General features: G+C 44.1%; 2 protein-coding genes across 2 annotated transcripts; one reads left to right on the forward strand and one right to left on the reverse strand.

Annotated features, from left to right (window-relative positions):
- The first annotated feature begins 29,166 nt into the window (after window positions 1-29,166).
- pdzph1 (PDZ and pleckstrin homology domains 1) lies at window positions 29,167-46,486 on the forward strand. Its single transcript, XM_029646433.2, has 13 exons — window positions 29,167-29,432; window positions 31,992-32,090; window positions 32,659-34,884; window positions 35,049-35,174; window positions 35,913-36,077; window positions 36,531-36,632; window positions 36,962-37,072; window positions 37,456-37,634; window positions 42,734-42,891; window positions 43,353-43,395; window positions 43,664-43,853; window positions 44,798-44,933; window positions 45,397-46,486. The coding sequence occupies exons 2-13, from the start codon at window positions 32,027-32,029 to the stop codon at window positions 45,494-45,496; spliced, it is 3,600 nt and encodes a 1,199-aa protein (XP_029502293.1). The 5' UTR covers window positions 29,167-29,432; window positions 31,992-32,026; the 3' UTR covers window positions 45,497-46,486.
- A 29-nt stretch (window positions 46,487-46,515) lies between these two features.
- LOC115117925 (lysozyme C II) lies at window positions 46,516-49,635 on the reverse strand. Its single transcript, XM_029646445.2, has 4 exons — window positions 49,446-49,635; window positions 49,141-49,302; window positions 47,484-47,562; window positions 46,516-47,121 (listed from the first exon to the last, which is right to left on the reverse strand). The coding sequence occupies exons 1-4, from the start codon at window positions 49,570-49,572 to the stop codon at window positions 47,055-47,057; spliced, it is 435 nt and encodes a 144-aa protein (XP_029502305.1). The 5' UTR covers window positions 49,573-49,635; the 3' UTR covers window positions 46,516-47,054.
- Between the last annotated feature and the right edge of the window lie 22,454 nt (window positions 49,636-72,089).

The following is a 72,089-nucleotide window of genomic DNA, read 5'->3' on the forward strand; positions in this document are numbered from 1 at the left end:
GCCATGTTACCACCTCAGCCATTTTACCACCTCAGCCATGTTACCACCTCAGCCATGTTACCACCTCAGCCATGTTCCCACCTCAGCCATGTTCCCATGTTACCACCGCAGCCATCCTACCACCTCAGCCATGTTACCACCTCAGCCATTTTACCACCTCAGCCATGTTACCACCTCAGCCATGTTACCACCTCAGCCATGTTCCCACCTCAGCCATGTTCCCATGTTACCACCTCAGCCATGTTACCACCTCAGCCATCCTAACACCTCAGCCATGTTACCACCTCAGCCATGTTACCACCTCAGACATGTTCCCACCTCAGCCATGTTACCACCTCAGACATGTTTCCACCTCAGCCATGTTACCACCTCAGCCATGTTACCACCTCAGCCATGTTACCACCTCAGACATGTTACCACCTCAGCCATGTTCCCATGTTACCACCTCAGCCATGGTACCATGTTACCACCTCAGCCATGTTACCACCTCAGCCATGTTCCCACTTTACCACCTCAGCCATGTTACCACCTCAGCCATGTTACCACCTCAGCCATGTTCCCACGTTACCACCTCAGCCATGTTACCACCTCAGCCATGTTACCACCTCAGCCATGTTCCCACCTCAGCCATGTTCCCATGTTACCACCTCAGCCATCCTACCACCTCAGCCATGTTACCACCTCAGCCATCCTACCACCTCAGCCATGTTACCACCTCAGCCATGTTCCCACCTCAGCCATGTTCCCATGTTACCACCTCAGCCATCCTACCACCTCAGCCATGTTACCACCTCAGCCATGTTCCCACCTCAGCCATGTTCCCATGTTACCACTTCAGCCATGTTACCACCTCAGCCATTTTACCACCTCAGCCATGTTACCACCTCAGCCATGTTACCACCTCAGCCATGTTCCCACCTCAGCCATGTTCCCATGTTACCACCTCAGCCATCCTACCACCTCAGCCATGTTACCACCTCAGCCATTTTACCACCTCAGCCATGTTACCACCTCAGCCATGTTACCACCTCAGCCATGTTCCCACCTCAGCCATGTTCCCATGTTACCACCTCAGCCATCCTACCACCTCAGCCATGTTACCACCTCAGCCATGTTACCACCCCAGCCATGTTACCACCTCAGCCATGTTACCACCTTAGCCATGTCCCCACCTCAGCCATGTTACCACCTCAGCCATGTTACCACCCCAGCCATGTTACCACCCCAGCCATGTTACCACCTCTGCCATGTTACCACCTCAGCCATGTCCCCACCTCAGCCATGTTACCACCCCAGCCATGTTACCACCCCAGCCATGTTACCACCCCAGCCATGTTCCCACCTCAGCCATGTTACCACCTCAGCCATGTTACCACCTCAGCCATGTTCCCACGTTCCACCCCCAGTCATGTCCCCACCCCAGCCATGTTACCACCCCAGGCATGTTACCACCTCAGCCATGTTGCCATGTTCCCACCTCAGCCATGTTCCCATGTTAACACCCCAGCCATCCTACCACCTCAGCCATCCTACCACCTCAGCCATGTTACCACCTCAGCCATTTTACCACCTCAGCCATGTTACCACCTCAGCCATGTTACCACCTCAGCCATGTTCCCACCTCAGCCATGTTCCCATGTTACCACCGCAGCCATCCTACCACCTCAGCCATGTTACCACCTCAGCCATTTTACCACCTCAGCCATGTTACCACCTCAGCCATGTTACCACCTCAGCCATGTTCCCACCTCAGCCATGTTCCCATGTTACCACCTCAGCCATGTTACCACCTCAGCCATCCTAACACCTCAGCCATGTTACCACCTCAGCCATGTTACCACCTCAGACATGTTCCCACCTCAGCCATGTTACCACCTCAGACATGTTTCCACCTCAGCCATGTTACCACCTCAGCCATGTTACCACCTCAGCCATGTTACCACCTCAGACATGTTACCACCTCAGCCATGTTCCCATGTTACCACCTCAGCCATGGTACCATGTTACCACCTCAGCCATGTTACCACCTCAGCCATGTTCCCACTTTACCACCTCAGCCATGTTACCACCTCAGCCATGTTACCACCTCAGCCATGTTCCCACGTTACCACCTCAGCCATGTTACCACCTCAGCCATGTTACCACCTCAGCCATGTTCCCACCTCAGCCATGTTCCCATGTTACCACCTCAGCCATCCTACCACCTCAGCCATGTTACCACCTCAGCCATCCTACCACCTCAGCCATGTTACCACCTCAGCCATGTTCCCACCTCAGCCATGTTCCCATGTTACCACCTCAGCCATCCTACCACCTCAGCCATGTTACCACCTCAGCCATGTTCCCACCTCAGCCATGTTCCCATGTTACCACCTCAGCCATGTTACCACCTCAGCCATCCTAACACCTCAGCCATGTTACCACCTCAGCCATGTTACCACCTCAGACATGTTCCCACCTCAGCCATGTTACCACCTCAGACATGTTTCCACCTCAGCCATGTTACCACCTCAGCCATGTTACCACCTCAGCCATGTTACCACCTCAGACATGTTACCACCTCAGCCATGTTCCCATGTTACCACCTCAGCCATGGTACCATGTTACCACCTCAGCCATGTTACCACCTCAGCCATGTTCCCACCTCAGCCATGTTCCCACTTTACCACCTCAGCCATGTTACCACCTCAGCCATGTTACCACCTCAGCCATGTTCCCACGTTACCACCTCAGCCATGTTACCACCTCAGCCATGTTACCACCTCAGCCATGTTCCCACCTCAGCCATGTTCCCATGTTACCACCTCAGCCATCCTACCACCTCAGCCATGTTACCACCTCAGCCATCCTACCACCTCAGCCATGTTACCACCTCAGCCATTTTACCACCTCAGCCATGTTACCACCTCAGCCATGTTACCACCTCAGCCATGTTCCCACCTCAGCCATGTTCCCATGTTACCACCTCAGCCATCCTACCACCTCAGCCATGTTACCACCTCAGCCATTTTACCACCTCAGCCATGTTACCACCTCAGCCATGTTACCACCTCAGCCATGTTCCCACCTCAGCCATGTTCCCATGTTACCACCTCAGCCATCCTACCACCTCAGCCATGTTACCACCTCAGCCATGTTACCACCTCAGCCATGTTACCACCTCAGACATGTTACCACCTCAGACATGTTTCCACCTCAGCCATGTTACCACCTCAGCCATGTTACCACCTCAGCCATGTTACCACCTCAGCCATGTTACCACCTCAGACATGTTACCACCTCAGCCATGTTCCCATGTTACCACCTCAGCCATGTTACCATGTTACCACCTCAGCCATGTTACCACCTCAGCCATGTTCCCACCTCAGCCATGTTCCCACTTTACCACCTCAGCCATGTTACCACCTCAGCCATGTTCCCACCTCAGCCATGTTACCACCTCAGCCATGTTCCCACGTTACCACCTCAGCCATGTTACCACCTCAGCCATGTTACCACCTCAGCCATGTTCCCACTTTACCACCTCAGCCATGTTCCCACGTTACCACCTCAGCCATGTTACCACCTCAGCCATGTTACCACATCAGCCATGTTCCCACTTTACCACCTCAGCCATGTTCCCACGTTACCACCTCAGCCATGTTACCACCTCAGCCATGTTACCACATCAGCCATGTTCCCACACTCCCCATCTAACTAGCAGCTTGGCTTGCTAGTAGCAGCAATTGCTCACTAATTGACAGCTCCTGCAGTATCTGGCTGCTTTTCATTATATTTTGGGATTTCTTTAACCTTTGAGCCCCTGCAAAGTTAGAATTCTTCACAGCGAAGGCCTTTAGTTAACATTGTCTTCTTGTTCATTTTAAAGCTATTGGAAGACTCATCACATCTCTGTTCCTTCAATTACTTACTTGCAATACTATTTTGGTATAATAACACATAGTTGATGTGTGTTCACTAAGTTATATATTTATATATAATACAAAACCTTGAATCTTCCAGCATCTGTTATACTGTTGGCATGTACCCAGCCATGTTCCCACCTCAGCCATCTTAACACTCCAGCCATGTTACCACCTCAGCCATGTTCCCACCTCAGCCATCTTAACACTCCAGCCATGTTACCACCTCAGCCATGTTGCCACCTCAGCCATGTTGCCACCTCAGCCATGTTACCACCTCAGCCATGTTACCACCTCAGACATGTTACCACCTCAGCCATGTTACCACCTCAGCCATCTTAACACTCCAGCCATGTTACCACCTCAGCCATGTTACCACCTCAGCCATGTTACCACCTCAGCCATGTCACCACTTCAGCCATGTTACCACCTCAGCCATGTTCCCATGTTACCACCTCAGCCATCCTACCACCTCAGCCATCCTACCACTCCAGCCATGTTACCACCTCAGCCATGTTACCACCTCAGCCATCCTACCACTCCAGCCATGTTACCACCTCAGCCATCCTACCACCTCAGCCATGTTCCCATGTTACCACCTCAGCCATGTTACCACCTCAGCCATCCTACCACTCCAGCCATGTTACCACTTCAGCCATCCTACCACCTCAGCCATGTTACCACCTCAGCCATCCTACCACCCCAGCCATGTTCCCATGTTACCACCTCAGCCATGTTACCACCTCAGCCATGTTACCACTTCAGCCATGTTCCCATGTTACCACTCCAGCCATGTTACCACCTCAGCCTTGTTACCACCTCAGACATGTTACCACCCCAGCCATGTTAACACATCAGCCATGTTCCCACACTCCCCCTCTAACTAGCAGCCTGGCTTGCTAGTAGCAGCAATTGCTCACTAATTGACAGCTCCTGCACCCACAGCTTAACCTCCAAGTCTCAGTTGGCCATTTCATCCACAATAATGTTCGGTCTAATTGCAGTGTCTAGTTAAAAATGCTCACGCACCAATATGTATCTGTCTGCTTTTCTTTATATCTTGGGATTGCTTTAACCTTTGAGCCTCTGCAAAGTCAGAATTCTTCACAGACAGGGCCTATAGTTACAGTAACATTGTCTTCTTGTTCATTTCAAAGCTTTTTAAACACTCATTACATATATTTTCCTTCAATTACTTACTCGCAATACTATTTTGGTATAATAACACATAGTTGATCTGTGTTCACTAAGTTCTATATTTATATCTAATACAAAACCTCTAATATACCAGGACCTCTATTGCTTATCATGAGGAGATACGCCATAATGTGTAGATGACCATGAATATTTTAAATGTAATGTATTCAACTTATATTATAATTGGACGAATAAAACTTAAAGGTACATTCCTTAAGATAACATACTGCTAAAGTCATCTGAAGAATATGACACATAGAAGGCGTATGAAAGATGTCAGACAGAGATCCTTTACTGCCAAAACATTATATTCATGCACATGAACGTTTTTTTTTCTCCCACGTTACAATTTAGAATCCAGACACTGTTACGTCCGTCTTCGGAACTGAGACCAAAGCGCAGCGTGGTAAGCGTACATCTTTCTTTATTTTAGATGAACACCAAAAAACAACAATAGATAAACGACCGTAACGTTCTGCAGGCTACACAGTAACTGTTACGTCCGTCTTCGGAACTGAGACCAAAGCGCAGCGTGGTAAGCGTACATCTTTCTTTATTTTAGATGAACACCAAAAAACAACAATAGATAAACGACCGTAACGTTCTGCAGGCTACACAGTAACTGAACAAAAACAAGATCCCACAAACTCAGGTGGAAAACAGGCTGCCTAAGTATGATCCCCAATCAGAGACAACGATAGACGGCTGCCTCTGATTGGGAACCATACCCGGCCAACAAAGAAATAGAAAACTAGAATGCCCACCCAAATCACACCCTGACCTAACCAAATAGAGAAATAAACAGTCTATTTAAGGTCAGGGCGTGACAGACACAGAATAAAGTTACACTGTATAGTGGATACAGAGCTCTAACATCAGGAGTAAAATCCTGTGTCTGCTCTATAAATTATACAGCTATCTGCTAGTGCCACCCGACACGTTGTTTCAAACAGGAAACGGTATGGACTGTGCCTTTAAGACCCCATACATGATTTAGCTTGTATTTCTGGCCTGATTTGAAACTGAAAGCTCTTGACTCTACAGGAAGTGAAAGGCCCCTTGTGCAAGTTGCTTTCTATGTCAGAGACTGTGGCCAGAGAAAAAGGAAGGGGAGGGAGAGCAGCACGGTGGTTGATGTCAGAGATCAGTGGAGCGTCTGAAAGTCACCTCCCCACACACACACACACACACACACACACACACACACACACACACACACACACACACACACACACACACACACACGCGCACACGTACACTCGCACAACACAGCACTTGGAGAGAGCACAGCACCACAGGAACCTCGACTGATTTCTTTTCTCCCACCCGCAGATGCAGAAACGCCAGGTTTTTGAGTCAGACCTCTCATTCAGTCCAGAAGAATTAGTGACGGTAGCTAACCACATGGTTGCTAGAGTGCCCGCATCAAAGCACCATGTGGTGCTATTTGAATAGTGATGATTATCTCCTGTCTGAAACCAGTTTTTTTTATCCATACAGACCAAGGGCAACGATTACTCGTTGTCAACTCCGATTACAGTCCGTCATCGGCGTCACTTCAATGCGTCATCACCGTCACTGAGCTGACGGTAATGGTAATGACAATGTCACAGAGTGGTTACATCGCATGCATAAGGCCTTACCTTGGGTCTCCCGATCCAGCTCGCTGTGCTCCCCTGGCCTACATCTGGAAATCTGATGCACATATCTGAAGCCTCCTCGTTGTGTGGAGCTAGGCTAGCGTTTCTGTCTCGGGGGGCTTTGTGGCTGGGCTATAATTGGATAGCGGCACGTTTCGTGCTTTGGAGCACTCTGATTTGCAAGGCATTGCTATCAAGTGACTATCTTGTGCTATCATGTGTGCCTGCAAAGGGAGATCCATTTTGTGTGAGGTTGGAAATGATGCGTGCTGCCATTTCCTCCCTGTTGGATGGGTTGTAATTTTACCCAGTGGGGGGTGTCATTCAAGTGTCCCAAGCCACCTGAGTGTTGACGATGCAGGAATGAGTCAGACGATAATGATGCCAGTGCACAGAACAAGGAAAAGACAGATGGTACATTTGGGCACATTGTGGAAGATTAAAATAATGATTGAACACAACTCCTACTGTTGTACACATGAAATAGCTCCGTCTCCATTGTAGTGTTGAGTCGACTCTCTGACCTTGCTGCTACATTTAGTCGATTTTCTCTGTTACAAATGCTCTCCTGAGATTGGCGCCCAAAACCTATTGTTGTCCAAGTGTAACAATGTGTCTTCTTAAAAAACCCGCGGCTGGGAATCTACTAAGCTAACATAAGGAATTTGTAAGATGGTCACACCAAGGATCATTTAGCTGTTTGATTTAGATTATTAGGACCCCTGTAGGTATCCCCAAAAATATTTAAAAGATATTTGCTGAAATATGGAATTTGGCCTTAGAAACACTATGAATAACATATTCATGCATGGCAAAACAGATGAAGAGGGAGCAGCAGGTAGCTGACTAGTGGTGGCTATTTTCTATGTTATTATACTATGTTATTATGCTATGTTATTATGATATGTTATGATATGTTATTATGCTATGTTATTATACTATATTACTATGCTATGTTATTATGCTATGTTACTATGCTATGTTACTATGCTATGTTATTATGCTATGTTATTATGATATGTTACTATGCTATGTTATTATGCTATGTTATTATACTACGTTATTATACTACGTTATTATGCTATGTTACTATGCTATGTTATTGTGCTATGTTATTATGCTATTTTATTATACTATATTACTATGCTATGTTATTATGCTATGTTATTATGATATGTTATTATGCTATGTTATTATGCTATGTTACTATGCTATGTTACTATGCTATGTTATTGTTTGAACTGTGAGAGGCCACACAGTCGTGGGTATACAGGGAGTACAGGAGGGGACTGAGGACTCACCCTTGTGGGGCCCCCGTGGTGAGGATCAGTGTGGAAGAGGTAATGATGCCTACCTTCACCACCTGGGGGAGGCCCGTCAGGAAGTCCAGGACCCAGTTGTATTGGGAGGAGTTCAGTCCCAGGGCTGTGTGTGTGTGTGTGTGTGTGTGTGTGTGTGTGTGTGTGTGTGTGTGTGTGTGTGTGTGTGTGTGTGTGTGTGTGTGTGTGTGTGTGTGTGTGTGTGTGTGTGTGTGTGTGTGTGTCTGTGTCTGTGTCTGTGTGTGTGGGAATAAACAGCAGCAACCTCTTTCTTTAATCCCATTAGTGATTGGACCCAAGGAGCATTCAGCTGTAAACAAAGTCTAAGACAATGATTGTGTGTTGGCTATTATGCAACCATGGCTTTGAAAGAGTCAATACAAATGATAAAAGTCTTCCACGGGGGGAGGAGGCCATTGTTTTCAAACCAAAAAATTGAAATTGAAATAAGAAAATTACTAGTAAGTTAAACAACTACATATTTCACAGTTAAACCCTGTTTTACATATTTCACAGTTAAACCCTGTTTTACATATTTCACAGTTAAACCCTGTTTTACACATTTCACAGTTAAACCTTGTTTTACATATTTCACAGTTAAACCCTGTTTTACATATTTCACAGTTAAACCCTGTTTTACATATTTCACAGTTAAACCTTGTTTTACATATTTCACAGTTAAACCTTGTTTTACATATATCCAATCAGAGCTAGATTTGTGTTCACATTGTGCCTCCTTCAACCATCTGGAAAATCTCGAGAGCTTACATTCTGTTTTGCTACATGGATTAATAGCTCAGTGGTCATCAGTTCGGTGATACGAGGCTACACATAAACTCAACGGGATAAAGTAAACCAGATCCTGCAGGGAGCGTCCTGCAGGGAGCGTGAGAGCACACACTGTGAGGAAGTTAGGTGCTGGTAGTTAGAACGTACTTGTAGGCCAGTTGGTAGAGCATTGCGCTTGCAAAACCAGAGTAGTGGGTTTGATTCCCGGGACCACCTGTATATAAACTGTAGGTAGACATGACTGTCAGTCGCTTTTCCATTTTTAGCTGGCATGTTTTATGCAATGCTTCTAGCTCTCTCTAACATTGGTTGTAGGGATACAGAGATTGAGTCCTAAATGGCACCCTATTCCCTTTGTAGTGCACTACTTCTGACCTTGGTCCATCAAAAGTAGTGCACTATGTAGGTATTAGGGTGTCATTTGGGACACCGACGGCTCTCTGAATGTTACAAGGATTCCCAGCTTTCTCCTCACATAAGAAAGAGTAGGAAACCATTGAAGGCGGGGCGAATGACGGCTAGCCGACAACATGAGCGTGTACGCTCAGCTGAAGGCAGACTGTGTCTCCCTCCTCCATCTTCAAAGTGACTGAATCGGTCGTCACATCATCTCCATCAGAAGACAAGGGTAGCAATTTGTACAACATTCTTATATATGGCAGCATTCATACTTGTGCTGTTCCTCTTAAAGCAGCTGAAGGTTAAGCAGCTGAAGGTAAAGCAGCTGAAGGTTAAGCAGCTGAAGGTAAAGCAGCTGAAGGTTAAGCAGCTGAAGGTAAAGCAGCTGAAGGTTAAGCAGCTGAAGGTAAAGCAGCTGAAGGTAAAGCAGCTGAAGGTTAAGCAGCTGAAGGTAAAGCAGCTGAAGGTTAAGCAGCTGAAGGTAAAGCAGCTGAAGGTTAAGCAGCTGAAGGTAAAGCAGCTGAAGGTTACGCAGCTGAAGGTAAAACAGCTGAAGGTTAAGCAGCTGAAGGTAAAACAGCTGAAGGTTAAGCAGCTGAAGGTAAAGCAGCTGAAGGTTAAGCAGCTGAAGGTAAAGCAGCTGAAGGTAAAGCAGCTGAAGGTAAAGCAGCTGAAGGTTAAGCAGCTGAAGGTAAAGAAGCTGAAGGTTAAGCAGCTGAAGGTAAAGCAGCTGAAGGTTAAGCAGCTGAAGGTAAAGCAGCTGAAGGTTACGCAGCTGAAGGTAAAACAGCTGAAGGTTACGCAGCTGAAGGTAAAACAGCTGAAGGTTAAGCAGCTGAAGGTAAAGCAGCTGAAGGTTAAGCAGCTGAAGGTAAAGCAGCTGAAGGTTAAGCAGCTGAAGGTAAAGCAGCTGAAGGTAAAGCAGCTGAAGGTAAAGCAGCTGAAGGTTAAGCAGCTGAAGGTAAAGAAGCTGAAGGTTAAGCAGCTGAAGGTTAAGCAGCTGAAGGTAAAGCAGCTGAAGGTTAAGCAGCTGAAGGTAAATCAGCTGAAGGTTAAGCAGCTGAAGGTTAAGCAGCTGAAGGTTAAGCAGCTGAAGGTAAAGCAGCTGAAGGTTAAGCAGCTGAAGGTAAAGCAGCTGAAGGTTAAGCAGCTGAAGGTAAAGCAGCTGAAGGTTAAGCAGCTGAATGTTAAGCAGCTGAAGGTTAAGCAGCTGAAGGTAAAGCAGCTGAAGGTTACGCAGCTGAAGGTAAAGCAGCTGAAGGTTAAGCAGCTGAAGGTAAAGCAGCTGAAAGTTAAGCAGCTGAAGGTAAAGCAGCTGAAGGTTAAGCAGCTGAAGGTAAAGCAGCTGAAGGTTAAGCAGCTGAAGGTTAAGCAGCTGAAGGTAAAGCAGCTGAAGGTTAAGCAGCTGAAGGTTAAGCAGCTGAAGGTTAAGCAGCTGAAGGTAAAGCAGCTGAAGGTAAAGCAGCTGAAGGTTAAGCAGCTGAAGGTAAAGCAGCTGAAGGTTAAGCAGCTGAAGGTTAAGCAGCTGAAGGTTAAGCAGCTGAAGGTAAAGCAGCTGAAGGTAAAGCAGCTGAAGGTAAAGCAGCTGAAGGTTAAGCAGCTGAAGGTTAAGCAGCTGAAGGTAAAGCAGCTGAAGGTTAAGCAGCTGAAGATAAAGCAGCTGAAGGTAAAGCAGCTGAAGTTAAAGCAGCTGAAAGTTAAGCAGCTGAAGGTTAAGCAGCTGAAGGTTAAGCAGCTGAAGGTAAAGCAGCTGAAGGTAAAGCAGCTGAAGGTAAAGCAGCTGAAGGTTAAGCAGCTGAAGGTTAAGCAGCTGAAGGTAAAGCAGCTGAAGGTTAAGCAGCTGAAGATAAAGCAGCTGAAGGTAAAGCAGCTGAAGTTAAAGCAGCTGAAAGTTAAGCAGCTGAAGGTTAAGCAGCTGAAGGTAAAGCAGCTGAAGGTTAAGCAGCTGAAGGTAAAGAAGCTGAAGGTTAAGCAGCTGAAGGTTAAGCAGCTGAAGGTAAAGCAGCTGAAGGTTAAGCAGCTGAAGATAAAGCAGCTGAAGGTAAAGCAGCTGAAGTTAAAGCAGCTGAAAGTTAAGCAGCTGAAGGTTAAGCAGCTGAAGGTAAAGCAGCTGAAGGTAAAGCAGCTGAAGGTTAAGCAGCTGAAGGTAAAGCAGCTGAAGGTAAAGCAGCTGAAGGTTAAGCAGCTGAAGGTTAAGCAGCTGAAGGTAAAGCAGCTGAAGGTTAAGCAGCTGAATGTTAAGCAGCTGAAGGTTAAGCAGCTGAAGGTAAAGCAGCTGAAGGTTACGCAGCTGAAGGTAAAGCAGCTGAAGGTTAAGCAGCTGAAGGTTAAGCAGCTGAAGGTAAAGCAGCTGAAGGTAAAGCAGCTGAAGGTTACGCAGCTGATGGTAAAGCAGCTGAAGGTTAAGCAGCTGAAGGTAAAGCAGCTGAAGGTTAAGCAGCTGAAGGTAAAGCAGCTGAAGGTTAAGCAGCTGAAGGTTAAGCAGCTGAAGGTAAAGCAGCTGAAGGTTAAGCAGCTGAAGGTTAAGCAGCTGAAGGTTAAGCAGCTGAAGGTAAAGCAGCTGAAGGTAAAGCAGCTGAAGGTTACGCAGCTGAAAGTAAAGCAGCTGAAGGTTAAGCAGCTGAAGGTGAGGCAGCTGAAGGTTAAGCAGCTGAAGGTTAAGCAGCTGAAGGTTAAGCAGCTGAAGGTAAAGCAGCTGAAGGTAAAGCAGCTGAAGGTTAAGCAGCTGAAGGTTAAGCAGCTGAAGGTAAAGCAGCTGAAGGTTAAGCAGCTGAAGATAAAGCAGCTGAAGGTAAAGCAGCTGAAGTTAAAGCAGCTGAAAGTTAAGCAGCTGAAGGTTAAGCAGCTGAAGGTTAAGCAGCTGAAGGTTAAGCAGCTGAAGGTAAAGCAGCTGAAGGTAAAGCAGCTGAAGGTAAAGCAGCTGAAGGTTAAGCAGCTGAAGGTTAAGCAGCTGAAGGTAAAGCAGCTGAAGGTTAAGCAGCTGAAGATAAAGCAGCTGAAGGTAAAGCAGCTGAAGTTAAAGCAGCTGAAGTTAAAGCAGCTGAAAGTTAAGCAGCTGAAGGTTAAGCAGCTGAAGGTAAAGCAGCTGAAGGTTAAGCAGCTGAAGGTAAAGAAGCTGAAGGTTAAGCAGCTGAAGGTTAAGCAGCTGAAGGTAAAGCAGCTGAAGGTTAAGCAGCTGAAGATAAAGCAGCTGAAGGTAAAGCAGCTGAAGTTAAAGCAGCTGAAAGTTAAGCAGCTGAAGGTTAAGCAGCTGAAGGTAAAGCAGCTGAAGGTAAAGCAGCTGAAGGTTAAGCAGCTGAAGGTAAAGCAGCTGAAGGTAAAGCAGCTGAAGGTTAAGCAGCTGAAGGTTAAGCAGTCCTTTACCTTGAAGACAATAAGAGAACAACGTAGAAAAAAATACCTGTGTTGGTGTTGTAGCAGTGGCCAATATTTGTCTGGACATTTCTGTAGAAACCTCAAATCCAACGGAAAAAGCTACATCCCTCAAATCCAACGGAAAAAGCTACCATTGGTTTGTCTGTATAAGGTAGAAAAGCAGGTACTGAAACATGTTTGTATCTACGGGCACCTATTGTTCAACAAGGAGGAGACAAATGCATGAGGTGACTATTTATCATTTTCAGCACCAAAATATTTTTTGAATTTATAGCAGCGGTAACCATAAACTTTTAGTTTTCTCTCAAACTTTTGAATTGTATTTATTGTGCGTACGCTACCTTGACTGTATTTCAGCAACTTGTCTAGCTGATTTCAGCCTTACTGCTTGAGCTGAAATGATATGAGCAGCAGAGGTTCAAGGGGAAGTTACACTACTTTATCCAACGCTAGCTAAATATAAAAGGAAGTGATAGCTGATTTCAGTTGATTTGGTCATTTTTCTGCTGGTACCAAGATTAAGTTTGTAAATACTGAACTTCCTCTTTAAGAACTGTTCAACCCTAATGAAATTAGCGCAAGTCAAGTTCGAAAAATATAATAATAATTCACATATTTTTTTATTCGTATTTTTCCGGGGTTGCTGCAGCACCCTCAGCACCCCTACTTTCCGCGGTAATGATTGGGCCAATAGACACAGGCAAAAGATCCCAGCAACATAGCCATTAGGCGTGCCATTCTGCTACCGTTGCTTGTTTTCTTTGCTGTTGCATGCTGACTTCTAAAAATAATCTCTGAGAATTAGGGAACTATCAGCCATGTCAATTTTACCGGCAGTGTGAGTGTTTTATCAGCCTCATCGGGTTACTGACAAATCATAGTTCAACATTTGGTCTGCGATTCAAACCAGAATCCTAACCTGTACGTGCACACTCATTTAGTGTTAGGATCATGGACAAATGGAGCCATTTATGGAGACCACATTGCCAGAGTAATATTGTAAAATCTTCCCGTCCATAGACCCCAACCTGCTCCAATTAGGGTTAACCGTTTGGTGAGAGATTGTAACAGGCTTTCCTGGCAAGGTTCAACTTTGCATCCCCATACTTTACTACTTTACTATTTTTTTTTAAATCACGTTTGCACGTGGCTATTCTACCCTGTAGGTCTTGAACTACGGACTCGGTGAACACAACATCATGTTATTTCAAAAGAACTCAACATTATATATGATGGCCCAATTGAATTCAAATCTGAGTTTCCAGGGTGATGAAAAATAACACTCGTCTTCCACTGTTTGGATTAATATATGTAATCAAACGATGCTTACTGTGTGAAAACATAAACTCAACAGGACTTATATTGTCAAAAACACAGCTTGTCGATTTTGATTGACGAGGGCCCTTAGTCACTGTATAAGTACAACCAATCCCCTGCCTCCGTTTCAGAGTGGAGCGGCTGCAGGTGTGTTGTTTCAAAGATCTTAACGGCCGGCCATAGTCTCTTTGTCTGTGAGAGACTCCATTTAATCAGAGTTTAATAAGGTGAGGTCAATTGCACTCAGTGTGTAAATCACTCATCCATATGCATTACAAAAGTTCCTTGTGTCTTCGTCATAAATGGTCGAGGACCCCAGAGCTAGAGCAAATGGCATCCTGGGAGATTTGGCTTCTGAACACATGCATATCCTCTCCTCATTTGAAACCACTACAGGGTGGTTGAATTAAACTTAACTTTTAAATCCACTGTCTGGGATTACATTTAAAAAAAATACTTTTACAAGTGTTGTGTATTTGAGAGGGGTTACATTTTCCCAGCCTCATTCCTTAGCTGTATAACTAAATGGTGATTTGTTGTATTTTGAATTGCAGACTGCAGCTTTAAGGCATAGTAAAGCCTTTGGAAACTGTTTATAGTATTTTAATTTTTAATTTGATTTATTTGACCGTTTAAAAACACATTGCGGATACAATGCTTTTAAATGATAGAGGATAACACAAAAAGGTTTTTAACTTATTTCCATTGTGGTTAGATTGTATTGTCCGGCTGGCTTCATTGATAGAGATAATGACACTAGATTATAAATACTTGACAACAAACAAAAAGCATCACTCATCAATAGGAAGAAAACAGTCAAAAATAAATAAATAGATGACAAAGTAGCATTCATGAGAACGTTCAAAGGACCTGTATAGAAGCCTCAGAAATCAATCATGAGCAAATGCCATCCAGCAACAAGGTTATTTTTCTCTCTCTCTCTCTCTCTCTCTCTCTCTCTCTCTCTCTCTCTCTCTCTCTATTTCTCTCTCTCTCTCTCTCTCTCTCTCTATTTCTCTCTCTCTCTCTCTCCATGTCTCTCTCTCCATGTCTCTCTCTCTCTCTATTTATCTCTGTCTCTCTCTCTCTCTCTCTCTCTCTCTCTCTCTCTCTCTCTCTCTCTCTCTATTTCTCTCTGTCTCTCTCTCGCTCTCCTGTTATGGCCATCGGTAGCCTTCCTTCCTGCTCGTTTGAAGGAGACAGTAATAGGGGCCATCAATCATTGTGTCTATCAAATGCAAACATTGCTGTCCCGTTTTCAATCACAGTGAGACAAAGGTGATGTTCCCACTTTACCTGCGATTAGAGACAGCAATTAATCCACTGGCTGCTCATGAGATAGCCATAGGTGACATCCATTACGAGACTGCGTGTCTGTGTGCGTGTGTGGTGCTATGCATAAATTACAGAAATGAATGTGCTATTACTTCTAAGTAGACGATAATATATTGTAGTCCATTGTTAGACATTAAACTATTTTCACCAAGTAGCATGTTTCTCTCTAATGTACCATAATAATATAGCATGATCAACTGAAATAAGCCAATTTCTCTCATAGTCGGTCCTTGAATCTTGAATCTTCTTATGTTCATACAAATCTTTACACATGTTAAGTTTTGTGAAAGTAAATGCAGTTGACAGTGAGAGGACATTTCTTTTTTTTTTGCTGAGTTTACATCGTCTAATAGTAGGCAGACAACAACAGACTCATCTTCCTGGGCTAGGGGAACCATCTCCAGATGGTTTTGAAATGGTAATTGACAAATAGTCTGCCTCTTGAACACCTGTTGTTTTTGCATAAGAGGCCTGTGACATAGATCACTAATTGCCTGGGTGACATCCCTTCACTTCTAGTCTATGAGAAATGGAGTGGCGGAGAGATCTCTGTTTGTGTCAATGACTCTCGGGCCACTCGTTGTCCTGACTAACACTTGACCCTAAACCCGATTTGAAGAAAGACTTTGTCTGTTTTGTATACAAGTCAGTGAACATAGGAGAACTATACTGGGTGATGCTTTTACTTAAAGCCGACAGGTATAATCCTTTACTACTTGCCATAAGCATGTATAAGCTGCTATAATGCCTTATAATGAAGCATATTATGTATTTAGCGAAAACTGTGGATAGCTTTTATTTAGTCAGTATAATTGAGATGATACAGTAATAAGACATTATAAGGGGTTGTATGCTTATGACAAGTCTTGCAATTCAATATAACCACATCATAATGCATTATATCGATCTGCATTAAGCGTTTCCTTCGTTTGTTTTTGAGAAGGGTCCCTTGAGAACAAATACATGACATCAACATAAACATTTAGAAATGCTGACACGTACAACAGCAAAGTGGTGATTTATTTTACAACCTATCTTACTACACTACGTGGCCAGAAGTATGTGGACAACCCTTCAAATGAGTGGATTCGGCTATTTCAGCCGCACCCGTTGATGACAGGTGAATAAAATCGAGCACACAGCCATGCAATCTCCATAGACACACACTGTCAGTAGAATGGCCCATACTGAAGAGCTTTCAAGGTGGCACCGTCATGGAATGCCACCTTTCCAACAAGTTACTTCGTCAAATGTCTGCCCTGCTAGAGCTGACCCCGGTCAGCTGTAAGTGCTGTTATTGTGAAGTGGAAACATCTAGTAGTAACAACGGCTCAGCCGCCAAATGGTAGGCCACACAAGCTCACAGCCGAGTGCTGAGGCGTGTTTTGCGTAAAAATCGTCTGTCCTCAGTTGCGTCACTCACTAGAGTTCCAAACGGCCTCTTGAAGCAACGTCAGCACAATAACTGTTCGTCGGGAGCTTCATGAAATCTGTTTCCATGGCCTAAGATCACCACGAGCAATGTCAAGCCTCGGCTGGAGTGGTATAAAGCTCGCCGCCATAGAAATCTGGAGCAGTAGAAACGAGTGCAATAAGCGAGATCCATACAGAAATGGTTTGTCGAGATCGGTTTGGAAGAATTTGACTGGCCTGCACAGAGCCCTGACCTCAACCCCATCAAACACCTTTGGGATGAATTGGAACGCCGACTGCGAGCCAGGCCTAATCACCCAACATCAGTGCCCGACCTCACTAACGCTCTTGTGGCTGAATGGAAGCAAGTGCCCGCAGCAATGTTCCAACATCTAGTGGAAAGCCTTCCAAGAAGAGTGGAGGCTGTTATAGCAGCAAAGTAGGGACCCACTCCACACTAACGGCCATGATTTTGGAATTAGAGGTTCGACGAGCAGGTGTCCACATAATTTTGGTCATGCAGTGTATGTCAACCTGTGTATTGTTGACATAAACAAATGCATGTGTGCTATAGTGCTGGTAAGGGTTCTTACATTGCAAATTATTATGGTACTAACCCCCCCCCCCCATAACATCTTATAATTTTAGTTATTATGGTACTAACCCCCCATAACATATTATAATGTTAGTTATTATGGTACTAACCCCCCTCATAACATCTTATAATTTTAGTTATTATGGTACTAACCCCCCTCCCATAACATATTATAATGTTAGTTATTATGGTACTAACCCCCATAACATATTATAATTTTAGTTATTATGGTACTAACCCCCATAACATATTATAATGTTAGTTATTATGGTACTAACCCCCCATAACATCTTATAATGTTAGTTATTATGGTACTAACCCCCCATAACATATTATAATGTTAGTTATTATGTTACTAACCCCCCCATAACATCTTATAATGTTAGTTATTATGGTACTAACCCCCTAACATCTTATACTGTTAGTTATTATGGTACTATCCCCCATAACATATTATAATGTTAGTTATTATGGTACTAAACCCCCCCCATAACATCTTATAATGTTAGTTATTATGGTACTACCCCCCCCATAACATATTATAATGTTAGTTACTATGGTACTAACCCCCCATAACATATTATAATGTTAGTTACTATGGTACTAACCCCCACATAACATTTTGCTCATCTGTTATCCTGATGGTAGACATTTTGTGTTCGTCCCAAATGGCAACCTATTCCCTATATAGTGGAATACTTTTGACCAGAGCTCTACGTGTCTGTGGTCAAACTGTGTTGCAGCACTAAATGTTGCAGCACTAACCTTGTAGGGGTCACATTAGTAACGGTCCGATTGATATTCTGAAGTAGCCTAATACTTAGATCCGTGGAATCAGATGGTCAGCGTTGAGATGAAATGGTCTTTTAATAATGTACTGATTGGCTCACATAAATCAGTTTTTTTAATCAACACATTGGACTGTTCTCTCTCTGCTTGTCCTGTGGTAGCAGAGTGAGTCGTCTATGACTTGGGTGGCTGGAGTCTTTGACCATTTTTATGGTCTTCCACTGACACCGCCTGGTATAGAGGTCCTGGATGGCAGGGAGCTCCGCCACAGTGATGTACTGGGCTGTACGCGCTACCCTCTGTAGCGCCTTGCGGTCAGATGCCAAACAGTTGCCATACCAACATACCAAGCGGTGATGCAACCATTCAAGATGCTCTCGATGGTGCAGCTGTAGAGCTTTATGAGGATCCCATGCCAAATCTTTTCAGCCTCCTGAGTGGTAATAGATGTTGTCGTGCCCTCTTCACGACAATGTTGGTGTGTGGACCATGATAGATCCTTAGTGATGTGTACACCAAGGAACTTGAAGCTCTCGACCCACTCCACTACAGCCCTGTCAATGTGAATGGGGGTGTGCTCGGCCCTCCATTTCCTGTAGTCCAACGATCAGTTACTGTGTCTTGCTGACGATGGCGGAGATGTATAGCTTCAAAACATGGTTACCACTATTATTTTGAGCTCATGGATTTTTTGCAATTTTTTTTAAACCAGGTAAGTCACTGAGAACACGTTCTCTTTTACAGTAACGACCTGAACATTGCTGGTGGTCAGTCCTTAAATCCATAGTTCTGTCTATGAATTTGAGAGTGCACTCCAGCCCAAACAGTCTCCGCTTGGTTATTGTTTGTTTTGTAATTTGCCCCTTTAATGTTCACTCAGTATTCAGTAAATTCAATTTAACACTCAGTATTCAATGTCGTCTAGATGACTGTGTTCATCTTTTTGTCTTTTTCTTCGCATATCTTTTTCTATATTTTTTTCTAAAAACACAACTTCAAAACACTCTCCTGCAACCCGCCTCACCAAATGTGGTGCGGATCTGTTTTTTTCCAAAAGTATTATTCACCTCGTATCTGAAATCCACAACAGAAGTTAGCCAGAAGTTAGCCAGCTCACTAGCTAACGTTAGTATTCAGCTAACCGCGGCTAGCGGTCATCAGCTATCTCCAGTTTTGTACAACGCGACTCAGACCAGAGCATACCGGACCTATTTTCTCTCCATATCCCCGGATTTCTACCGCAAGCTCTGGACATTGCAGATAACTAGTTGCTATCCAAGTGACTATTGGCTAACGTCGATTTCAGAGCAAACGCCAATTATCCCGGAGCTAGCCAGCTGGAGCTAGCCACTCCTGGGCTACAATCACCTATCCGGGACCCGTTTACCTGCCGACGCGGAGCCCCACCGGGCCTTCACGACTGGAATACCGACGTTATCTTCGGAGTTACTTACGGAGTTCAGTGTGTCAAATCGGAGGGCCTGTTGTCCGGGCCTCTGGCAGTCTCTATGGGGGTGCCACAGGGTTCAATTCTTGGGCCGACTCTCTTCTCTGTATATATCAATGATGTCGCTCTTGCTGCTGGTGAGTCTCTGATCCACCTCTACGCAGACGACACCATTCTGTATACTTCTGGCCCTTCTTTGGACACTGTGTTAACAACCCTCCAGACAAGCTTCAATGCCATACAACTCTCCTTCCGTGGCCTCCAACTGCTCTTAAATACAAGTAAAACTAAATGCATGCTCTTCAACCAATCACTGCCTGCACCTGCCCGCCTGTCCAGCATCACTACTCTGGGCGGTTCTGACTTAGAATATGTGAAAAACTACAAATACCTAGGTGTGTGGTTAGACTGTTAACTCTCCTTCCAGACGCACATAAAACATCTCCATTCCAAAGTAAAATCTAGAATTGGCTTCCTATTTTGCAACAAAGCATCCTTCATTCATGCTGCCAAACATACCCTCGTAAAACTGACCATCTTACCGATCCTCGACTTCGGCGATGTCATTTATAAAATAGCCTCCAACACCCAACTCAACAAATTGGATGCAGTCTATCACAGTGCCATCAGTTTTGTCACCAAAGCCCCATATACTACCCACCACTGCAACCTGTACACTCTAGTTGGCTGGCCCTCGCTTCATACTCGTCTCCAAACCCACTGGCCCCAGGTCATCTACAAGACCCTGCTAGGTAAAGTCCCGCCTTATCTCAGCTCTCTGGTCACCATAGCTGCACCCACCCGTAGCACGCGTTCCAGCAGGTATATCTCACTTGTCACCCGCAAAGCCAATTCCTCCTTTGGCCGCCTCTCCTTCCAGTTCTCTGCTGCCAATGACTGGAACGAACTACAAAAATCTCTGAAACTGGATACATTTATCTCCCTCACTAGCTTTAAGCACCACTAGCTTTAAGCACTCTCTTCCCCCTCTCTCCCCTCTCTCTTTGTCTCCTCTCTCTCCTTTCTCTTTCCTCTCTCTCTTTGTCTCCTCTCTCCCCTTTCTCTTTATCTCCCCTCTCCCCCCATTCTCTCCCCTCTCTCTCACTCTCTGCCCTTTCTCTCCCCTCCCTCTTCTCTCTCTTCCCTCTCTCTTCCCTCTCTCCCCTCTCTCTCCCTTTCTCTCCATCTCTCCCCTCTCTCTCGCCTTTCACTCCCCTCTCTCCACTCTCTCTCCCCTTTCTCTCCCCTCCCTCCCCTCTCTTCACCCTCTCTCTCCTTTCTCTTCCTCCTCTCTCCCCTGTCTTTCTCTCCCCTCTCTCTTCCTTCTCTCTTTCTCGCCCTTCTCTCTCCCCTTTCTCTCCTCTCTTTCCCATTTCTTTATCTTCTATCTCTCCCTCCCCTCCATCTTCCATCTCTCTCTCCCATTTCTCTCCCCGCTCTCTTCCCTCTCTCTTCCCTCTCTCCCCTTTCTCTTTCTCTCCCCTCTCTCTCTCCCCATCTCTTCCCTCTCTCCCCTTTCTCTTTCTCTCCCCTCTCTCCTCCCTCATCTCTTCCCCCTCTCCACTTTCTCTCCCATCTCTTCCCCCTCTCTCCCCTTTCTCTTTCATCTCTTCCCCCTCTCTTCCCTTCTCTCCTCTTTCTATCCCACTTTCTCTTCCCTCTCTCTTCCTTTCTCTCCTCTCTCTTCCCTCTCCCTCCCTCCCCTCTCGCTTTCTCTCTCCAGTATGTCTTTGCCCAGTCCTCCTCTTGATGTAGACAGATGGGAATTTACTGCAAATCCCGCAGTGATAAGAGGCCACATGACCCGTGTGCAGGAAGTGTGACGTCTGTCTGTTGCCATTTCTCTGCTTTTATCTAGCCTCCCCTGCTCTGATGGCTAGGGGAAATGATGCAGAGTGGCTGCCGTTGAACAGCCTCTCCCTTGCAGAAGAAATACATTTTGTGTGGTTCACTTCAGATGAACAAAATTAGTCCCCAAAAGTGATATGTCAGCCTATGAATGACAGGCATGCTAATTGTTCTCCTAGGATAGATGTGACAAAATGCTCCACCAATGGGAGAGAGGGGTCTGACTGCACAATAGGCTGGGAGAAAGTGCAGTGTATAGGTTTCCTTACTTGGGGTCTAAGATTTACTGTAGTCCTATATAAACAGGTCAGAAAGGACTTAATAATTATCTCCTGATCCTGGCAGCTCTGAGCTGAGCCCCAGACTGTTAGCTTATAGGGCGCGCGTGTGTGCGACCAGATGCAAGGCTTTCAGAGAAACAAGACATGATTTCAGAAGCAGTCATGTGGAACGTTCCTCAATTTATTTCTGTCTATCTGGAAACCCCAGTATAAGTCTGATCCAGACAGCCTCTTTGTCTGTCTATCGATTTATCAGGAAACCCCAGTATAAGTCACAACCTGTCTGTCTGTCTGTCTGTCTGTCTCAATGTCTGTCTCAATGTCTGTCTCAATGTCTTCCGTCTGTCTACCTGTCTGTCTGTATCTGTCTATCTATCTTCTGTATGTCTACCTGTCTGTCTGTATCTGTCTATCTATCTTCTGTATGTCTACCTGTCTGTCTGTATCTGTCTATCTATCTTCTGTATGTCTAGCTGTCTGTCTATCTGACTAGCTGTCTGTCTATCTGTCTCCTGTCTGTCTCTCTCACTGTCTTCTGTCTGTCTCTCCCACTGTCTTCTGTCTGTCTATCTGTCCTTCTGTATCTGTCTATCTGACTAGCTGTCTGTCTATCTGTCTCCTGTCTGTCATCTGTCTGTCTATCTGACTAGATGTCTGTCTATCTGTCTCCTGTCTCCTGTCTGTCAATCTGTCTCCTGTCTGTCTCTCTCACTGTCTATCTGTCTGTCTCTCTCACTGTCTATCTGTATCTGTCTGTCTGCCTGTATCTGTCTATCTGACTAGTTGTCTGTCTGTCTCTTTCTTTTTTTGTCTCTCTCTCTCTTTCTCTCGCTCACTCCCTCTGTCACTCTCTCTCACAGGTTGACATTTATTGTCTAGAGTCTTGTCCTGGAAGCAGAACGGAGTGATTTCCCCTTAGGTAGGCCAGCTGCAAAGTCAACATTGACTATATTGTAAAAAGTCATGAAAGCAAAAATGTGGTTTTTGATCTTAATTTAAGATTAGGGTTAGGCAGTAAAGGTTAGCAGTGTGATTAACGTTAGGGTTCAAATCCGATTTCATGACTGTGTGGCTGTACCAGCTGGTGACCACTCTGCAGAGCTGCCTCCAGAACAACATTCAGGACAAAAAAAACACTAACTTGCCCCTCCCCCCATCTCTCTTTTGTTGGCAGTCCCAGGTGATGCAGCTATGCCAGGCAGTGCTCCAGATGGGTGGGTGTGTGGGTTTTTAGCCGCGGTGCCCCCCACTCAGACTGGCTGGTTGCTCCCCCCCACCCCACTTATGTAGGCCGGCTCCATTAGGAGCTGAGAGCCCACGGCCATTTACCAGGGGTCTAGATTAAGAAAACACACGTGGATGGCCTGGATGATGAATTATTTCTAGTCCAGCCTGTATGCTGAGCAAACAGGCCTTTCCTATTTATACAATGGACACATGCACACACACACACACACACACACACACACACACACACACACACACACACACACACACACACACACACACACACACACACACACACACACACACCACACACATCTGCATGCAAGTAGACACAAGCATACAGACATAGAGTAGGGCATGTGTAGCCTTGACAAAAACACTGAACATACTAACTACCGCTAGTTAACACCTTGATACTAACTACCACTAGTTAACACCTAACATACTAAATACCGCTAGTTAACACCTAGCATACTAACTACCACTAGTTAACACCTAACATACGAACTACCGCTAGTTAACACCTAGCATACTAACTACCACTAGTTAACACCTAACATACTAACTACCACTAGTTAACACCTAGCATACTAACTACCACTAGTTAACACCTTGATACTAACTACCACTAGTTAACACCTAACATACTAAATACCGCTAGTTAACACCTAGCATACTAACTACCGCTAGTTAACACCTTGATACTAACTACCACTAGTTAACACCTAACATACTAAATACCGCTAGTTAACACCTAGCATACTAACTACCGCTAGTTAACACCTTGAAACTAACTACCACTAGTTAACACCTAACATACTAAATACCACTAGTTAACACCTAGCATACTAACTACCACTAGTTAACACCTAACATACTAACTACCGCTAGTTAACACCTAACATACTAACAACCGCTAGTTAACACCTAACATACTAAATACCGCTAGTTAACACCTTGATACTAACTACCACTAGTTAACACCTAACATACTAAATACCGCTAGTTAACACCTAGCATACTAACTACCACTAGTTAACACCTAACATACTAAATACCGCTATTTAACACCTAGCATACTAACTACCACTAGTTAACACCTAGAATACTAACTACCACAAGTTAACACCTAACATATTAACTACCGCTAGTTAACACCTAACATACTAACTACCACTAGTTAACACCTAACATACTAAATACCGCTAGTTAACACCTAGCATACTAACTACCACTAGTTAACACCTAGCATACTAACTACCACTAGTTAACACCTAACATACTAAATACCACTAGTTAACACCTAGCATACTAACTACCACTAGTTAACACCTAGCATACTAACTACCACTAGTTAACACCTAACATACTAACTACCGCTAGTTAACACCTAACATACTAACAACCGCTAGTTAACACCTAACATACTAACAACCGCTAGTTAACACCTAACATACTAACTACCGCTAGTTAACACCTAACATACTAACAACCGCTAGTTAACACCTAACATACTAAATACCGCTAGTTAACACCTTGATACTAACTACCACTAGTTAACACCTAACATACTAAATACCGCTAGTTAACACCTAGCATACTAACTAACACTAGTTAACACCTAACATTCTAACTACCACTAGTCAACACCTAACATACCAACTACCGCTAGTTAACACCTAGCATACTAACTACCACTAGTTAACACCTAACATACTAAATACTGCTAGTTAACACCTAACATGCTAACTACCACTAGTCAACACCTAGCATACTAACTACCACCAGTTAACACCTAACATACTAAATACCGCTAGTTAACACCTAGCATACTAACTACCACTAGTTAACACCTAACATACTAACTACCACTAGTTAACACCTTGATACTAACTACCACTAGTTAACACCTAACATACTAAATACCGATAGTTAACACCTAGCATACTAACTACCACTAGTTAACACCTAACATACTAACTACCACTAGTTAACACCTAACATACTAACTAACACTAGTTAACACCTAACATACTAACTACCGCTAGTCAACACCTAGCATACTAACTACCACTAGTTAACACCTAACATGCTAACTACCACTAGTTAACACCTAACATACTAACTACTGCTAGTTAACACCTAACATACTAACTACCACTAGTTAACACCGAACATACTAACTACCACTAGTTAACACCTAACAAACTAACTACTGCTAGTTAACACCTAGCATACTAACTACCGCTAGTTAACACCTCAATACTAACTACCACTAGTTAACACCTAACATACTAAATACAGCTAGTTAACACCTAGCATACTAACTACCACTAGTTAACACCTAGCATACTAACTTCCACTAGTTAACACCTAACATACTATCTACCGCTAGTTAACACCTAGCATACTAACTACCACTAGTTAACACCTAACATGCTAACTACCACTAGTTAACACCTAGCATACTAACTACCACTAGTTAACACCTAACATGCTAACTACCACTAGTTAACACCTAACATACTAACTACTGCTAGTTAACACCTAACATACTAACTACCACTAGTTAACACTGAACATACTAACTACCACTAGTTAACACCGAACATACTAACTACCACTAGTTAACACCTAACATACTAACTACTGCTAGTTAACACCTAACATACTAACTACCACTAGTTAACACCTAACATACTAACTAGTCATACAGTCAAATCCAAAAGAGAAAGTCTGAGCACCTGGTTGTTGTGGTCATTAGCAACAGAGAATGGTCTTAGCATCTGGTTGTTGTAGTCATTAGCAACAGAGAAAGGTTTTAGCACCTGGTTGTTGTGGTCATTAGCAACAGAGAAGGGTCTAAGCACCTGGTTGTAGTCATTAGCAACAGAGAAAGGTCTGAGCACCTAGTTGTTGTAGTCATTAGCAACAGAGAGGGGTCTGAGCACCTGGTTGTTGTAGTCATTAGCAACAGAGAAGGGTCTGAGCACCTGGTTGTTGTAGTCATTAGCAACAGAGAAGGGTCTAAGCACCTGGTTGTTGTAGTCATTAGCAACAGAGAGGGGTCTGTGCACCTGGTTGTTGTAGTCATTAGCAACAGAGAAGGGTCTAAACACCTGGTTGTAGTCATTAGCAACAGAGAAAGGTCTGAGCACCTAGTTGTTGTAGTCATTAGCAACAGAGAAGGGTCTAAGCACCTGGTTGTAGTCATTAGCAACAGAGAAAGGTCTGAGCACCTAGTTGTTGTAGTCATTAGCAACAGAGAGGGGTCTGAGCACCTGGTTGTTGTAGTCATTAGCAACAGAGAAGGGTCTAAGCACCTGGTTGTAGTCATTAGCAACAGAGAAGGGTCTAAGCACCTGGTTGTTGTAGTTATCAGAAAGCTCCCCACATTTCTCATTCTTAGATTAGTCCAGTCAGGCTAGAACACACAGTGTGTTTGTGTTTCCATTCCACTGTGACGAGAGATGACTGGGGGGGAAATCAGGAGATGCCGCATGTGTGTTGTATGGGATGGGATGGGGCGATTTATCGGACGGTTAGTTCTCAGAATTCCTTGATTTATGTCGCCATCTGCTGGACTAAAGAAAGAACTACACCATTGGACAACAAACGCATACAGCCATTGGTGTTATTGCTTTTGTAGGTCTACTTTTACTTGCCTGATCCACCATCTTAATCACTGCGCTCTTTTCTGAGTAACAGAATGTAAGCTACCGTGTATAGGATGGTGTAATGAGGCTATACTTATACTAATTCTAATGTTTTCTTGAAATGTGTTTTTATTGTGTCAACCCACCACTTGTTTTGGTAAACAACAGCAGAGGGATGTGTTTGCAGAAATGTGACAATTTTCACATTTGGATGCTACACTATGGATGCAAGGACTTACCATCCATGAAATCAAAATGATATGTTGTTTTGAAGATATACAGTTGATCTAATATCATAATTATATTCATCAAGAATCAAGGGCTTTTACCATGCATTTAAAAGTCCAATCCAGGATAGCCCCTTTAAACGCACGGTATATAAAGTTTGATTTAGTATGTCATTTTGTTTTATAAAATGAGGACCTGATAATGTGGCCTCCAGTTTTGTATCATATGTAGTTGTGTTCCAATTTGAACAACTGTAATAGTCACTGGATGGATTATCACTGTCAAAGTTGGTTGTTTTGTAAGTTGGTTTACATAAAGGTGTTTGCTGATCATGTCATAAGTGAAGTGGATCAGCCAGAGGCTTGAATGTTTACAACAGAGAAATGTTTGAAGCAGGTTTTCTCTCCCCACTTACCAGTATTTAAAACCCATTATTCCTTATAAAGCGATATTGTTAGCAGGAAGACAAATATAGAATATACCTGTATTGAAAATGTTCTTGTATAGTAAGGGCCTTTGGGTTGGATGTAGGTTCTGAGTGGAATTCCATTATTTAGTCAATCAACTCAATTATATTTGAAGAGTTTATTTACAAAAATCTATAGACCAGGTAGAAATTGACTCTACTGACATTTTCAATCTCTCCTTTTCCCAGTCGGTAATCCCAACATGTTTCAAGCTGACCACCATTGTCCATGTTCCCAAGAACTCCCAAGGTAACCTGCCTAAACGACTATCGCCCTGAAGCACTCACATCTGTAATTATGAATACCATCATCCCAGACACCATGGACCCACTCCAATTCACATACAGATCCACAGATGACTCATCCCACTGCCCTCTCCCACCTGGACAAGAGGGGAAATAACTGTCCGAATGTTGTCCATAGAGTTCAGCCTTCAGCACCATAGTACCCTCCAAGCTTATCACCAAGTTGGGGACCCTTGGACCGAACACCTCCCTCTGCAACTGGATCCTGGACTTCCTGACAGGCCGGCCCCTGGTGGTGAGGGTAGGCAACAACACCTCCACCACGATGACCCTCAACACGTGGGCCTCTCAGGGGTGCGTGCTTAGTGCCCTCTTGTACTCCCTGTATTCCCTGTTCACCCATGACTGCATGGCCACACGCAATTCCAACACCATCATCAAGTCTGCTGACGACACGACAGTGGTAGGCCTGATCGCTGATGCCAGCCTACAGGGAGGAGGTCAAAGACTTGCCAGTGTGGTGCCAGGACGACAACCTCTCCCTCAACATCAGTTAGACCAAGAAGCTGATCGTGGACTACAGGAGGAAGAGGGAAGATCAAGCACCCATCCACATTGATGGGACTGTAGTGGAGCGATTTGAAAGCTTCAAGTTACTTGGCGTACACATCACTAAGAACTTCATCGTGATATCTTGACTGGTTGCATCACTGTTTGGTATGGAAAATGCAGCGCCCTCTATCACAAAATGCTACAGAGTGTGATGCGGACAGCCCAGTACATCGCTGGAGCCGAGCTCCCTGCCATCCAGGACTTCTATATCAGGCGGCGAGGAAGGCCCGAAAAGACTATATACTGTATACACACTCACACACATTACACTGACACTACACTTGTGATATAATGGCTGCCGTTTTACGGGCTCCTAACCAACTGTGCTATTTAGTTTTTTTTCTCACATTGTTTATAACTCATTTTGTACATAAAGTTTCTGCTACCGTCTCTTATAACCGAAAAGAGCTTCTGGATATCAGAACAGCGATTACTCACCTCGAACTGGACAAAGATTTTTTATTTTTTATGATTCCGACGCGAAGGATAAACTGCTTCCCGAAGACCAGGCCGAAATCACCGTCATTCGCGTGAAGAAAAGACGGAGATAAAGGGGGCGAAGACCAGGCCGAAATCACCACTACCATCGGTTCTATTGGCCAACGTGCAACAGTGAAGAGGTGCCTCCAGGATGCTGGCCTTCTAGGCAGAGTTGCAAAGAAAAAGCCATATCTCAGACTGGCCAATAAAAATAAAATATTAAGATGGGCAAAAGAACACAGACACTGGACAGAGGAACTCTGCCTAGAAGGCCAGCCTCCCGAAGTCGCCACTTCACTGTTGATGTGTGTTTTGCGGGAAAATTATAAGTGATCCCAAACTTTTGAGTGGTAGTGTATGTTTAGAACTCAGTTATACACTGGTGAGCTCTGCAATGGTTACAAGGCTGCAATAATTTCCTATTTATCTCTGTTGACTTGTCGAGACTGGACGAGAGCCAATCAACGACCTTACCCTCAACTAGCCCTAGTCATGAATCTGACCCCAAAGTTGATGTTTCCCACATTCATTAACCACCATAAATCTGATTAGTCCTGATCTGTCCAGTTTAAATGAAAAGTTTCAGCTTGTACGTGTGATAGTCCTCTTTTTATTAACGATGTGATTCTGTAGACAAAGGCAACTGAATAGACTTCAGCTTCACACTGACATCACAAGTGGTTCATGAGATTACATGCATTAAGCTGCTTTAGCTGCAGGAATAGAAACATTAAGAAGTGGAGCCGTCTTAGGTGCACGGGTCATGTGGCGTCTTTGTGAAAGATATGCCCTATATGACTAACGCTCTTCAACTTGACAGACTATTCTATATGAAAAAGAATATCCCCTTTCTGGACATATTTATTCAGGGGTAAGTTAGTGCATTTACTTGGTTGTTCATTCAGGGGTAAGTTAGTGCATTTACTTGGTTGTTCATTGCATCGGAGTCTCTGAGATATAGGTTGTGTATGCCAGGAATGCAGATAGCTCACCTGAGAATGTAACGGAAGGCATTGAAAATGGTCACGGAGAATAAAATGGAGTGTATTGGGAATCTGGGATTCTAGAGGAAATGTGTTTCTTACCATTAAAATGAATAACTGATTCAGTAAAGCATGCTAAATGTTACCGTGTATAAGGGTTGGGGTCAATTGCAATTTAATTTGAAATTCCAATTCAATTATTGAATTCACTTATTAGTTGGAAAATGTACGTTGAATTAACTTTAAATTTCACAAATCTTCAAGTTATGGAATTGAAATTGAATTGGAATTGCAAAAACATCAAATCTTTGGTATTTAATTTAATTGTAATTCAAATTTTCTACATTTCACAGTTAATGAAATTAGTGCACATAGTATCAAAAATGTATTGTAGGATGTGTTTTTAATCATATCACTATATTTTAATTAACCTGTATCACTATATTTTCAGTATAGCTAGGCTGTCTGAAGTGACATGATCAGCCTGAAAGGCTGAAGGAAGTGAATTTGAATTTGTGGAATTGTTGGGGATAATTTCAATATTTGGAATTGACCTAACATTGGAATTCAGAAGAATTAACTTATATCTGAATTCAAAGACTGACCTGGAATTGAATTCAATGTAATTTACAGGGAGATAGAATTGAATTAGAATTGAATTTGTGGAATTGACCCCAATTCCAGGTCTTTTGGAAATAGTGATAATATATATTTCCAGGTAAGTATGAAATGTGCATATGGGTGGCGAAGGCTATCTGCTCTTTCCTGGTGTTGGGTAATTCTACTCAATGGATTACATTTCATTCAATTCTTGTTTAATCTGAAAATGAGTCAATATTTTATATGCATTTTTGGCTGTATCACGATCGACATTACATCCTTATCTAATGCTGACATTACACGAGGTGAGATGACAAGACATTACATTACATTCATGTCAAGCAGTTTGGCCTAAATTAAGCCAATTTATCTTAAAAACATTTTTTATAAATGTATGGTACATCAATTCTTTGCATCAATTGTGATGCTTTTTAAAATTCTGGGCTCATTCAGTGGTTGAATAAATCTGTCATTTTGGACCTGAGCATAATCAGGGAGATAGATACCTATTTCCTATGCCAGCACGAGAGAGTGGACATTAAGCCTTAATTTAAGATGACAGTAGGATTTCACACCAACTATCACATATAGGGGCGGCAGGGTAGCCTAGTGTTTAGAGTGTTGGACTAGTAACCGAAAGGTTGCAAGTTCGAATCCCCGAGCTGACAAGGTACAAATCTGTCCTTCTGCCCCTGAACAGGCAGTTAACCCACTGTTCCTAGGCCATCATTGAAAATAAGAATTTGTTCTTAACTGACTTGCCTAGTTAAATAAAGATAAAATAAAAAAATATATGCAACATGATCACATCAGGAAAACAGTTTTCTGTCCGTTTCCTACTGCTTTATAATAATCTATTGGTGTGGAAATGTTCGGCCTACAATTTTATCAATAACAGTACCAACGCTACGGTTGCTGTAGATGTGCCGCTGTTTTTTGAGAGACAATTCTAATCAAACACTCAGAGATTGGTATGTTGCATGCATCATAATCAATATTTTGGTTTTGATTTGCAATCTTAACCAAACACCTAGCGAGCTTGTCAATCTGTTCAGATTTTTGTTTTGAATAATGGCTAAGGTGTTGGACTCTAGGTTGGACTCCCGTTCAGGGCTACCCCCAGAATTCACTACAGTATATAAACACTGTTCATTCTGTTATTACTTTTAACCCTATCAGTCTTGAGAGCCCCAGCAAAAATGGCCTTTTTCATTTATTTGACTTAAATGTATATTTTATATAGCCCTTATATTTAGCCTTACAATGAAGTGTTTTTACCATTTTATTTTCAGAATAACCTTAAAAAATAAGGTCAGCCAAAGCAAAAATGTGATAGAAAGACATTTATACGGAAATTGTTTGCTCAGTGGGAAATTAATAACCAACTAGTCAGTAACAACTGTGTGGAGTTTGGTGATTTGTGACAGCAAATGTGACAGCAAATGTGACAGCAAATCACCAGAGCTTATTATAGTATTATAGACATTATGTCCTAGGGATTCTATGATCTTCTATGTGTAGAAAACCCCCTGACCTTCTAACGACACTTGTGTAGCTTGTGAGCTTCACAGTGCAAAACATATTACATGTGCCATTCGGACTCCACGGACGATTTTGTAAAACACTGCCCTTTGTCTCACAAACACCTCTCCAGCTCAACCCTCTTTAATCACACAGACTAATGGTCGGGTACCAACGGATGCATAAGAAATAGACTAATCCAAAAGGTACAACTCAAAAGTCAAACACACAAAGTCCAAATCACGCCGGCATCATGGTGGGACTAATTGGGTTAAACAGCCAATGAACAATAAAGTTGTTCATGATTTTGTAATTGTCTGTTGCAGTGTACGGGAAATTGGAGGCTGAGGCCTAGGGAAAAATGAGTCGTCGCGGGAGCAGGAGGAGGAACAGTCGGAGGAGGAAGAGCCCCGCCAGCAGTAAACGTGAGTGGAGGTTATTGGGGCGGATCCTTTAGAGAAATGGGGTTAATCCTGTCATGGCTGGCTGAGTCACGCCCGGCCCATGCACCCACACCTTCACTATTAAGCCTGCCACACTGTTTGGCCAGTCGGAGCAGGTGAGGATTACTGTGGTCTCGTCTATGTAACCACAGCTAATGGACAAGAGCCAAAGAGGCTCCATCTTGGAATGAATCCCACACATTGTGATAAGGTACCATTTTGTCAAATTGAGCTTGAGAGAAAGGCTTGACAGAAAAGGGTCAGTAGTGTATATGAGGATGTCTCAGCAGCCACGAGGCCTATAAGCTTTACACCAAATGCAAGAGTTGGAAAATATTCAACCACAATCCTCACTACAATGTATTTAATTAATTCAATCTCAGGGTAAATAGAAGGGATCAACCTTTTAGATACCTTTTGAGAGATTTAGTTCCTCAGTCTCATAGGTTGTCTATGGCATTGTGGCCGTACAGTGGTCTTAATAGTTGCTGTTGTAGTTTTTGATGTAGGCTAAATGTTAAGGTGTATTCATTTTTTGTCTTCCTTACAGAGAGTGCCTCTCAATGCGTTTTTCAAAAACAAAACAAAAGTAACAGTGTGGTTTGCCAGGATGATATCACTGAGAAAGGAGAAATTCAATCATTACGCAAAGAAAATATTTTGTCAGACTCTGATGAAGAGGGAAAATACAGTGAGATTCCAAGCAAAGAGAAAAAAGTCAGGCGAGACAGTCAAGGGGAGTCCTCTCGAAACAAAAGGCCACCTAGCATCGCAAAGCAAGAGAACATAGACAGGGGGGTGAAATTCACAACTTTGGTAACCATTGACAATTTGCAACCGTCATCTTCAAAAATCATCTTTCAGCACTCTCGTATTGGCTCGAACATGAAGTTTGAAATTCAAGAAATTCTACACTCCGATAACTCAGGGATCAAGACAGTATATGTGTTCGAAAGTCAACAGGGGGCTACCGGAGAGCCTTGTGTCCAGAGTCAACGTGAGTTGAGACTCGGTCCAAATAATGATTTAATTCAGCAGTCATGGACTCTAAACCCAAATGTAAACATCACAGTCCACAGTCAAAACAGGAAGCACAACTACGAATTTAGCGTTCCAGAAAGCAGCAAGGATGCAGAGTTCACAGAAAGACATAGCATTGCCTCAAGGTGTTGTGGGGAATTGGCCTGCCGCAAAAGCTGCTGTGATGATCCATTTGCTTTTCACCGTTCGCCCAGCAACAATGACACCGACTTCACATTGGCAGGTGGGTCCTCCAGCCCACCCCCTTTGTCTGACTTCTGGAAAAGCACAGATGCACTGTGTGACATTCCCCCACCATGTGAGTTTTCCGACCATAAATATGAATCCCTGGCAGACCTTACCGAAGACATAGCTTCCTGTCAGATTGGAGCTTGTTGTACTATGGACAAGCAGCAATGGGTATTCAGTCCACCACCCTCCATGAGGCACCATAAAGACTCTGGTTGCCCCTACTCACTTGATGGTGAAGACAGTGCCCATTTGGCATCTTTCTTCGACAGCGTATCGGAATCAGACAACTATGAACCCATGTTCATGAGACCACCATTGTCAGTGAACAGGTCCAGTTACACCAAAGACTTCATCCAAAACCACGAGATGAAGACCCAGATGCGTAACAATAGCATAGCTACCGTAGAATGCAAAACCTGCCTGTCGTCCAGTTATCTACAAAAGCCGACGAAGAGGCGGCGGACTTTCCCCGGGGTGAAAGAAGAACCAAGTCAAATGCAGGAGGGCCTACCTTCGTGGGAGGGAAGAGAGTCTTTTTCGTCTGGCACCATCTCCTCTTACATTATGGAGTCCCTTCCGCTTCAAGCAGAGAGACTAAGCAGACTGACAGCAGACCACCAGGAAGATGAGAGGCTTTGTCCCTTTAGTGCATTGAGACGTAAATCCTCCCAAAGCAGCTACAGTTACAGACCCAGCTCCAGCAATGCAAACAGCCACTTCGAGACACAGCAAGAACTGATCAATCCGTCATATGCATCTACGTCCGAGGAGGCTGTAGAGGAGGTCTTCCAGTTACCAGAGCCAAGGCACCTACCATGTGAAGAATCCAGAGGACCCGACCTGGACTTTGGAGGGAATGCATTGGTGGACATGGCTTTCGGAGTGGAGCAGATCGAGGTGGCAGAGAGCGGCTTTGATGAAGACATGGGGGAAGTGGAGGACCACAGCCTAGATCCCACGATGGAGGAGCTCACTCAGAGGGACCTGCTCATTCAGGTCTTCCCTCCCTCCCTTTCCAAACTGTCATCCCAAGAGAATTCAGTTCCCAATCTTCAATCCATGCGGCGAAGAGGATCAGTCATGGCCATAACAACAGGGAGCACTGAGCAAAGGGTCTTGCAGAGTGTCTCCAAACTAGCAGAGAGCGCAGCACTGAATAGTCCCCACTGGGACACCTCCAACGTAATTCCAGAGGCACGGTCTGTGTTCCCCATACTGAACATGGAGATGGACTCGGGAATCACAAGTAAAGCTACAGAGGAAGTTAGACTAACGCCCAAAAGGTCTCAATCTGTAAGAGCTAGCATCTCCAGCCCTACTCTTTCACAGATCGAGGAGGGGAAAGAACCTCCTCCAAAATACCAGATTGTAGAGGATTCAGGTATGGAAATTGCAGAGGCACCCAGTCCAGATCATGAATCTCAAGACCAAGAGACAGAAAGCAATTGGAAGCCCAAGCTATATCAGACAGATTCTACAGCGGAAAAACAAAGTGTGTCCAAATGTGAGTTGTACCAATCTCAGGTTTTTCACTAATCATAGCCTAAGACATTGATTCCAAATCCCCACTTGTCCCAGAGGGACCACCAGATTCAATCATTTGGTTTAGATGATATAAGGGGGTCAGAAAGTGTTCTCATATGGGTATCCTTTATTTATTTTCTGAAGCCTCCTTAGAGGTCAAGGACAACGGCCCCGAGCACTGGGCTAAGAGACGGAATCTCTTCAAGGACAGCAAGCAATGGAGCTCTATAGGAGGAAGTTCCCTAACCAGCAGCATCAATGAGGAGTCAGGTAGGCACCCTAATGTCCCCTAATCTAGAACCAGACACAGCTTTCATTTGTTGGTCTATAACCAGCCACAACACAGATATTGAGTGGTATGCCTTTATTGCTATAACCAGACATAACAAGGCAATCAGAACTGTGTGAACAAGAGATAGAATATGATATAAGTCGTATTTTAGGTGTGTCAGCGATACCAGAGGTTTTCACAATTGGGGTGATTTGGGTGTAGTCATTGTAAATCTATTGTAGGTATTGCAGAAACGGGAAGGCAACGGCATCTCCCATAAATAAGCACAACTACGTTTTTTACCTCATGCTCTTTTTTTATTTCAAAAAAGCTTATGTGTTTTGACTTTCATCAACAGGTGCAATCTGGGAAAAAAATACAACAATTCCACCTACTTTACAATTTGTTGTTTTTCAGATTGCACCTGCTGACGGAAGGCCTACGTTCCCACAAAGAACGGTGCCCAACACCCCTCCCCCCCACAAAAAAAGCAAGCTTTGACGAAGTCGAAAGTCGAAATGCGCCCACTTTTTAAAAATAAAACAGAACTCCGTGAACTAAACATGTTGTTGTTGTTGTGGTTATTTATGTCAGATGCTATCACTTTGACTTTTCTGGAATACCGGAACCAATGATGTATAAGTCATTAACAGAAAACTTGTTTCGGAAAAACTAGTAATGGAATGTCATGTCATGTCATGTCATGCCATTCTATGTGTGCTTATGTCACTGTGTAGGAATTTCAGAAGACAGTCGTTCTGTTGACATGGCAACAAGGGACCTTGGAGATAAGGGTTTCTACACAGAAACCTTCCACTGTGCCTCATGGATTTACAGTGGAGACGAAGTCAGTCCGACTGCTGGGCCAGTTCCTCCTGGTCTCCAACCTCGAACTGTCACAAGTAGGACACCTTTCTACATGTCTTACGTCACGGTGTTGGGGCCTTCTCCAATAAAGTCAGTCAATTCAGAGATTGAAAATCAGTTAACATGTTAAAATCTTCTTTAAGAAAATAATCAACGTGCCAGAGTTTGGCATAGCGTTCTAAGCTCCCAACTCTGTCCGATGTATATCACCTGGCAACCGAGGTTTGAGCCGTGTGTTGGCCACCCTATGTCTATGGCCATACTATTTGTCTCCCTCTCTACCTTTCCCGCTGTACTGTCAAGAAAATTTTACTAAAATATCTAAGGAGGTCCTGTAAAACAAATACTACTACTACCACTACTGATGTTACTTCTACATGTACATTCTAGTCATTTAGCAGACACTCTTATCCAGAGCGACTTGCAATAGTGAGTGCATACATTTTCATATTTTTACTACTACTACTAATTGGTTCTTCTCTCTGCAGTTCGTGAGAGGACGGTCAAGATTTGGAAAGGAATGGGAGAGTACCCCTGGGGGTTCAGAATACAGTTTTCCAAACCTATTGTGGTCACAGAGGTCGACACAAGTAAGGCCATTTGCGTACCGTATTTGTACTATGTGCATCTTATCACGCTAGTAAATGCACAGCAAAGGTTACTCAGACAATATTTTCAATTGTTTTGTTTGCTTGATAAAGATGCAGTTTGATCAACAAAGAATTTGCTATCCTTTTAAAAGAGACTGATTAGTATATTTTTCATTTTAAGGCAGACATTTTGTGTCACTGCAGCAATTTGCCAAGCCGTTTGATGTTTTTGACAGATATTTTCACTGCTGCAAGTGTCCATTGGCTGTATCTAGCAAACCACACTGCTAGCTCAGCTGTAAAGCCAAGCTCCTCCCTTCTGGTTTCAGATGGAGCAGCCGAGGAGGCGGGGCTATTGGTGGGAGATTTCGTCATGGCCGTCAATGGGATCGATGTCACCAGTATCCCCCACTCTGAGGCAGCTGACCTGGCAAGACAAGGTAAGAATAAAATAGGCCAACATGTTAACTGCTAGATCATGGTACTGCACAAGTATGTAGTTAGAATTAGCTATAAAGGATAATGCACCACAGGAGGTTGGTGGTACCTTAATTTGGGAGGACAGGCTCATGGTAATGGCTGGAGCGGAATCTCTGGAATGGTATCAAATACATCAAACACACATGGTTTCCATGGTTTCCATGTGTTTGATGCCATTCCATTCGCTCCGTTCCAGACATTATTATGAGCCGTCCTCCCCTCAGCAGCCTCCTGTGGAGTGCCCATCAGGTACCTATTCACAAGCCAAATATTTTGCTATCATGTTTAGTTTTTTTAGTATGTGATTGAGAATGGGATCCCCTTATTATTTGTTTTTTGATAGGCCCAGACCTCCTGACTATGACCATTGGCTCAGACATCGGTCGAGGCCCCAACACCCCCAGACCTACCTGCCGAGGCTACCTCCATAAACGCACCCAGTCTGGCCTGATCAAGGGTTGGAGGAGGAGGTGGTTTGTGCTCAGACATGACTGCTGTCTGTACTACTACAGGCATAAAAAGGTGAGCACAGCATCCTGGTAACTCGTAACGTGCCTTTAGAGAAACTAGCCTCCTGTGTTTTGGATCTAAAAGGGACATTTCAAATTCAAAGTTTGTCAGATATTTTGCATACCTCATAATTGCTCTTCAGTCAAGCTGTTTTATATTCCACACTATGTATTGTGTAAATGGCCCTGTAGGACAACATTACTTATGAGGTGAACTATCCCTATTTTATTCCACAACAATATTCTCCCAGAAGTTTCATTTAGAAAAGGTGAATTGCGCCTGGAAATCGATTAACAGGAAGTCACGTATGATATTAGTTTTCTTTGAAGGGCCTACAGTAACTATGACATGTGTGGATTGTGGTATTCTCTTTAAGTGGATGAAAGAGTGTCCAGATAAACATGGCTTAACAGTCATACACATGGCACCACTCCTTCACTCAATTAGTAATCCTCAAGACACCACTCCTTCACTCAATTAGTCATCCTCAAGACACCACTCCTTCACTCAATTAGTCATCCTCAAGACACCACTCCTTCACTCAATTAGTCATCCTCAAGACACCACTCCTTAACTCAATTAGTAATCCTCAAGACACCACTCCTTCACTCTAACAGTCATCTTTAAGACACCACTCCTTCACTCAATTAGCCATCCTCAAGACGCCAATCCTTCACTCTAACAGTCATCCTCAAATCAAATCAAATTTATTTATATAGCCCTTCGTACATCAGCTGATATCTCAAAGTGCTGTACAGAAACCCAGCCTAAAACTCAAACAGCAAGCAATGCAGGTGTAGAAGCACGGTTGCTAGGAAAAACTCCCTAGAAAGGCCAAAACCTAGGAAGAAATCTAGAGAGGAACCAGGCTATGAGGGGTGGCCAGTCCTCTTCTGGCTGTGCCGGGTGGAGATTATAACAGAACATGGCCAAGATGTTCAAATGTTCATAAATGACCAGCATGGTCAAATAATAATAATCACAGGCAGAACAGTTGAAACTGGAGCAGCAGCACAGCCAGGTGGACTGGGGACAGCAAGGAGTCATCATGCCAGGTAGTCCTGAGGCATGGTCCTAGGGCTCAGGTCCTCCGAGAGAGAGAAAGAAAGAGAGAAAGAGAAAATTAGAGAGAACATACTTAAATTCACACAGGACACCGGATAAGACAGGAGAAGTACTCCAGATATAACAAATTGACCCTAGCCCCCCGACACATAAACTACCGCAGCATAAATACTAGAGGCTGAGACAGGAGGGATCAGGAGACACTTGGCCCCATCCGATGATACCCCCGGACAGGGCCAATCAGGAAGGATATAAGCCCACCCACTTGTCCAAAGCACAGCCCCCACACCACGAGAGGGATATCTTCAACCACCAACTTACCATCCTGAGACAAGGCCGAGTATAGCCCACAAAGATCTCCGCCACGGCACAACCCAAAGGGGGGGGGCGCCAACCCAGACAGGAAGATCACATCAGTGACTCAACCCACTCAAGTGACGCACCCCTCCTAGGGACAGCATGAAAGAGCACCAGTAAGCCAGTGACTCAGCCCCTGTAATAGGGTTAGAGCCAGAGAATCCCAGTGGAAAGAGGGGAACTGGCCAGGCAGAGACAGCAAGGGCGGTTCGTTGCTCCAGAGCCTTTCCGTTCACCTTCACACTCCGGGGCCAGACTACACTCAATCATATGACCCACTGAAGAGATGAGTCTTCAGTAAAGACTTAAAGGTTGAGACCGAGTTTGCGTCTCTCACATGGGTAGGCAGACCATTCCATAAAAATGGAGCTCTATAGGAGAAAGCCCTGCCTCCAGCTGTTTGCTTAGAAATTCTAGGGACAATTAGGAGGCCTGCATCTTGTGACTGTAGCGTACGTGTAGATATGTACGGCAGGACCAAATCAGAGAGATAGGTCGGAGCAAGCCCATGTAATGCTTTGTAGGTTAGCAGTAAAACCTTGAAATCCGCCCTTGCCTTGACAGGAAGCCTGTGTAGGGCGGCTAGCACTGGAGTAATATGATCAAATTTTTTGGTTCTAGTCAGGATGGATTCTAGCAGCCATATTTAGCACTAACTGAAGATTATTTAGTGCTTTATCCGGGTAGCCGGAAAGTAGAGCATTGCAGTAGTCTAACCGAGAAGTAACAAAAGCATGGATTAATTTTTCTGCATAATTTTTGGACAGAAAATTTCTGATTTTTGCAATGTTAAGTATATGGAAAAAAGCTGTCCTTGAAACAGTCTTGATATGTTCGTCAAAAGAGAGATCAGGGTCCAAAGTAACGTTGAGGTCCTTCACAGTTTTATTTGAGACGACTGTACAACCATTAAGATTAATTGATCAGATTCAACAGAAGATCTCTTTGTTTCTCGGGACCTAGAACAAGCGTCTCTGTTTTGTCCGAGTTTAAATGTAGAACGTTTGCAGCCATCCACTTCCTTATGTCTGAAACACAGGCTTCAAGCGAGGGCAATTTTGGGGCTTCACCATGTTTCATTGAAATGTACAGCTGTGTGTCGTCCGCATAGCAGTGAAAGTTAACATTATGTTTTCAAATGACATCCCCAAGAGGTAAAATATATAGTGAAAACAATAGTGGTCCTAAAACGGAACCTTTGAGGAACACCAAAATTTACAGATGATTTGTCAGAGGACAAACCATTCACAGAGACAAAGTGATATCTTTCCGACAGATAAGATCTAAACCAGGCCAGAACTTGTGCGTGTAGACCAATTTGGGTTTCCAATCTCTCCAAAAGAATGTGTTGATCGATGGTATCAAAAGCAGCACTAAGGTCTAGGAGCACGAGGACAGATGCAAAGCCTCGGTCTGATGCCATTAAAAGGTCATTTACCACCTTCACAAGTGCAGTCTCAGCGCTATGATGGGGTCTAAAACCAGACTAAAGCATTTCGTATACATTGTTTGTCTTCAGGAAGGCAGTGCGTTGCTGCGCAACAGCATTTTCTAACATTTTTGAAAGGAATGGAAGATTCGATATAGGCCGATAGTTTTTTATATTTTCTGGGTCAAGGTTTGGTTTTTCAAGAGAGGCTTTATTACTGCCACTTTTAGTGAGTTTGGTACACATCCGGTGGATAGAGAGATGCTTATTATGTTCAACATAGGAGCACAGGAAGCAGCTTTTTCAGAAGTTTAATTGGAATAGGGTCCAGTATGCAGCTTGAAGGTTTAGAGGCCATGATTATTTTCATCATTGTATCAAGAGATATAGTACTAAATCACTTGAGTGTCTCTCTTGATCCTTGGTTCTGGCAGAGTTGTGCAGACTCAGGACAACTGAGCTTTGAAGGAATATGCAGATTTAAAGAGGAGTCCGTAATTTGCTTTCTAATAATCATGATCTTTTCCTCAAAGTGGTTTGTGAATTTATTACTGCTGAAGTGAAAGACATCCTCTCTTGGGGAATGCTGCTTTTTAGTTAGCTTTGCGACAGTATCAAAAATAAATTTTGGATTGTTCTTATTTTCCTCAATTAAGTTGGAAAATTAAGATGATCGAGCAGCAGTAAGGGCTCTTCGATACTGCACGGTACTGTCTTTCCAAGCTAGTCGGAAGACTTCCAGTTTGGTGTGGCGCCATTTCCGTTCCAATTTTCTGGAAGCTTGCTTCAGTGCTCGGGTATTTTCTGTATACCAGGGAGCTAGTTTCTTATGAGAAATGTTTTTAGTTTTTAGGGGTGCAGGGTATTAGGGTATTGCGCAAGGTTAAATTGAGTTCCTGGATTAGGTGGTTAACGGATTTTTGTCCTCTGATGTCCTTGGGTAGACAGAGGGAGTCTGGAAGGGCATCAACGAATCCTTGTGTTGTCTGTGAATTTATAGCACGACTTTTGATGCTCCTTGGTTGGGGTCTGAGCAGATTATTTGTTGCAATTGCAAACGTAATAAAATGGTGGTCCGATAGTCCAGGATTATGAGGAAAAACATTAAGATCCACAACATTTATTCCATGGGACAAAACTAGGTCCAGAGTATGACTGTGACAGTGAGTAGGTCCAGAGACATGTTGGACAAAACCCACTGAGTCGATGATGGCTCCGAAAGCCTTTTGGAGTGGGTCTGTGGACTTTTCCATGTGAATATTAAAGTCACCAAAATTATCTGCTATGACTACAAGGTCCGATAGGAATTCAGGGAACTCAATGAGGAACGCTGTATATGGCCCAGGAGGCCTGTAAACAGTAGCTATAAAAAGTGATTGAGTAGGCTGCATAGATTTCATGACTAGAAGCTCAAAAGATGAAAACTTGTTAGCAACACCTCTGCCTTTGCGGGATGCACGGGGGATATGGTCCACAACAAGACACCACTCCTTCACTCAATTAGCCATCCTCAAGACACCACTCCTTCACTCTAACAGTCATCCTCAAGACACCACTCCTTCACTCTAACAGTCATTCTCAAGACACCACTCCTTAACTCTAACAGTCATCCTCAAGACACCACTCCTTCACTCAATTAGCGATCCTCAAGACACCACTCCTTCACTCTAACAGTCATCCTCAAGACACCACTCCTTCACTCTAACAGTCATCCTCAAGACACCACTCCTTCACTCTAACAGTCATCCTCAAGACACCACTCCTTCACTCTAACAGTCATCCTCAAGACACCACTCCTTCACTCTAACAGTCATTCTCAAGACACCACTCCTTCACTCTAACAGTCATCCTCAAGACACCACTCCTTCACTCAATTAGCGATCCTCAAGACACCACTCCTTCACTCTAACAGTCATCCTCAAGACACCACTCCTTCACTCTAACAGTCATCCTCAAGACACCACTCCTTCACTCAATTAGTCATCCTCAAGACACCACTCCTTCACTCAATTAGCCATCCTCAAGACACCACTCCTTCACTCTAACAGTCATCCTCAAGACACCACTCCTTCACTCTAACAGTCATCCTCAAGACACCACTCCTTCACTTTAATAGTCATCCTCAAGACACCACTCCTTCACTTTAATAGTCATCCTCAAGACACCACTCCTTCACTTTAATAGTCATCCTCAAGACACCACTCTAACAGTCAAGACACCAACTATTCACTTACAATCAGCCAGTGTATTTCTGTTGCAGGATGAGGGGAGGAAGCGAGCTCTGTCATCTTTTAAGCTAGAGGGAGCAGATGTTGGAGGGGACCCCTCCCTGGGGAAACCCTTTGTGTTCAAGTGCTGCCCCCTGTCTGCCAACCGAGTGTACTACTTCTCCGCTACATCCAACCTGGAGATGAAAAGGTATCGATAGAGTAGTAGTCCTTGCATAGTGTTTATTGCGTTTTTATGTAGTTTTGTGTATGACCAGACTAATTTCAGATAGAAATGCACGTTATAGATCTATCATTCATTCTCATTAAAATAAAGTATGATAAGGTGCTAGATCTATTCTATGTGCCGTATTTCTACGCTTCTTCTCCCTTCCTTTTTTGGTTTATTTTTTACATCAGCTACAACAGCTAAAAATACAATATTTGGGGTTATTTAAAATATTTTTCACAGTGGTTTAGATGGTACCATGATTCTCTATGGCTATGCTATACATTGCTTATAGTCACAAACTGAAATTAGATTTGAGACATTTTAGAATTTTAGAAACCAGGAAGTAGCAGAGCACTAAAGTGTGCATACAACGCCAATAACAAGTTATTTATTTGAAATAATTATCTGTGTTATTGCTCACCTGTTTTTCATTCATTTAGGTGGTTGGATGTCATGGACAGAGCTGTTCATCCTGTAACACAGGTAAGGATGGTTGTCAAACACGGAAAACATGTCGAATTTATATCCAGTTATTCTTACAAGCTAATCTAAAATAAAATATACAATCTTTCTTGAAATTCTGTCTCGCTACAATACACTATTACATTCCATCATGCATATTTTTAACTGTGGAGGATATAATCAAAGGTGGCTTTTGGGGGGAATGATTCAAATAAATCAGGCATGTTGTTGTCCATGCCGAGACTATAGCCTATAGAACTAATCCCTGCCCTGACCTCTCATGTGGCAGAATCACGTGTGGGTGGATGTGACTCGCCACAACGCCAGCCTCCCCCCACTGGCCGTGAAGAACCCAGAGTGTCTGGGCCTGCTTCACCAGATAGACAGGAATAACAAGGACACGTGGGTGCAGCACTACTGTACACTGAAGGACGGGTGTCTCTACTTCTACGCAGGCATCCGTTCAACACACGCTCTGGGTATGTTGTGATGGCATGCCTCACCTTGATGTTTTTATTTAACTAGGCAAGTCAGTTAAACATTAAACAAGTTATTTTCAATGACGGCCTAGGAACAGTGAACTGCCTTGTTCGAGGGTAGAACAACAGATTTTTAACTTAGCTCGGGGATTCCATCTTGCAACCTTCGGTTACTAGTCCAACGCTCTAACCACTAGGCTACCTGCCGCCAAAATGTTGACACTGAGGAGACTGCGTTGTCCATTTAGGAAAATTGATTAGGAGTTATTGATGATAAATATACATTATAAATGTATGATTATATGATAAATAGATGACAAACCATATTCTGTTTAACCCATATGTCAATGAATGGAAATCAATGTCAGAGATCATAATTAGTGTGGTCTTTTTTTGTTGTCAATAGCGAGGTTTTGTTTTTTAACCCATTACATGACATTATTTGCACTCCTTGGAGAAGCCTCCTCTGCTAAATACTGTAATATACCGTATCTGACTGCCTCTAGAAGCCTCCTCTGCTAAATACTGTAATATACAGTATCTGACTGCCTCTAGAAGCCTCCTCTGCTAAATACTGTAATATACCGTATCTGACTGCCTCTAGAAGCCTCCTCTGCTAAATACTGTAATATACAGTATCTGACTGCCTCTAGAAGCCTCCTCTGCTAAATACTGTAATATACAGTATCTGACTGCCTCTAGAAGCCTCCTCTGCTAAATACTGTAATATACAGTTTCTGACTGCCTCTAGAAGCCTCCTCTGCTAAATACTGTAATATACCGTATCTGACTGCCTCTAGAAGCCTCCTCTGCTAAATACTGTAATATACAGTATCTGACTGCCTCTAGAAGCCTCCTCTGCTAAATACTGTAATATACAGTATCTGACTGCCTCTAGAAGCCTCCTCTGCTAAATACTGTAATAAATATATGACTCCCTCCAGGAGGGATCTACTTGCATGGGTACACTGTGAGGGAACAGTCCTTGGGATCCAAGAAATCCACCATTGAACTGAAACCCCCTTCGGAAGAGTTCAAAACCTTCTATCTCTGTGCTGAAAACCCCATGGAAAACAAACGGTGAGATGTTCACACATTTTACACATGTTGGCACATTTTAAGTAAGCATTTCACTGTACTGTTTACACCTGTTCCCACTGGGCACAGACAACATTTCAATGTCCAGTTTTGATTTACATTTGGTTGATTTGTCAACTAATGTGAATTCAACGTGAAATCAACAAAAAAGCTCACCGTGTCATTGTTCCGTTGAGGACTTTCAAATCCAAACAAGTTTCCACTTTGATTCAACGCTTTTTGTTGTTGAAAATGCTTGGAAACAATGTTGATTTAACCCGTTGTTGCCCAGTGGGTTGTATTCTGTGCACGTGACAATTAAACTTTTGACACATTTTACACAAAGTAGACTCTCATTGCATTGATTTAGGAAGGAATAAAGGCACAGCTTTTTAACATGACATAATACTGTATGCTTGGAAATACCTTTGGGATAATTAATCAATTCTGAAGTTCATGTTCACAGATGGATCTTGTCTATAAAAGCATCCGCGAAAAAATGGCTACCATACCATCAGGCCGTTCAGGACTACATGAATCGACCACCAGAGGAGACCAGAATGTGAGCTCGATGGATAATTCCTCGCATCGCAAACAACCTTTACTGTTCTAGCTTCTGGTTTGGTTTAACCAAAAGCATGTTAAAGGATCCCTTTACTCAAAAACTTGCTATGATGCAAAACATATCATCATCATCATCACCACAGTTTTTACTCTGTACTGAAAACTTGACTACTGACATGCACAATGGAATTTTGGGGAGATTGTATTAACAGTGAACTTATGATCAAAATACTAAAATAGTTTTGGAGTGACCTATCCCTTTAATATTGGTTATGTTTGATGTTCCCTTGAAGGATTCCATGTAAAGCTGAAAATTGAATGGGAATTTAAGTATTTCAATGCAGTTTAACTTCAGGTCGCTTTACTCTTCCCTGGGTGTCAGTCTGTTTACATTATCATGCAAGACGACAAACACACAGATCTGGGACCAGTCTTACCCTTGTTGGACGACCAGCTGTTCAAGGCATTTACAGTATGTTCACTTCAGAAAAATGATTACCGGCACTTTGGGAAAACTACTCTTTAACTAACAGTGTACTTTGACGATGTCCATAGTCTTTATTTTTTTTAAATTGGGGGGGAAATATTTGTTATTTTAAATAGACCTTGGAGTATTGTAGAGTATGTTGGAAAAGAGGATAGAATGTTTTTCACAGATCAATTCACATTTTGAAATAATTGAATTGTAGAATTCATCTGCTGCTATGCTTATTCAACAATTTCTCCAGATTCTCACTGAACAGTCTGCAAGTATTTGGTAATTGAATGAGTTTCTGGCATTATGCATTTTATACGCATTAGTAAACATATGATATGGATGGGGTTGTCTGGAGGATTTTGAATGGTTGCTATGGGCTTGTTGTATGTTTTGATACTGTTAGCTTCCTTAGTGATACAGCACTGCACCATTTCAGAGATGATGATGTTGGCTGAATAATAAATACATAATAAATTACATGACAGTTTGACTATAATAAGACAATTCTATCATCTATCATTGCTACACAACACCAACAACAAATAAAACATGAACTTGTTTTATTTTTATGGGTAAGCATGTTGAGCTGTTTACTGATTTGACATGAAGTAATATTATACATTATATATGATTATACATTTGACACAAAAAAACGGATTATTAGTGATTTACTTTGTATTATAAACTGGGTGGTTCGACCCCTGAATGGTGATTGGCTGAAAGCCGTGGTATACCACAGGTATGACAAAACGTTTATTTTTACTGCTCTAATTACATTGGTAACCAGTTTATAACAGCAATAAGGCACTCGGGGTTTGTGGTATATGGCCAATATACCAAGACTAAGGGCTGTATCCAGTCACTCAGCGTTGTCGTCGTGCGTAACAACAGCCTTTAGCCGTGGTATATTGGCCATATACCACACCCCTAGGCCCTTATTGCTTAAATCTAAAATGTATCAATATGTGAAAGTTTACTAGTTAAAGCTGCAGATGCTGATGGATAGTACAGAATGGATCCATCCTATTAGTTAAGTCTGCTTCAGAATGGTTTGAGAAGTGTTCAGCTGCTCCAGTATGGTCTTAGACCCCGCAGCCAGCCACGTAGGACCTCAGGTCCTGATTCTGACAGTGAAGGCGCCAAGCCACCCTAAAATGTACACACACCATCATGTTGGTATTTGATATATAGACATTACATATCAGATATAAGACAACAGAACATAATGTGGAATTGAAGGATGATAGAAGACTTGGAAACAGTTTACATTACGTAGGCATTAATTCAGGGTAATTTTAAGGGAATATTTAAGTTAGATAATTACCATGTACAGGCAGTTCTTACCATTTAAATTATTCTAAAAGGTGAGAGCTAATTTGTTACAGGTTATCCCATTTATACATAGCCTTGTAGAGTGATATTGGGCTACAGGTAACATAAAGTATGGCTAATTATTTTGTCACTGAAATGTTTTTGTAACATAGTACTTTCAGGGAAACCTGCCACCTTACCATGCCCCGATTCCGTTCGGGTCCAACACCACACGCTTGGCACAACGGATCGCCACTGTGAGGTCATCAGTTAGCAGCTCTGTCAGAAGTAAGAGGAAGGGAAACCTTTAGTCATAGTACCGTACGGGAAACAGGAGGAACCAAAAGCTTAGAAAAACAACAACAACAACAGCAGCAGATTACTGTACAATGAAACAATGCAGGTACGTTGGGTCGGGGTTTAGGATAGAGAAGTAGGCTTACCGGGAGCCCCAGTGTCTGTTTATTCTCATTTTGACTGTATTCAAATGTAACATCCGAATTATGTAAGATCAACATTATAGTGCCTTCAGAAAGTATTAATACCCCTTGACCTTTTACACATTTTGTTGTGTTTTTTTGTTGTTGTGTGATTTAAGACACACATTTTGTTGTTTGATTTAAGTCAAAACTGTAACTATGTCACTCAGGAAAATGAGTCTTCTTGGTAAGCAACTCCGGTGTATGTTTGGCCGACTGAAAGGTATATTTGTCTCCCAGTGTTACGTATACGCTGGGAGTCGGAAAGCAGGTGCAGAAGGTGAGTTTAATACGGAACAGATACAAAAGAACAAACATGGGAAGCGTACTGAACGTGAGAGACAATCAATAACACCTAAGGACTGATGAACACAGAGGCTAAATAAAGGGGAAGTAATCAGGGATGTGATTAGGATTTTCCTTCAGGCTTTTTCCTGTGTTTAGCTCTTTTCTGTTTCTTTTTATCCTAAAAAACTCCCTAGTCCTTGCCAATGACAAGCATACCCATAACATGCTTGAAAATATGAAGAGTGGTACTCAGTGATGTGTTGTGTTGGATTTCCCCCAAACATAACGCTTTGTATTCAGGGCATAAAGTGAATTATTTTCCACATTGTAGTATTACTTTAGTGCCTTATTGCAAACAGGATGCATGTTTTAGAATATTTGTATTCTGTACAGACTTCCTTCTTTTCATACTGTCATTCAGGTTAGTATTGTGGAGCAACTACAATGTTGTTGATTCATCCTCAGTTTTCACAGCCATTAAACTCTGTAACTTATTAAAGTAACCATTGGAATCACTGAGCGATTTCCTTCCTCTCCGGCAACTGAGTTAGGAAGGACGCTTGTATCTTTGTAGTGAATGGGTGTATTGATACACAATCCAACGTATAATTAATAACTTCCCCATGTTCAAAGGGATAATCCATGTCTGCTTTTTATTTATTTTTAACCATCTACCAATAGGTGCCCTTCTTTGCAAGGGCATTGGAAAACCTTCTTGGTGTTTGTGGTTGAATCTGTGTTTGAAATTCGCTGGTCAACTGAAGGACCTTACAGATAATTGTATGTGTGGGGGTACAGAGATGGGGTAGTTATTCAAAAATCATGTTAAACACTATTATTGCACACAATTTATGTGACTTGTTAAGCAAATTTGCACTCCAGACCAACTACACTTTGACATTATGCGGTATTGTGTGTGTAGGCCAGTGACACTAAATCTCTATTTAATCGATTTAAATTCAGGCTGTAACACAACAAAATAAGTGGAATAAGTCAAGGGGTACACTGCCAATAGCCCTCAACCCGGCACATTTCTTGTCAAAAGTAATGCTCTATGTAGGTGATGCCATTCGGTAGACAGGCTACTCACGGTTGCAGCGGATACCACAGACGTTCTTAGCCCCCGGGGTACGTCCGTCGTCACACCAGTAGCGGCTGTTGATCTGGAAGATGCCATAGTCGGTGGAGCCGTCGGTGTTGCGGTTGGTGGCCTGGGTATTGTAGCTCGACTCCCATTTAGACAGGCAGACCCCTTAGAGGACATATAGTCACGCGGTGGATTATCCTCAGTGTAAGGTTAGCTATGGTAAGATATTTTTGGAGCTCAGAAACATACAACCATATGCACACACACACACATCCTCAAAGACCACAATCAAGTATATTATCACTCACAGTTGGGCAGGCTGTTTCCAGCGTAGCCATCCATTCCGGATGCCTTCAGAGCTCTGGCCAGCTCACATCTGTCATACACCTTAGCACTGGCCACAGCCACAAGCAGCAGAACAACAACAGCTCTCATTCTGAACAGACAGACAGCTAGGTCTAATGGTTTGGATGAAAAGAAGTCTCTAAAAAGTGTGACCAAGTCAACTTCAGCTTTCCTTATAAAGGCTCAGGATGAAAGAGACATTGATATCGCACTATTTACACAATAGAAATGTGCCAATAGCTTCTGCAAAAAGTAGTGGTTGTGAAACTGAGGGTTTTCCCATTTAAACTTTTGTTAGGCAGACTTTATTTGCTTATGATTTAGATACAGTAGATACAGTATTAAATGCATAGTGGGTATTTTTTAAGACAAAGGCTTCATTCACTGTTTAAAAATTGCATATTGAGTATCATCATTATGCCCAGTAGATTAGATTTAAGGTACTGGATTTTTCAATATCATCATTATGCCCAATATATCAAATCAAATAAACTTTTATTGGTAGCATACACCGATTTGCAGATGTTATCGCAGGTTCAGTGAAATGCTTGTGTTTCTAGCTCCAACAGTGCAGTAATACCTAGCAATACAAAATATTGAAAAAACAATACACACATAATCCAGAAAAATCATACATTCTGAAATATCAGAATGAGCAATGTCAGAGACCGGAATAGAAATATATGTACACATAATGGCAGGTAGTCTAGCGGTTATGAGTGTTGGGCCAGTAACTGAAAGGTCGCTGGTTCGAATCCCTGAGCCGACTTGGTAAAACATCTGTTGAGGTGCCCTTGAGCAAGGCACTTAACTCTAATTGCTCTGGATAAGAGCATCTGTTGAATACAGTATATGAATAGACAAGGAGGACTTTACAGCGAAAGCACCACAAACAATTATGTTAGTTCACCACCAAGTCACAGAAAAATCCAGCCATTTTTCCAGACAAAAAGAGGAGTCACAAAAAGCACAAATAGAGAGAAAAATTCATCACTAACCTTTGATGATCTTCATCAGATGACACTCATAGGACTTCATGTTACACAATACATGTATGTTTTGTTCGCTAAAGTGCATATTTATATCAAAAATCTAATTTTACATTGGCGCATTACGTTCAGTAGTTCTAAAACATGCATTGATTTTGCAGAGAGCCACATCAAGTTACAGAAATACTCATCTTAAATGTTGATGAAAATACAAGTGTTACACATGGAATTAGAGATAAACTTCTCCTTAATGCAACCGCTGTGTCAGATTTTTTAAAAACTTTACGGAAAAAGCAAACCACCATAAATGTTTGATTTGTTCGATAATGTCCACCTTGATAAGCTCCTTTCCTGAGGACGGCTCACCTCTCACAGTTCTGGGCGACTTTAACCTCCCCACGCCTACCTTTGACTCATTCCTCTCTGCCTCCTTCTTTCCACTCCTCTCTCTTTTGACCTCACCCTCTCACCTTCCCCCCCTACTCACAAGGCAGGAAATACGCTCGACCTCATCTTTACTAGATGCTGTTCTTCCACTAACCTCGTTGCAACTCCCCTCCAAGTCTCCGACCACTACCTTGTATCCTTTTCCCTCTCGCTCTCATCCAACACTTCCCACACTGCCCCTACTCGGATGGTATCGCGCCGTCCCAACCTTCGCTCTCTCTCCCCCGCTACTCTCTCCTCTTCCATCCTATCATCTCTTCCCTCTGCTCAAACCTTCTCCAACCTATCTCCTGATTCTGCCTCCTCAACCCTCCTCTCCTCCCTTTCTGCATCCTTTGACTCTCTATGTCCCCTATCCTCCAGGCCGGCTCGGTCCTCCCCTCCCGCTCCGTGGCTCGACGACTCATTGCGAGCTCACAGAACAGGGCTCCGGGCAGCCGAGCGGAAATGGAGGAAAACTCGCCTCCCTGCGGACCTGACATCCTTTCACTCCCTCCTCTCTACATTTTCCTCTTCTCTCTCTGCTGCTAAAGCCACTTTCTACCACTCTAAATTCCAAGCATCTGCCTCTAACCCTAGGAAGCTCTTTGCAACCTTCTCCTCCCTCCTGAATCCTCCTCCCCTCCCCCCTCCTCCTCTCTGCAGATGACTTCGTCAACCATTTTGAAAAGAAGGTCGACGACATCCGATCCTCGTTTGCTAAGTCAAACGACACCGCTGGTTCTGCTCACACTGCCCTACCCTGTGCTCTGACCTCTTTCTCCCCTCTCTCTCCAGATGAAATCTCGCGTCTTGTGACGGCCGGCCGCCCAACAACCTGCCCGCTTGACCCTATCCCCTCCTCTCTTCTCCAGACCATTTCCGGAGACCTTCTCCCTTACCTCACCTCGCTCATCAACTCATCCCTGACCGCTGGCTACGTCCCTTCCGTCTTCAAGAGAGCGAGAGTTGCACCCCTTCTGAAAAAACCTACACTCGATCCCTCCGATGTCAACAACTACAGACCAGTATCCCTTCTTTCTTTTCTCTCCAAAACTCTTGAACGTGCCGTCCTTGGCCAGCTCTCCCGCTATCTCTCTCAGAATGACCTTCTTGATCCAAATCAGTCAGGTTTCAAGACTAGTCATTCAACTGAGACTGCTCTTCTCTGTATCACGGAGGCGCTCCGCACTGCTAAAGCTAACTCTCTCTCCTCTGCTCTCATCCTTCTAGACCTATCGGCTGCCTTCGATACTGTGAACCATCAGATCCTCCTCTCCACCCTCTCCGAGTTGGGCATCTCCGGCGCGGCCCACGCTTGGATTGCGTCCTACCTGACAGGTCGCTCCTACCAGGTGGCGTGGCGAGAATCCGTCTCCACACCACGTGCTCTCACCACTGGTGTCCCCAGGGCTCTGTTCTAGGCCCTCTCCTATTCTCGTTATACACCAAGTCACTTGGCTCTGTCATAACCTCACATGGTCTCTCCTATCATTGCTATGCAGACGACACACAATTAATCTTCTCCTTTCCCCCTTCTGATGACCAGGTGGCGAATCGCATCTCTGCATGTCTGGCAGACATATCCGTGTGGATGACGGATCACCACCTCAAGCTGAACCTCGGCAAGACGGAGCTGCTCTTCCTCCCGGGGAAGGACTGCCCGTTCCATGATCTCGCCATCACGGTTGACAACTCCATTGTGTCCTCCTCCCAGAGCGCTAAGAACCTTGGCGTGATCCTGGACAACACCCTGTCGTTCTCAACTAACATCAAGGCGGTGGCCCGTTCCTGTAGGTTCATGCTCTACAACATCCGCAGAGTACGACCCTGCCTCACACAGGAAGCGGCGCAGGTCCTAATCCAGGCACTTGTCATCTCCCGTCTGGATTACTGCAACTCGCTGTTGGCTGGGCTCCCTGCCTGTGCCATTAAACCCCTACAACTCATCCAGAACGCCGCAGCCCGTCTGGTGTTCAACCTTCCCAAGTTCTCTCACGTCACCCCGCTCCTCCGCTCCCTCCACTGGCTTCCAGTTGAAGCTCGCATCCGCTACAAGACCATGGTGCTTGCCTACGGAGCTGTGAGGGGAACGGCACCTCAGTACCTCCAGGCTCTGATCAGGCCCTACACCCAAACAAGGGCACTGCGTTCATCCACCTCTGGCCTGCTCGCCTCCCTACCACTGAGGAAGTACAGTTCCCGCTCAGCCCAGTCAAAACTGTTCGCTGCTCTGGCCCCCCAATGGTGGAACAAACTCCCTCACGACGCCAGGACAGCGGAGTCAATCACCACCTTCCGGAGACACCTGAAACCCCACCTCTTTAAGGAATACCTAGGATAGGATAAAGTAATCCCTCTCACCCCCCCTCCCCCTGAAAAGATTTAGATGCACTACTGTTCCACTGGAGGTCATAAGGTGAACGCACCAATTTGTAAGTCGCTCTGGATAAGAGCGTCTGCTAAATGACTTAAATGTAAATGTAAATGTAAAATTTATGTCCAAATAGCTTCTTTTGTTAGGGCATTTGGTTAACAAATCCAAACACGCGTTCAGGTCCAGCCGAACGTCGGACGAAAAGTTCAAAAAGTTATATTACATATTGTAGAAACATGCCAAACTAAGTATAGAATCAATCTTTAAGATGTTTTTAACATAAATCTTCAATGATGTTCCAACTGGAGAATTCCATTGTCTGTAGAAAAGCAATGGAACAAGAGCTAACACTCTCATGACCGCTCGTCATGAGCCCAAGGCACTCTGCCAGACCACTGTCTCAAACAGCTCTCATGAGCCCCTCCTTTATAGTAGAATCCTCAAACAAGTTTCAAAAAACGGTTGACATCTAGTGGAATCCTTAGGAAGTGCAACATAACCAATATCCCACTGTATCTACAATAGGGTCTGAGTTTTAAAAAACTACAAGCCTCAGATTTCCCACTTCCTGGTTGGATTTTTCTCAGGTTTTCACCTGCCATATGAGTTCTGTTATACTCACAGACATCATTCAAACAGTTTTAGAATCTTCAGTGTTTTCTATCCAATACTACTAATAATATGCATATATTAGCATCTGGGACAGAGTAGCAGGCAATTTAGTTTGGGAACCTTATTAATCCAAGCTACTCAATACTGCCACCATGTCACCAAGACGTTAACAAACAGCTGGTTCTCCAGAAGACGCTGGAGGAATTGTCTGACAATGAGGACATGTTCCTGAGCCGAGTGGGAAAACACGAGGATTTCATCAAAGTAGACGAATACGAATCAGTTCAACATGTCCCGGAGAACGTAATTTACCAGGGCCTGGAACACAGCAGGAGCATTAGTCAGTCCGAACGGCATCACCAGGTATTCGTAGTTCCCACTAGCCATGTTAAAGACGGTCTTTCACTCATCCCCTTCCCGGATCCGTACCAGGTGGTAGGCGTTCTGGATGTCCAACTTGGTAAAGATGGTAGCCCCCTGGAGAGGTTCGAAAGCCAAGGCGATGAGTGGAAGCAGGTAACGGTTTTAACAGTGATGTCATTCAGGCCCCGGTAGTTGATGCATGGACGCAGGGTTTTGACCTTCTTCTCCATAAAAAGAACCCTGCACCGGTGGGGGGAGGCAGAAGGACAGATACCCCCCTGCAGCCAGGGAGTCCTCAATACACGTCTCCATCGCCTTGGTCTCCGGACCTGACAGGGAATAAAGCCGCCCAGTCATAGAGCCTATGCGGAGGAAGCGAGGTGGCACAGGCCTTGCTGAAAACCTCCCGGAGGTCCTGGTACTCCGCGGGAACAGAAGAGAGATCCGGGGCTTTTCCCAAGCCCACAGGAAGACGTCACGGGGCAGGCAGCGCCGACTTCAGGCAATGCCCATGGTAGAACCCAGGTTAGAACCAGTAGCCCAGTTGATTAGGGGATTGTGCCTCTGGAGCCAGGAAAACCCCAAAAGCACGGGTGCATGAGGGGATTCGATAGGCAGGAACTGCATAAACTCACTGTGATTACCTGACACTCTCAGGTTAATGGGACACGTGGTGTGGGTGACTTTACTCATAAAGCGCCCATCCAACGCTCTGACATCCATGGAAATGGAGAGGGGTTTTGTGGGGATTCCCAGCTTCGACACCAGGGTAGCGTCCATAAAGCTCTTGTCAGCTCTAAACTCTATGTGCACCCGGAGAGATTTGGACCGGTCACCCCACAACAGGGTAGCATGGAGAGGGGGTACGAGAAATGGAAGACGGGAAACTTCCTGTACGGCTAAACAGCGTACTCGTACCAGTACCTCCTTGATGAGCTTGGTTCCTTAACGGGCAGGTAGATAAAAAATGTCCCCTAGCTCCACAATACAGACACCTCTGGGTGTTATGTCTGCGTGAGCACTCAGCAGGAGACAATCTAGCCCTACCCAGTTGCATGGGCTCCGGAGGAGACAACTCGGATCCACTCGGAAATGTGGGCTTCTGTGATTTCACGGGATTCTTCGGAGGCGAGGTGGAAATCGAGGACGAGCACCAGTAACAGGGAACAGACTCCCTCTCCCTCCTACGTTCCCATAGCCACTCATCGATCCGGCTGGTCAAGGCTATGAAGGAGTCGAGGTCCAGGGGCAGCTCCCGGGCTGCGAGCTCGTCTTTAACTTCATTAGGGTAGGGGGCACTATTTTCACACTCGGATGAAGAGCGTTCCCAAAGTAAACTGCCTGTTACTCAGGCCCAGAAGCTAGGATATGCACATAATTGGTAGATTTGGATAGAAAACACTCTAAAGTTGATTTATGTTAAATAATGTCTGTGATTATAACAGAACTGATATGGCAGGTGAAAACCCGGGAAAAATCCATCCAGGAAGTATGATTTTTTTATGTTTGTAGTTTTCCATTGACTGCCTATACAGATTCCATTGACTTAGGACTCAAATTGCACTTCCCATGGCTTCCACTAGATGTCAACAGTCTTTAGAAATTGTTTCAGGTCCGAGAGTGCGCCTTTCTTGTTTTCCTTTTATATTGTCTAAGCTTTGTCCGTTTGAAATATTATTGATTATTGAACACATGTTTTATGAATTTATATAATGAGTATTTCTGTTTTTTGAATTTGGCGTTCTGCAATTTCACTGGATGTTGGCCAGGTGGGACGTTACTGTCCCACACTCCTTAGAGATGTTCATCACCTCCAAGGACCGTGAAGGAACGCTTTGAACAGGGCTTCTGGTTTCCAGGCACTCTCAGTCGCCAATGTGGAAAAATCCTCCGTATAGTCTGCCACACTACGGGAATCCTGAAGTAGTTGGAGCAGCTTATGAGCCGCCTCTCCCGGACAACGGAGAATCGAACACATACCCATACCTCCGCCACGAACTCCTCCAATTTAAGGCAAACGTTGGATTGTTGTACCGAAACCACCGTAGCCCAGGCAAGAGCCCTCCCGGACATCAGCGTTGCCGCGTATGCTATCCTCGAGCGATCCGAGGGAAATGAAGAGGGCTGCAGCTCAAAGATGAGAGAACACTGGGAGAGAAACACCAGGTTTCCTGAGAAGTCGGGGTAGATTGGGGAGAAACGCCGCTGGTAGCGGGGTAATTGACAAAAAACTAGGAAACAGAACTTGAGACACAGAAAGATAGGAAAGAACGCTGGTAAGACCTGACAAGACTCACTCACTCACTCACTCTCACACACACACACACACACAAAATCTGAGAGGTGCCGGATCATGACCCAGCAGGATCCGGTTCAAATGAACCACTGCCAACACCTTCTGCAAATAACAGTGGTTGTGAAACCTACAATTTTATCATTTAACCCTTTGTTAGGCAGGCTTATTTTGCTTTGTGGTTGCTTGCTTACTTACTTAGAGTGTCACGCCCTGACCGTAGAGAGAGCTTTATATGTCTCTATTTTGGTTTGGTCAGGGTGTGATTTGGGTGGGCATACTATGTTCCTTTTTCTATGATTTGTATTTCTGTGTGTTTGGCCTGGTGTGGTTCTCAATCAGAGGCAGCTGTCTATCGTTGTCTCTGATTGAGAACCATACTTAGGTAGCCTTTTCCCCACCTGTATTTGTGGGTAGTTGTCCATGTATAGTTGCCTGTGAGCACTACATTGGTGTCATGTTTTCGGTTTGATGTTTATTGTTTTGTTGGCGACATCTTATAATAAAGTCTGTACACTCACAATGCTGCGCTTTGGTCCGCTGTTTCCACCTTAGATGATCGCGACATAGAGGGGACACATCCGGCGCCGACAGAGATGGCCGCCTCGCTTCGCGTTCCTAGGAAACTCTGCAGTTTTTTGTTTTTTTACGTGTTATTTCTTATATTGGTACCCCAGGTCATCTTAGGTTTCATTACATACAGTCGAGAAGAATTACTGAATATAAGAGCAGCGTCAACTCACGTACGACCAAGAATATGACTTTCCCGGAGCGGATCTTGTGTTCTCCCTTCCACCCAGGACAACGGAATGGATCCCAGCCTGCGACCCAAAACAACGACGTCGTAAAAGAGGCAAACGAAGCGGTCTTCTGGTCAGGCTCCGGAGACGGGCACATCGCGCGCCACTCCCTAGCATTCTACTCGCCAATGTCCAGTCTCTTGACAACAAAGTTGATGAAATCCGAGCAAGGGTAGCATTCCAGAGGGACATCAGGGACTGTAACGTTCTTTGCTTCACGGAAACATGGCTCACTGGAGAGACGCTATCGGAGTCGATGCAGCCAGCTGGTTTCTCCACGCATCGCGCCGACAGAAACAAACATCTTTCTGGTAAGAAGAGGGGCGGGGGCGTATGCTTTATGGTTAACGAGACGTGGTGTGGTCACAACAACATACAGGAACTCAAGTCCTTCTGTTCACCTGATTTAGAATTCCTCACAATCAAATGTCGACCGCATTATCTACCAAGGGAATTCTCTTCAATTATAATCACAGCCGTATATATTCCCCCCCAAGCAGACACATCGATGGCTCTGAACGAACTTTATTTGACTCTTTGCAAACTGGAATCCACATATCCTGAGGCTGCATTCATTGTAGCTGGGGATTTTAACAAGGCTAATCTGAAAACAAGACTCCCTAAATTGTATCAGCATATCGATTGCACAACCAGGGCTGGTAAAACCTTGGATCATTGCTATTCTAACTTCCGCGATGCATATAAGGCCCTGCCCCGCCCTCCTTTCGGAAAAGCTGACCACGACTCCATTTTGTTGCTCCCTGCCTACAGACAAAAGCTAAAACAAGAAGCTCAAACGCTGAGGTCTGTTCAACGCTGGTCCGACCAATCTGATTCCACGCTCCAAGACTGCTTCCATCACGTGGACTGGGATATGTTTCGTATTGCGTCAAACAACAACATTGATGAATACGCTGATTCGGTGAGCGAGTTCATTAGAACGTGCGTTGAAGATGTCGTTCCCATAGCAACGATTAAAACATTCCCAAACCAGAAACCGTGGATTGATGGCAGCATTCTCGTGAAACTGAAAGCGCGAACCACTGCTTTTAACCAGGGCAAGGTGACCAGAAACATGACCGAATACAAACAGTGTAACTATTCCCTCCGCAAGGCAATCAAACAAGATAAGCGTCAGTATAGAGACAAAGTAGAATCGCAATTCAACGGCTCAGACACAAGAGGTATGTGGCAGGGTCTACAGTCAATCACGGATTACAAAAAGAAAACCAGCCCAGTCACGGACCAGATTGCCTTGCTCCCAGGCAGACTAAATACATGTCGCAAATGAGTTTCCCCTCGCCTTGTAGCTGCAAGTTAAGGCTGTTAAGTATTTCTGTCACGTCTGTTAAAAATGCGAGGTGCCATTTCCATTCTGGGTCGATCAGCTCTGGGACCGTTTTGACTTTTAAATGAAGAAATGCGTTAATTTCGGGTAGCAGCTCGTAAAAACGCCTCAAAACTCTGCCCCGGCTCAGCCATCGGACCTCTGTGTAGTACAGCACATCTCCGTGCGTAGACTCCAGTTCAGACAGGAATTCTTGGAACTGCCTGTGTTTAAGTCCCTTTGCTCTGATGAAGTTTATGCACGACACCACAACCTTCATTACAGAATCCCACTTCAACACTTTGCAGCACAGTGCTTGCTGGTGAATTAGGCAGTGGACTCGTAGCGGGGCGGTGAGACCCCTTTTTTCCAACTCCCGGTTCATGCGTCCTATTAGACCGCGAGTTTCGCCCACCATGCTAGGAGCCCCGTCAGTCGTGATGCTAGCTAGCTTTGACCAGTCCAGGTCCAACTTCTCCATGGTTTGGCACACTTTGTCAAAAATATCCTCTCCCGTTGTAGTCCCTTTGAGACTTTGGAGGGCTGCCAGCTCCTCGCATATCTCAAAGTTTGCGCTAACTCCACGAATAAAAATGAGCAGTTGCGCTGTGTCTTGCACGTCCGTGCTCTCATCCAGTGCTAATGAAAAAAGTCAAATTCTTTCGTCTTCTGCTGCAGCTGGGCATATACATTACTCCCGATTTCTTCAACGCGTCTGGTGATTGTACTCGCCGACAGACTTACGGCATTAAATGCATCTTTCTCCTCGGGACACACCTCCTCCGCGACAGCATCCATACATTTCTTAACAAACTCTCCGTCAGTGAAAGGCTTACCGCTTCTTGCTATCAGTTTAGCAACCCGAAAGCTGGCCCGAACGGATGCCTGGTTCAGCTGAGCTTGGCGTACAAATGTATTCTGCTGAGATAGTAGTCCACTTTTTAGCTTTGAGAGTTTGTCTGCTCGTATTTGGCCTTGCAAGCTATCGTACTTGTCTTTGTGACGGGATTCATAGTGTCGGCGAAGATTGTATTCTTTGAATACCGCCACCGTCTCTTGACAGATGAGACAAACAGCCTTTTCTTTGCATTGAACAAAAAAAAAATTGTTTGTCCACTGCAGGTTAAATACCCTGCATTCTGAATCAATTTTTCTCTTACCTAACCTTTTCGCCATTATTCCGTTCTCTCTTTGACAGGGCCGGGCCTAGGATTTTTTTTCTGGAGGCCAAATAGGAAAAAAATTTGATAGCGTCTCTGGTATTGTTCAGAGGGCCGGGCCAAATGTGCTGACGGGCCGTATCCGGCCCGCGGGCCGTAGTTTGGTGACCACTGCCCTAGACCCACTCCAATTTGCTTACCGCCCAAATAGGTCCACAGACGATGCAATCTCAACCACACTGCACACTGCCCTAACCCATCTGGACAAGAGGAATACCTATGTGAGAATGCTGTTCATCGACTACAGCTCAGCATTTAACACCAAGGTACCCTCCAAACTCATCATCAAGCTCGAGACCCTGGGTCTCGACCCCGCCCTGTGCAACTGGGTACTGGACTTCCTGACGGGCCGCCCCCAGGTGGTGAGGGTAGGTAACAACATCTCCACCCCGCTGATCCTCAACACTGGGGCCCCTCAAGGGTGCGTTCTGAGCCCTCTCCTACACTCCCTGTTCACCCACGACTGCGTGGCCACGCACGCCTCCAACTCAATCATCAAGTTTGCGGACGACACAACAGTGGTAGGCTTGATTACCAACAACGATGATACGGCCTACAGGGAGGAGGTGAGGGCCCTCGGAGTGTGGTGTCAGGAAAATAACCTCACACCTAACGTCAACAATACTAAGGAGATGATTGTGGACTTCAGGAAACAGCAGAGGGAACACCCCCTTATACACATCGATGGAACAGTAGTGGAGAGGGTAGTAAGTTTTAAGTTCCTCTGCGTACACATCACAGACAAACTGAATTGGTCCACCCACACAGACAGCATCGTGAAGAAGGCGCAGCAGCGCCTCTTCAACCTCTGGAGGCTGAAGAAATTCGGCTTGTCACCAAAAGCACTCACAAACTTCTACAGATGCACAATCGAGAGCATCCTGTCGGGCTGTATCACCGCCTGGTACGGCAACTGCTCCGCCCACAACCGTAAGGCTCTCCAGAGGGTAGTGAGGTCTGCACAACGCATCACCGGGGGCAAACTACCTGCCCTCCAGGACACCTACACCACCCGATGTCACAGGAAGGCCATAAAGATCATCAAGGACAACAACCACCCGAGCCACTGCCTGTTCACCCCGCTATCGTCCAGAAGGTGAGGTCAGTACAGGTGCATCAAAGCTGGGACCGAGAGACTGAAAAACAGCTTCTATCTCAAGGCCATCAGACTGTTAAACAGCCACCACTAACATTGAGTGGCTGCTGCCAACACACTGACTCAACTCCTGCCACTTTAATAATGGGAATTGATGTCAAATATATCACTAGCCACTTTAAACAATGCTACTTAATATAATGTTTACATACCCTGCATTATTTATCTCATATGTATACGTATATACTGTACTCTATATCATCTACTGCATCTTTATGTAATACATGTATCACTAGCCACTTTAAACTATGCCACTTTGTTTACATACTCATCTCATATGTATATACTGTACTCGATACCATCTACTGTATCTTGCCTATGCCGCTCTGTACCATCACTCATTCATATATCTTTATGTACATATTCTCTTTCCCTTTACACTTATGTGTATAAGGTAGTAGTTTTGGAATTGTTAGCTAGATTACTCGTTGGTTATTACTGCATTGTCGGAACTAGAAGCACAAGCATTTTGCTACACTCGCATTAACATCTGCTAACCATGTGTATGTGACAAATAAAATTAGATTTGATTTGAAAAAAATATATATATTGTTTTTGTTAGGACTGTGTGTCCATATAAGGACCAGTGGCAACCTATGATTTTGAGCCCCAAATTTTAGCAAAGAAAATGGTGGGTTTTCCTGTTTTGCATGTTATTTTGACATTAATGCATGTCACATAACAGCCTAGCTCAGAGCTTTCTGTGGTGGTGGGGCAGCCAGCGGAAAATACGGAGCATAGGGGTTGGTAATGTTCTCTAGTTGTGCCGTGATTGGCTCAGCGTTCTGTCACTCATGGCGAAACTACATCATGGCCAAATCTAAGGGTAGAGCTTGAAAATGTAAAGCCCCTTGGGTGCTGCCATAGAGTTACATTAGAAGTGCTTATCCAAGAAGGCTAAAGGTCATTGGCCACAGATAAAATCACGTCAAATCACGTCAGCTTTGATTGGACATTATACTTTCAAAAAGTCATAATCATGAATCAAGTCGACAATCTACTGGCAAATCCTTTTCAATCATTGTCATATGAAGAGAAATAATGAAGAAAAATTATAGATAAAATGTATCGTGCTCATCGGCCATTGGACATAAACATTACACAACAAGTTGGAAATTGCAAATTCAACAATGAATTGTTTGAAAGGAATCAGCGGCTAACTACAAGCATTGCAAAGCAATCACTAGCCTGCTATTCAGTGGAGTGGCTGTGTGGTCTCAAGTCTGGGTTTAAGGGCTTGTAAAGTAAGCATTTCACTGTAATATTATACCTGTTATATTCGGTGCATGTGACAAATACAATTTGATTTGATTTGATCACTCTCCTTCTTGGTCAAATAGCCCTTACACAGCCTGGAGGTGTGTTTTGGGTCCTTGTCCTGTTGAAAAACAAATTATAGTTCCACAACCAGATGGGATGGCGTATCGCTGCGGAATGCTGTGCTAGAGATGCTGGTTAAGTGTGCCTTGAATTCTAAATAAATCACAGACAGTGTCACCAGCAAAGCACCCTCACACCATCACACCTCCTCCTCCATGCTTCTTGGTGGGAACCACACATGTGGAGATCATCTGTTCACCTACTCTGCGTCTCACGGTGGGTGGAACCAAAAATCTCAAATTTGGACTCCAAAGAACAGATTTCCACCGGTCTAACGTCCATTGCTCGTGTTTCTTGGCCCAAGCAAGTCTCTTCTTCTTCTTATTGATGTCCTTTAGTAATGATTTCTTTGCAGAAATTCAACCATGTAGGCCTGAGTCTCCTCTGAATAGTTGATTTTGAGATGTATCTGTTACTTGAACTTATTTGGGCTGTAATCTGAAACTGGTAACTCTAATGAACTTAGCCTCTGCAGCAGAGGTAACTATGTGACTTCCTTTCCTGTGGCGGTCCTCATAAGAGCCAGTTTCATCATAGCGCATGATGGTTTTTGTGACTAAACTTGAAGAAACTTTTCCGAATTGGCTGACCTTCATGTCTTAAAGTAATGATGGACTGTCGTTTCTCTTTGCTTATTTGAGCTGTTCTTGACATAATATGGACTTGGTCTTTTACCAAATAGGGCTATCTTCTGTATACCACCTATACCTTGTCACAACACAACTAATTGGCTCAAACACATTAAGAAGGAAAGAAATTCCACAAATGTACTTTTAACAAGCCACACCTGTTAATTGAAATGCAGCTGGTTGAGAGAATACCAAGAGTTTGCAAAGCTGCCATCAAGGCAAAGGGAGGCTACTTTGAAGAATCTCAAATATAAAATATATTTCGAAAAATACAATACCTTACACCTAATCTGTTGTGCATAATGATAAAACTGAATATACAATTTTGAAACACTGAATGAAGCCTTTGTTCTTAAAAGTACCCACCATGGCAAATATTTTACCACTAGCATTTAATGCTGTATCTAAATCACTGTCATGATATTTTGGGACTGTCATATCTGTGAGTGTCCTTATCAGCGGAGATTTTAGCATGTAAGTCTTGGTGGGTCAAACAAAACAAAAAAAATGGGGGATGCATGCCAGCAAAGCAACTACACAACACTACACTAAACAATATATTAATTGCACTATAACAATGACAAACGGTGCCCACAAACTGTTAGGGCCTACATAAAGTTGTCCCAACAGCAGTCCCAACACCTTTCCACTGCTACACCACGCTATCAGTGGAGCCTTGTCTGGCAGCGAAACAGTTCATTCAGCCTAATTTACTGTCTTTAAAAAAACATGGCTGATATGGCTGACTTGGTTTCTACTGACAATTGCAATGTATAAACTATGGGATAAGAGGACGACAAGTGCATAAAAGGCAATCCGTAATTTCGAGTAAGACATTAATGAGCGAGCGACGACGGACGTAGTCAATATAGGTATTTGTTCAGCCTTTTTGAAATTTACAGCGACAGAATTCAGAACATGGGTCGTTCTTACAGTGTTCTCCCGATACACCAAGTCAGAATCGCAGGACAAATAATGAGGGCATATAAACAGATGATGAAAGCCCTTACAATATTCTATGATTACATTTCTCTAAAACAGGTTATAGACTACATGTGCACCACCAAGTCAGAACAGTAGGAGTGAAATTAAGAGGTGAAAATAGACCAAATTATTAGGGTGAGGCACATGGGCTACTAACACTTTACTACACAACATACACTTAGTTTTACTTTCTTAGCTACAGTATACCCATCTCCCTGGGATATTACATTATTTATGCAGCAGCATACAATACATTTTTGGACTCACATTATTGTGCTGTGCTCACATGACAGGAAGGTGGCGCGGTGGTCCTTTGTAGGCACATTTTGTCATCAAACTGTGTCATCAAAGTCTGGCATTTTCTGGATGTATGGTGCTTTCAAGACCTGGAAAAAACAAGGTCAAATCACGATGACGTTAGTGATCTTCAAGTCGTAGCTCTAGAAAGAGGCCCGAGTTCCCGACTTACAATTCCGAGTTGGATGACCTTTCAAAACGTTTTTTTTTTCCCAGTCGGAGCTAGTTGTTTTCAGAGATTCCAGTGGTCTTGAACTACCTGAAGTCAGATTTCCCAGTTCCGAGCTAACAGTTTTTTTGAGCACTGCAGAAATGTTTATAATTTTAAGCTTGGAAAATACATCCTTAACCAACAATGCAGTTTAAGAAAAGAGGGAATGTGTTTTGTCGTGCCCTCTTCACGACTGTCTTGGTGTGCTTGGACCATGTTAGTTTGTTGGTGATGTGGACGCCAAGGAACTTGAATCTCTCATCCTGCTCCACTACAGCCCCGTGGATGAGAATGGGGGTGTGCTCGGTCATCCTTTTCCTGTAGTCCACAGTCATCTCCTTTGTCTTGATCACGTTGAGGGAGAGGTTGTTGTCCTTGCACCACACGGTCAGGTCTCTGATCTCCTCCCTATAGGCGGTCTCATCATTGTCGGTAATCAGGCCTACCACTGTTGTGTCGTCAGCAAACTTAATGATGTGTTGGAGTCGTGCCTGGTCGTGCAGTCATGAGTGAACAGGGGGTAGGGACTAAGCACGCACCCCTGAGGGGCCCCCGTGTTGAGGATCAGCGTGGCGGATGTGTTGTTACCTACCCTTACCACCTGGGGCAGCCTGTGAGGAAGTCCAGGATCCAGTTGCAGAGGGAGGTGTTTAACCCCAGGATCCTTAGCTTAGTGATGAGCTTTGAGGGACTATGGTGTTGAACACTGAGCTGTAATCAATGAATAACATTCTCACGTACGTGTTCCTTTTTGTCCAGGTGGGAAAGGGCAGTGTGGAGTGCAATAAAGATTGCATCCTCTTTGGATCTGTTGGAGCGATATGCAAATTGGAGTGGGTCTAGTGTTTCTGAGATAATGTTGTTGATGTGAGCCATGACAAGCCTTTCAAAGCGTTTCATGGCTACAGACGTGAGTGCTACAGTGGTTCCTCCTTTAAAAGTTGCGTCATACTGCGGCACACCTTGTGTGCTGCCGCAGCATTCTGTGGCACGTCATTTAATTGTCAGGCATTTTTTCTGTTACTGCAAGTTATTGCTAGTTTGACCACCAGAGGGCATCTTTGAGAAGCATTTGATTGTATTCCGTATTGGCATTACCAGAGAATTTAAAACCTTTTTTGTAATAACATAGTATATGGAATGGAAAATATGGCGCTGTTCAACGTGACGATCGGGAGTAGGCTACAGGATTTGAGGATTCTAAATTGTTTGCCTTCATTAGACAACTTTTTCCAATATTTCTGTAAAGCAGTGATATTTATTTGCATTGTAATTTGTTATGGATCCATAGCTAAATCAATATCTGCATTTTGAAAGAGTATTTTGTCATTATTTTATTAACAAAATGTGTTTATTTGTTTATTAGGCTACTGTGCAGTCAACAATACACACTGTAGTAAACATGGGAAAATGCTTGCTTGCTAGCCTAACTTCCTTTCATGGGCAACATTAGCTAGTTAACATTAGCCTTCTACATCTAGCTACATCAACTTCCATCCTCTCAGTCCAGAGGCACAATGTATTTTATGGTTGGATCAAAATCGCCTTTATAATCTCCAGTAAGGAGAATTAAGTAAAACCACAAGTCCAAATTCCTATCTCCATTTATGGCTAATTTAGGAAAGGGGCCATTTTTACTAGCTAGCCACCGGAGAACAACACAACAAGAGACTGAAAAGATTTTTTATGGGTCCCCAGATCCTCAAAACTTTCTACAGCTGCACCATTGAGAGCATCCTGGCCGGTTGCATCACCGCCTGGTATGGCAACTGCTCAGCATCTGACCGTAAGGCGCTACAGAGTGTAGTGCGCAAACCTAGTACATCACTGGGGCCAAGCTTCCTGCCATTTAGCACCTATATATTAGGCGGTGTCAGAGAAAATCCCAAAAAATTGTCAAAGATTCCAGTTACCCTAGCCATAGACTGTTCTTTCTGCTACCACACAGCAAGCGGTACCGGAGCATCTAGCCTAGGACCAAAAGGCTCCTTAACAGCATCTACCCACAAGCCATAAGACTGCTGAACAATTAATCAAATGGCCACCCGAACTATTTACATTGACAACCACCCCCACCCCTACCTCACAGTTGAACTCGCTAAGTTTATCTCAATGCTAATTGGCTATTATTTTATACGTTTTTTTATCAAGGCAGGCCAAATGCTCGCTGGCTTCCCTTGCATTCAATATTACAGGCGGCAACAATGTAATACTCCTCATGACCAGACTTCATCAGATGCAGTACAGTAGCCTGCACATTGAGAGAAAGCAAGGAGCTGTTTCTTTGGCTCGGATGCTTTCGCTGGTGAGATACATTCAGCCTCTTGCGAATTTAAGGAAAATTAAAATTATGACAACACAGAGAGACGAAAAATAAATTATTTTATGTATTTTTATTATTGGGGGGGGGGGGGGTGAGCTGGCTTCCATTGGCATCTATCTATGAATACACTCCACTGCCTGAATTCAAAATGGCTCCCATTCACACACAATATGCCATAATGACAAAGTGAAAATATATTTTTTGAAAGTTTTGCACACATCTCATTTACATAAGTATTCACATCCCTTTGTTATGACAGGCAAAAAGGACCTTGGTCGGGGAGGTGACCAAGAAACCAATGACCACTCTGATAGAACTACAGAGTTCTTTGGCTGAGATGGGAGAACCTGCAGTCTCTACAGCACATCCACCAACTTAGACTTTATGGGAGAGTGGCCAAATGGAGGAGTGGCCAGAAAAAAGCACGTGACAGCACGCCTGGAGATAGCAAAAAGGCACGTGATTTGGTGGTCTGATGAGACAAATATGTTACACTTTGGCCTGAATGCAAAGAGCTATGTCTGGAGAAAACCAGGCACAGCTCATCACCCATCTAACACCATCCCTACCGCGAAGCATGGTGGTGGTAGCATCATGCTACGGGGATGCTTTTCAGTGGCAAGGACAGGGAGACTGGTAACGATAGCGAGAACAATGAATGGAGCCAAATAAATAAAAGTCCTTGATGAGAACCTGCTTCAGAGTCCAAACGACCTTAGGCGGGGGGGCAAAGATTTACATTCCAACAGGACCCCAAGCATACAGCCAAAGAAACGCTGGAATGGCTTCAGAACAAGACTGTGAACGTCCTTGAGTGGCCCAGCCAAAGCCCAGACTTGTATCCCCTAGAAAATCTGTGGAAAGACTTGAAGATTGCTGTTCACTGCCGCTCCCCATCTAACTTAACAGAGCTGGTAAAATCTGCTAGGAAGTATGGGAGAAAATACCAAAATCCAGATGGGCAACGCCTGCCAAATGAGTTCTGTTATACTCACAGACATCATTCAAACAGATTTAGAATCTTCAGTGTTTTCTATCCAATACTACTAATAATATGCATATATTAGCATCTGGGACAGAGTAGCAGGCAATTTAGTTTGGGAACCTTATTCATCCAAGCTACTCAATACTGCCACCATGTCACCAAGACGTTAACAAACAGCTGGTTCTCCAGAAGACGCTGGAGGAATTGTCTGACAATGAGGACATGTTCCTGAGCCGAGTGGGAAAACACGAGGATATCATCAAAGTAGACGAATACGAATCAGTTCAACATGTCCCGGAGAACGTAATTTACCAGGGCCTGGAACACAGCAGGAGCATTAGTCAGTCCGAACGGCATCACCAGGTATTCGTAGTTCCCACTAGCCATGTTAAAGACGGTCTTTCACTCATCCCCTTCCCGGATCCGTACCAGGTGGTAGGCGTTCTGGATGTCCAACTTGGTAAAGATGGTAGCCCCCTGGAGAGGTTCGAAAGCCAAGGCGATGAGTGGAAGCAGGTAACGGTTTTAACAGTGATGTCATTCAGGCCCCGGTAGTTGATGCATGGACGCAGGGTTTTGACCTTCTTCTCCATAAAAAGAACCCTGCACCGGTGGGGGAGGCAGAAGGACAGATACCCCCTGCAGCCAGGGAGTCCTCAATACACGTCTCCATCGCCTTGGTCTCCGGACCTGACAGGGAATAAAGCCGCCCAGTCATAGAGCCTATGCGGAGGAAGCGAGGTGGCACAGGCCTTGCTGAAAACCTCCCGGAGGTCCTGGTACTCCGCGGGAACAGAAGAGAGATCCGGGGCTTTTCCCAAGCCCACAGGAAGACGTCACGGGGCAGGCAGCGCCGACTTCAGGCAATGCCCATGGTAGAACCCAGGTTAGAACCAGTAGTCCAGTTGATTGGGGTATTGTGCCTCTGGAGCCAGGAAAACCCCAAAAGCATGGGTGCATGAGGGGATTCGATAGGCAGGAACTGCATAAACTCATTGTGATTACCTGACACTCTCAGGTTAATGGGACACGTGGTGTGGGTGACTTTACTCATAAAGCGCCCATCCAACGCTCTGACATCCATGGAAATGGAGAGGGGTTTTGTGGGGATTCCCAGCTTCGACACCAGGGTAGCGTCCATAAAGCTCTTGTCAGCTCTAAACTCTATGTGCACCCGGAGAGATTTGGACCGGTCACCCCACAACAGGGTAGCATGGAGAGGGGGTACGAGAAATGGAAGACGGGAAACTTCCTGTACGGCTAAACAGCGTACTCGTACCAGTACCTCCTTGATGAGCTTGGTTCCTTAACGGGCAGGTAGATAAAAAATGTCCCCTAGCTCCACAATACAGACACCTCTGGGTGTTATGTCTGCGTGAGAACTCAGCAGGAGATAATCTAGCCCTACCCAGTTGCATGGGCTCCGGAGGAGACAACTCGGATCCACTCGGAAATGTGGGCTTCTGTGATTTCACGGGATTCTTCGGAGGCGAGGTGGAAATCGAGGACGAGCACCAGTGACAGGGAACAGACTCCCTCTCCCTCCTACGTTCCCATAGCCACTCATCGATCCGGCTGGCCAAGGCTATGAAGGAGTCGAGGTCCAGGGGCAGCTCCCGGGCTGCGAGCTCATCTTTAACTTCATTAGGGTAGGGGGCACTATTTTCACACCCGGATGAAGAGCGTTTCCAAAGTAAACTGCCTGTTACTCAGGCCCAGAAGCTAGGATATGCACATAATTGGTAGATTTGGATAGAAAACACTCTAAAGTTGATTTATGTTAAATAATGTCTGTGATTATAACAGAACTGATATGGCAGGTGAAAACCCGGGAAAAATCCATCCAGGAAGTATGATTTTTTTATGTTTGTAGTTTTCCATTGACTGCCTATACAGATTCCATTGACTTAGGACTCAAATTGCACTTCCCATGGCTTCCACTAAATGTCAACAGTCTTTAGAAATAGTTTCAGGTCCGAGAGTGCGCCTTTCTTGTTTTCCTTTTATATTGACTAAGCTTTGTCCGTTTGAAATATTATTCATTATTGAACACATGTTTTATGAATTTATATAATGATTATTTCTGTTTTTTGAATTTGGCATTCTGCAATTTTACTGGATGTTGGCCAGGTGGGACGCTACTGTCCCACACTCCTTAGAGAGGTTAATCACCTCCAATAACCTGTGAAGGAAGGCGTTGAACAGGGCTTCTGGTTTCCAGGCACTCTCAGTCGCCAATGTGGAAAAATCCTCTGTATAGTCTGCCACACTACGGGAATCCTGAAGTAGTTGGAGCAGCTTATGAGCCGCCTCTCCCGGACAACGGAGAATCGAACACTTTCCATACCTCCGTGACGAACTCCTCCAATCTGAGGCAAACGTTGGATTGTTGTACCAAAACCACCATAGCCCAGGCAAGAGTCCTCCCGGACATCAGCGTTGCCACGTACGCTATCCTCGAGCGATCCGAGGGAAATAAAGAGGGCTGCAGCTCAAAGATGAGAGAACACTGGGAGAAAAACACCAGGTTTCCTGAGAAGTCGGGGTAGATTGGGGAGAAACGCCACTGGTAGCGGTGTAATTGACAAAAAACTAGGAAACAGAACTTGAGACACAGAAAGATAGGAAAGAACGCGGGTAAGACCTGACAAGACTCACTCACTCACTCTCACACACACACACTCACACACACACACAAAATCTGAGCGGTGCCGGATCATGACCCAGCAGGATCCGGTTCAAATGAACCACTGCCAACACCTTCTGCAAATAAAAGTGGTTGTGAAACTTAGTTTTATCATTTAACCCTTTGTTAGGCAGGCTTATTTTGCTTTGTGGTTGCTTGCTTACTTACTTAGAGTGTCACGCCCTGACCGTAGAGAGAGCTTTATATGTCTCTATTTTGTTTTGGTCATGGTGTGATTTGGGTGGGCATTCTATGTTCCTTTTTCTATGATTTGTATTTCTGTGTGTTTGGCCGGGTGTGGTTCTCAATCAGAGGCAGCTGTCTATCGTTGTCTCTGATTGAGAACCATACTTAGGTAGCCTTTTCCCCACCTGTATTTGTGGGTAGTTGTCCATGTATAGTTGCCTGTGAGCACTACATTGGTGTCATGTTTTCGTTTTGATGTTTATTGTTTTGTTGGCGACATCTTATAATAAAGAAGTATGTACGCTCACAACCCTGCGCTTTGGTCCGCTGTTTCCACCTTAGACGATCGCGACATAGAGGACATATTGTTTTTGTTAGGACTGTGTGTCCATATAAGGACCAGTGGCAACCTATGATTTTAAGCCCCAAATTTTAGCAAAAAAAAATGGTGGGTTTTCCTGTTTTGCATGTTATTTTGACATTAATACGTGTCACATAACAGCCTAGCTCAGAGCTTTCTGTGGTGGTGGGGCAGCCAGCAGAAAATACGCAGCATAGGGGTTGGCAATGTTCTCTAGTTTATAGCAAAAAAAATGGGGGGTTTGCCTGTTTTGCATGTTATTTTGACATTAATACTTGTCACATAACAGCCTAGCTATCAGCCTAGCTCAGAGCTTTCTGTGGTGGTGGGGCAGCCAGCAGAAAATACGCAGCATAGGGGTTGGCAATGTTCTCTAGTTTATAGCAAAAAAAATGGGGGGTTTGCCTGTTTTGCATGTTATTTTGACATTAATACTTGTCACATAACAGCCTAGCTATCAGCCTAGCTCAGAGCTTTCTGTGGTGGTGGGGCAGCCAGCGGAAAATACGGAGCATAGGGGTTGGTAATGTTCTCTAGTCGTGCCGTGATTGGCTCAGCGTTCTCTCCTTCTTGGTCAAATAGCCCTCACACAGCCTGGAGGTCTGTTTTGTGTCGTTGTCCGGTTGAAAAACAAATTATAGTTCCACTCAGAGCAACCCAGAAGGGATGGCGTATCGCTGCGGAATGCTGTGCTAGCGATGCTGGTTAAGTGTGCCTTGAATTCTAAATAAATCACAGACAGTGTCACCAGCAAAGCACCCTCACACCATCACATTACATTTACATTACATTTAAGTCATTTAGCAGACGCTCTTATCCAGAGCGACTTACAAATTGGTGCATTCACCTTATGACATCCAGTGGAACAGCCACTTTACAATAGTGCATCTAAATCTTTTAAGGGGGGGTGAGAAGGATTACTTTATCCTATCCTAGGTATTCCTTAAAGAGGTGGGGTTTCAGGTGTCTCCGGAAGGTGGTGATTGACTCCGCTGTCCTGGC

Source organism: Oncorhynchus nerka, linkage group LG4 (assembly GCF_034236695.1).
Source record: "Oncorhynchus nerka isolate Pitt River linkage group LG4, Oner_Uvic_2.0, whole genome shotgun sequence".
Lineage (NCBI taxonomy): Eukaryota > Metazoa > Chordata > Actinopteri > Salmoniformes > Salmonidae > Oncorhynchus > Oncorhynchus nerka.

What these genes read in the sequence shown, in the direction of transcription:
- pdzph1 (XM_029646433.2), top strand. Translation starts at nt 32,027, where the DNA reads ATGAGTCGTCGCGGGAGCAGGAGGAGGAACAGTCGGAGGAGGAAGAGC. An exon ending in GGTCACAGAGGTCGACACAA is followed by an intron (nt 36,633 to 36,961) that starts GTAAGGCCATTT and finishes TTCTGGTTTCAG; the next exon opens with ATGGAGCAGCCGAGGAGGCG. An exon ending in CCGTTCAACACACGCTCTGG is followed by an intron (nt 43,854 to 44,797) that starts GTATGTTGTGAT and finishes GACTCCCTCCAG; the next exon opens with GAGGGATCTACTTGCATGGG.
- LOC115117925 (XM_029646445.2), bottom strand. Translation starts at nt 49,572, where the DNA reads ATGAGAGCTGTTGTTGTTCTGCTGCTTGTGGCTGTGGCCAGTGCTAAG. An exon ending in TGGAAACAGCCTGCCCAACT is followed by an intron (nt 49,303 to 49,445) that starts GTGAGTGATAAT and finishes ATGTCCTCTAAG; the next exon opens with GGGTCTGCCTGTCTAAATGG. An exon ending in CTGTGGTATCCGCTGCAACC is followed by an intron (nt 47,563 to 49,140) that starts GTGAGTAGCCTG and finishes TACTTCTGACAG; the next exon opens with AGCTGCTAACTGATGACCTC.